General features: G+C 39.5%; 6 protein-coding genes and 1 long non-coding RNA gene across 15 annotated transcripts in view; 5 read left to right on the top strand and 2 right to left on the bottom strand.

Annotated features, from left to right (window-relative positions):
* The window catches only part of LOC110043879 (histone-lysine N-methyltransferase SETDB1-like), a 44441-nt gene extending 41563 nt beyond the window's left edge, over positions 1-2878 (top strand). For all 4 annotated transcript variants that reach the window (XM_020749379.2, XM_089289418.1, XM_089289419.1 and 1 more), the window contains 3 exons: positions 634-848; positions 1170-1258; positions 1809-2878. In XM_020749379.2, the coding sequence (XP_020605038.2) occupies positions 634-848; positions 1170-1258; positions 1809-1926 (422 nt within the window). In that variant the 3' untranslated portion in view covers positions 1927-2878. The remainder of the gene's footprint in view (positions 1-633; positions 849-1169; positions 1259-1808) is intronic.
* Positions 2879-6136: 3258 nt separating this feature from the next.
* Positions 6137-8741, top strand: LOC149111846 (uncharacterized). 4 transcript variants are annotated; one of them, XM_089290160.1, is made up of 4 exons: positions 6137-6272; positions 6809-6933; positions 7016-7110; positions 7337-8741. In XM_089290160.1, exon 4 carries the CDS (start codon positions 7337-7339, stop codon positions 7850-7852), a length of 516 nt encoding a protein of 171 aa, XP_089146286.1. In that variant the 5' UTR covers positions 6137-6272; positions 6809-6933; positions 7016-7110; the 3' UTR covers positions 7853-8741. The 4 variants fall into 4 exon arrangements, with proteins under 4 accessions (XP_089146286.1, XP_089146285.1, XP_089146283.1 ...); XM_089290159.1 differs by lacking the exon at positions 6809-6933; XM_089290157.1 differs by lacking the exon at positions 7016-7110.
* A 2385-nt stretch (positions 8742-11126) lies between these two features.
* LOC110043877 (uncharacterized) lies at positions 11127-29546 on the top strand. 2 transcript variants are annotated; one of them, XM_020749377.2, is made up of 13 exons: positions 11127-13270; positions 18578-18701; positions 19296-19421; positions 19803-19945; positions 20982-21110; positions 21792-22038; positions 22607-22735; positions 23065-23142; positions 24447-24503; positions 24786-24871; positions 25257-25350; positions 25550-25579; positions 25807-29546. In XM_020749377.2, exons 1-13 carry the CDS (start codon positions 12450-12452, stop codon positions 27385-27387), a joined length of 3645 nt encoding a protein of 1214 aa, XP_020605036.2. In that variant the 5' UTR covers positions 11127-12449; the 3' UTR covers positions 27388-29546. The 2 variants fall into 2 exon arrangements, with proteins under 2 accessions (XP_020605036.2, XP_020605035.2); XM_020749376.2 differs by having other exon boundaries at positions 11128-13270; positions 22604-22735.
* Positions 29547-30037: 491 nt separating this feature from the next.
* LOC110043878 (neural cell adhesion molecule 1-A-like) lies at positions 30038-37556 on the top strand. The gene is made up of 4 exons (XM_020749378.2): positions 30038-30421; positions 32193-32274; positions 34266-34568; positions 35084-37556. The coding sequence occupies exons 2-4, from the start codon at positions 32211-32213 to the stop codon at positions 35380-35382; spliced, it is 666 nt and encodes a 221-aa protein (XP_020605037.1). The 5' UTR covers positions 30038-30421; positions 32193-32210; the 3' UTR covers positions 35383-37556.
* On the bottom strand, positions 36279-40512 carry LOC110043889 (uncharacterized). Its single transcript, XM_020749398.2, has one exon. It carries the CDS (start codon positions 40211-40213, stop codon positions 36899-36901), a length of 3315 nt encoding a protein of 1104 aa, XP_020605057.1. The 5' UTR covers positions 40214-40512; the 3' UTR covers positions 36279-36898.
* A 32-nt stretch (positions 40513-40544) lies between these two features.
* LOC110043888 (uncharacterized) lies at positions 40545-59161 on the top strand. Its single transcript, XM_020749397.2, has 18 exons — positions 40545-41371; positions 44251-49880; positions 50353-50502; positions 50665-50856; positions 51032-51178; positions 51429-51635; positions 51861-52019; positions 52486-52710; positions 53144-53343; positions 53791-54049; positions 54261-54422; positions 54744-54979; positions 55326-55458; positions 55874-56127; positions 56430-56654; positions 56787-56886; positions 57617-57685; positions 58136-59161. The coding sequence occupies exons 1-18, from the start codon at positions 41131-41133 to the stop codon at positions 58367-58369; spliced, it is 8823 nt and encodes a 2940-aa protein (XP_020605056.2). The 5' UTR covers positions 40545-41130; the 3' UTR covers positions 58370-59161.
* Positions 59162-65349: 6188 nt separating this feature from the next.
* LOC110052431 (uncharacterized) overlaps positions 65350-70558 on the bottom strand; it is a 7625-nt gene continuing 2416 nt past the window's right edge. The window contains exons 3-5 of one of the 2 annotated variants that reach the window (XR_002297051.2): positions 69019-69124; positions 67841-67934; positions 65350-66210 (exon numbers count right to left, since the gene is read on the bottom strand). This is a non-coding gene — a long non-coding RNA (uncharacterized LOC110052431). The remainder of the gene's footprint in view (positions 66211-67840; positions 67935-69018; positions 69125-70558) is intronic. The other variant, XR_002297050.2, reaches the window with a different exon arrangement.

The raw sequence follows: 70558 nt of genomic DNA, 5'->3' as shown, positions 1-70558 counted from the left end.
CTCCTTGAATTATTAAACCGTGTGGAGACGCAACATGTAATACCACCATTTCGTCCTTTCAAAAGCGACTTTTCATCCCCTCTCAAGTCGTCCGCCATCTTTGGATCTGGGGGGATGCATTGTGGGAATGACATTGCGGGGATGACAACATTCTGTCTCGGAAAAGGCGCGTTGGAACGTTTCCAAGTGTGGGCCATCACCAAGAGTAGTCACTCTCACCTGCCAGAAAAATCTTCATCTTCTGATCGAAGAAATGCTGTGATTCATGCTTTTAAAGAGGGCGCGAGACGTCGTCAATGATTTTCCCAGCCGATTTGTGGAATCGCTGTTTATTATTTAGTGAACACGCCTTTTTTTTCCTGGACAGAACTCCAAGTTTTGTCGGACTTTTTGCTTTGCAACGCTATCAACCATTACAACGACCTGAGACACCTGAGACCGTTTAACTCTCAACCTGAATCCACTGTAAGATTAAGAAGATAAAGACAAACAAACTGAAGTTTTGTTTTCAAAAACCCTAACCCTAACCCTAAGTTACCTAAGTAAACATCCTTAGAATAGCTCTGCATTGTAGAAATTTCTTTAAGTTAGTAACTTTTGTGGTGCCGGATTTTCTCTTTTTTGTTTTTTCAGCTAACAAGCCCAAGATTCACTACTCTCGTTCTCAACCCACTAGCACCAGTCCTTCGATAAAAGCCTCACCCAACACTCCCTCGCCCTCACGCCCCTCTCTGTCACGCCAGTCCTCTGCTAGCAGCAAGAGACTGAGCACGAGATTGATGTTTGGAGAAGAGCATTGCTACGTCATCGACGCAAAGGCTTACGGGAACTGTGGGCGATATTTAAATGTGAGTTTGTTAACTTACTGTTTTTCATGAAATAATGTGTTGTTTACTGCTTTGTTTGGTTAACCGTAGTTCTTTCAATTTAATACTTTGTGGAGATACGTGTCGACTGTTTGTTTTCTAACACTTTCTAAATCCTATACTGTTATTTGCTGTCTACCCTCTAAAAGAGAATTCGATTGTTTTCCATTTTCCACGCGTTCGTCGTCGAAAAAATGTGTCATCTCTTTAATGTACGAAACTAAGCAAGTTTTCATTGCGACTGGACAGCACGACTGCCCGCCAAACCTGTTTGATAAACCAGTTTTGTGTTTGCTTCAACAGCATAGCTGCTCGCCAAACCTGTTTGTCCAGAATGTGTTTGTAGACACTCATGACCTCCGATTTCCTTGGGTGGCGTTCTTCACTCAACAGTAAGTGACTGTGGACATGGAGGTTATTTTAGTCCATGTTGTTTTGATTGTTATTATATGACTAAGAAAAATACCTCATTGTGATTGGCTGAGAGGCTGATTGGCCATTTATCGATGATTTTTACCTCGTACTGCAATGCAAGTTAATGGTGGTGTGTTCGAAATTTTCTCAGTCATATAATAAATGACAATCGTATGAAAGCTCGACCAGTAAAGGATATACACTACTCGTGATGTTTGAAGATCCTTCCAAATTGGACTCACCTGAAGGCTCGTGCAGTTTTGAGGGAATTCTCAAATATCACTCGAAGTGCAAATAATAAATTGCACTCGCACGGATACGATTACCTATACTTTTCATAGGGAAGTGGAAAGTACCTTGTTTTTGTCACCGTACAAACCAACTGGAACAACCATGTTGGTACACGTCCAGGGTCATTTGTAAAATCTCGCGTCTATATCTTCTCGCTCTTCGAGAAAAAAGTCTGCTAAAGTCTAATTTGATCGCGTCATCATGTAAATTAACTTCTTTCTTCCCGTTCCTCTCCAGAAACGTTGCAGCTGGAACCGAGCTAACCTGGGACTACGCGTACGAAGTGGACAGCGTCAAAGGCAAAGTTTTACACTGCTACTGTGGGTCGGCGGAGTGTCGTGGTAGATTGCTGTGAGCTCATCGTTGTCTTGAACAGCGGTAAACCGCTTTAGGAGCGTGAAGTTTCCACTTCTCGGCCCTTTGTGCACGAAATCGCTCATACCTCGCTACTGTGTGACGTGCCCTAGCCTTTGATTTTTGACTGACCATTGCGTTATCAACGATAAGAGTTACATTTTTATGTCAAGTTGCCCATTTTATTTAATTGGCAACTGGTTATTCTCCGAGCAAGGACTACTGCCCTTATTCGTACGTGATTTTCATGAAGACAACGCCATGCAGAAAAATGGAAAGGGAAGAGGGAGAGTGTCCTCCAATCTCCTCTCTTCTTTGAGTTTTTACGAAACTTTGTGCCGGACGCTTCAATTCAAATGTGATTTGTCAATTTTTCACTTTTAAACCTGTAGGGACGTTTTCATACTCGTACATCAGAAAGTTTGTTCGCGTTTAAATTATTATTATTATGGAATCACCCGATTGTTCGCGTTTATTTTCTCTCCTGCGCCAATATAGTATCTCCCCTCTGATTTTCTTCTTTCTTGTTATAACTCCTTCCTCTAGTCTTGCAAATTGTGCAAGCGGAAACATAAAACCGCGCGGCGATCTTTATCCGCGTCAAGTGAAGACTGGAGACTACTTTAAGTATGGCTAAGTAATTTCCAATCAAATTATCGAGGTATAACATTTTATAGAAAACATCGCTTTTGTGATACGCCAGTTTAGATTTGTATACTGATCGTTTTGTGAAAATATGGCAAGAGTACTTGTTTTTATCGTGATGGGCGCTTGTTTTATTGAACTCTGGAACACTTTTAAACTAATAAAGCGCCCCGGAGACTCTTCGAGGGTTTGTGTAGCGATTGTTTGTAAATCACAAGATATGAACTTGATTAGTGCTAGATTGAGATATTTTGAACGTTGTATTTTTTGGATTAAATTATTGACAAGACTGTGCTGAATTAACAAAACGAATAGAGGTCACTTTAAATTCATTCGAGGTTTGTCTAGTTCGCACGACTAATCAAGTGGTGACGAGTAATCAAAATTATAATTTCCCGAGCCTTAAGCCGAGGGAAATTATTTGAATTTTGACGAAACGCAAATGAAGTTATTTCTTAATAGATCAATTTCGATATATTGAAATTCAGCCTAAAACAATAGGTCTCAGCACGAGGCCCCGGGGAATAACTACAGAATAGCCTTTTTCACGGTTACCTTTGCTCATTTGCATTACAACAAAATCAAGCATGTATGTGAGGCAATTTCGGGCTATTTTGTAGTTTTAGCCCGAAATTGCCTCGCATCCACATTGGATTATATTGTAATGTAAATGAGAAAAAATAACCGTGAAAAGGGCTATTTGTGGAATTTATTCCCCGGAGCCTTGTGCTAAGGTCTAATGTTTTTGGCTGAATTTTAATGTAGAAATTGGGCTATTTCTCGTGTATGCTATTTGATTATCTTTTAATAACATGGGTGACAACTCATTCAAATCGTGGGCTCTTGACTTGTTTATTGTATCGGGAAATTTCGCGCCAAACGTTGCCATGGCAATTTTGTGCATTCACATGTGAAATTATATATTCACGCTGAAATTTCGCGCCAAAATTAATTTGTCACCCATGAGTTTAATTAAGTAACTCCTCGCACTACCTGGAGGGTCTGAATGAGGTTTAAGTTAGTAGCAGCTGAAAATTGGCCAAGATTGAAACTGTCCAATGAAAAATGACGCTTTTTCATTTATAGTCAGTTCTGAGGTCTGCAAAATATACTGATAGTTGAGAAATCGCCAAAGTTGACCTGATTACTTAGATTCCAGCAACCCAATCGAGACCATCTACCTCCGATTCCGGGGCTTTTCTGTACCACTAAACTGCTCCGCTAAACCGCGATCGGAAAAGCCAGGGAGCGAACAAAGCATCTGTGGAGTAGACATTTTGACCAATAGGCCATTTTACAGTTGTGTGCTTAGCTACCAGTATTTATCCCACTACAAAAATATTTATCGCAGTACAAAAATATCTATCCCAGTACAAAAATATTTATCTCGGTACAAAAATATTCTTCTCACTACACAAATATTTATCCTGCAATATTTTTCCAATGCTGCATTGCACCCCTAGTAACAAGATGGCCGTTTGAGGTTTTAGTATTTTCCTGTGAAAACGGGACAAGTCGTAATTTAATTTCCACTGTTATTATTGTTAGTTGAGCGTTTTTCTCGCAACGAACAATTCCAGGACTGACAATGGCTTCAACGATAATCACATGTTACCAAGACTGTGGAAAACAACTTCAACTATTGCCCTTCGTGTGGGAATGAGGTGTCGATCGATGAGGAACGATCTCTGATAGGGTATTAGTTTTATCCAGGATATACGTATCAAAGTATTGTCAAGCTGCTGGACAAACAGGACGATATTCAAATGAGTGAGCAACACTAAAATATCGTTTACAAAGCTACAGCTTGCGTAGAAAGTTACCTACTTGTGATTTAGCTCAAGTACGGTGGCGTGTTGCTGAAGAACTTGACTGCCCCGCTCTCGGAAAACCGTTCGCTTCTCGGAACATGTCCGCTGACAAATATGCGAGCATATTTTCAAAGTCAAATGGAGGCTATATGTGTTTATTATCCTTGAAATATTTTTCGCAACACGCGCAGCTTTGAAAATTGGGGAATATTTATCAATTAGACCGTTAGTCACGCTCGATTGCGCCAATTTCGCTACTCGAGGACTATTACTAATTGTCCTCTAGTAGCGTAGCCAATTAAAATGCAGGATTTGTATTAGTCCACTAGTTGGGTGATACTAATCTCGGATATTCCTCAGTTTTAGCTGGGAAATATTCCGTCACGTGACGCGTTTAGACCAATCGCGCGCGAGCGAAAATATTTAATGGATTATAAGAGCGGATATAGATCAATGTGGCATACTCTTCTCCTGGAAGGACTTCAAGTTCCTCGACGAGTAGCTGCAGGAGTGGTTAGAGAACTCGATCCCGAGGGCTCGGTGAAATGAGGAGAAGCAAACGACTCAGAAGGAGAAAGTACAGTGTACCAGGTCCAAATTATTGTTAGTACATTGACGGTTATGACAAACTAAAACCTTTCGGTTTTCCTATTCACGGTTGATTTGATGGATGGACCATGCAGAAAGATAATGTGGCTACAATTGGCACGCTCAAACAATAATCCTGAAGTTCCGGCCAAGTTTCTTCAATGTATAGCTGGAAGTGGAGGTTGTCCAGTCAAAGTAACAAGCGATTGTGGCACAGGAAATGGTGTTCTTGCTGCAATCCAATGCGAGTTGAGAGGTTCAGCTAATGCTCATACGTTTGGGTCTCCTCCTGCTAGTGAGAAGATCGATACGGAGGTATATCTATGCATGACAAAATTCAACACTTAGTAACAGATATCAAATCATCCAAATTGCACATGCATCAATCCAACGCTGAATGGCAAGAAGCCGATTCTACAAATAGTCATTACGCAAACAGGCATCACTGACGCTAAAAGGCATCACACTAAAAGGCATCATGCTAAAAGGCTAAAAGTGTTGCAAGAAAAGGCTAAGAGTTGCAAGATAGGCTTAAAGAAAGCAATTGGTGAGCAAGTACTCACCCCACCGGAGCTACAGACGTGTCTTATTGAAGTTGCAAATTTAGTTAATTAGCGACCAATTGGCCAAATCCCCAGTAACCCCGATGATGATTCATATCTTTGCCCTAATGATATGTTACTTGGAAGAGCATTATCTACAGGTTCATAAGGACCATTCAGGCGCACCCAGAACCCCCGGCACAGAGTTGAATTTGTCCAGAAAATAGTCGACTCGTTTTAGACCCACTGGACAAGAGATGTCTTCCCGTCATTGCTGTCAAGGAAACAGTGGCATGCGGAGAGACGCAATGTTCGAATTGATGACTTTGTGATCGTGCAAACGTTAAGTGCATTTCGTAGAGCCTGGAATGTTGGCGGTGTCTACCCCGGAGAGGATGGCACTCGGTCAGAAACGGACTGGAGAGTATGAGAGGCTTATCACTAAGATTGCTGTAATGTACCCAGCAGAGGGGTACGGGAGAGCATCATAAGTGAAGATGAGAGCTAACGCCCTCATCGGGGCGGAGAGTGTTTTGATGAAGAACTTTGATTTGCATGACATTTCGCGTGACGTTTTATTATTGATTTTAATGGTTGAATATTATACTTTCTGTAAACCATGATTACATTGATTGACATTGCAATCTGAGCAGCTCGAGGTAGGAATCCGTTTTCAGTTTAGTTTACACGTGTCGATATGGATAGCTTTCCCGTTTTTAGGGGTTTCACGGTTTAATTGAACTCTGGAATCCTGTCACGAAGTGAGTCAGTTTTAAAGTTTGTGTTCCGTTTTCTAAGGCTTTGTTACTTTAAGTTGTTTCCTTTGATTTGTGTTAGTATAATTTCGGTAATCGACCGCATGTGATTAACAATTGTGTAATTGACTACGTGGTTTACTCGGTGTTCGTGTTTCTTGATGGATATAATGTATTAAGTTTTCGGTTACTTGATATTGTTTAAGTATGTCATTTGCTGTGTTTATTTCAGATCCAATAAAAATCTTGTAATTTATACGATTCACGGGTATTCAGAGTTAGGGACATTTTGGCGGTTTTCGTCAGACGGCGGACCACTTTCGTCTCTTGTATAATACATTAACATTTGCGGTATAGAAACGTAAAAAGTATCTGTTGGCCGGGTCGAATACCGATTTATGGGGTGATCAGTTTTGATTTACTTTTCAGACAGGCGATCGAGACATCGGCCGACTGGTTTCAATGATCCAAACGCGCTATTTTTCATGTGAATTAAAATAAATAATCGGTCTGGCCAGTAATAAAACTGTTTATATTGATAGCTGATATGTAGAGCAAAGCAGCTTGCTTAATTGTTTTCCAAAGCTGACGATCGCCGAGAATTAAAGACCTATTGAAAGTTCCAAGTTAACCTTGTTGATTGAGAGAACTTACCCAGTCATAAAAGGTTGGTAAAAATAACTGTACAGTACGTGTTGAGATATTGCATGTAAATTAGAGTTTGAAACTGAATTTGTTGTTTACTCCAGAAATTTTTGTGTTGCGCACATTGCGGAGAACTAAGGGAGTCGATCGGGAAAAGCAGCTAACCTCAGCCTAACCTGTAAAAAAAACTACGAAACAGGTAGATCATAGTTTGACTCTAGTCTCTTTACCTGGGGTTGATGCGTTACTAGCGCGAGTCATTTCAATCCAAACTAGAGTGCAGTTGGATAATTATAACACGGATTATTTTGGGCGAAATTTTCGCTCACAGTGGAACAGTGCCTTGGAAGTTGATGAAGTCATTTCACTTTCACATTTCATATCTGTGATAATTTAGTAATGATGTACTTTATTGCAATCTACAGATGACAGTCAAGTGCGTTTTCTTTGTTCTATTTTGTGCCATGTTCGTAGTCTGCTGTTGTCGTGGCGGATGGGTGACCTGGGTCAAACTCAACACCAGTCCTGTTTGTTTTGGCGCCCACGGCAACACCTACGGCGCGTTTACTCCAGACAAGAATGCGTTTATCTGGGCTTTCATGCTCAAACACCGATCTGGCTACGTTAGTTGTAACGGAGTAAATAGGAGTCCTTGGGGCTGTAGACCAAATCACGCGAACGTGGTAACGTTTCTCACCGACGAGCGAAATCACGTTGTAGGGCCTCGTTTCTCGCAGCCCTTGGCTAGGCATTATTACGCTTTACCAGGCTACCACTCGTCCTCGCCATACTTGATCTTCTTCATGGGAAAGAGTGCCTATGGTGTGCATCACATGGCTGAGTTACGAGTGTGGTACGGCGAAGATTTGTTTGACTTCACTGAAGGGGACAATGCAGGAACATCGTGTACAGATGTCTACGGATTGATGTACAAGGACTAAAACATCAACTAAGAAATTTCACGACCGTCAGAAGTTTGTTACAAAACTTGAATAAATGAGCTTTTAGAAGAAACGGTTTTCACTCTATGTATTTTATCTCCTTGTGAATTATTGTACTTATCTTCTCTTGTTCAAACTAACTAATTACGCCCATCCCATCAATATAAACCACTCTTTTGGAAAGCAAAAAAAAGACAAAAAAACATACAATATACTCTACACAAATAAAAAATTATTCAAAATTGGTTACAGAACAGACGATGTTTGTACTTTTTGTGAGGCCGAACCAGAAACTTTGTATCATGTCCTTTACCTTTTGGAACGATTTTGAATCTTACTGGTGCCTTTAATTTTATCAAATCAACAGGTTCGTCTTTCTTTGCAGAATGTTATATTTGGTGTAATATCTAAGCAATGCCCTTCAACTAAATGACTAAATGACTTTATTATTGTTGGAAAGCTGTTTTTGTGGGACTGCAGAAGAAGCCAAATACATCCTAATATTAAAGGTTATCAAAACAAAATAGCTGAAAAATATGAAACTGAACGTAAAATAAATATGACGTATTATTTTGAAAAAAAAAATGGATATTTAGCCCTGGCCAGAAATCAAATCAATATGTAGATAGACTAAATACGTAAGTAACCAAAGAAATAATTTAGATTGTTTCGCTCTTTGTAATCACGAAGTTATTCATTCATTTATTTTTTGTGTGTGTGCCCTTTGTTCTTGTTGTCTTTTTTCTTGCGTATTTTTCTTTTTTAGCACTTGTAGTATAACGCAAGCTACTAATGTAAACTTGATAGCCAATTATTAATTTTAAGCCTATTTATTGTTTTTAAATTGATGTAAGCCGTTGAATGGAAATAAAATGTGAAAAAAATACAATTTTTCTCCCTGTTGACATTTAGTAGTAAATTGTTTGTTTTCACCAAAAATATGCTATTAATAGGCATATATATACTCCAAGCATCAATTTATCCAGCAAGACGAAGTCATGAAAATTATACGAGAGAAGTGCTGCATAATTGTTTCTGAATCAGAAGACTAAAATCGTCCAAAAAGTAGCAGACCTCTGGCCTCATTCGTTAATTTTCACTGTTAATTAGAAAAAGGACAGCATCTACCCAAGTAAACACTGATAGTTTGCGGTAAATTTCAAATTACTACACACGTATCCATATTTATATTGACATACTTACTTTTTACGTTAGCTTTGACAATTGGTTGTTCATCGAGACAATGCCCTCTTAATTGTCATCACCTGTTCGCTTGAAAATGCCTAAATATTGAGAGGAAAAATTATGTGTTCATCACTTAAAATTCAAGGGTTTAAAACAACAAACAACATCATTTAAAATTACTATTGTCTTTGATTAAAAGTTACAACACAAGATTTTCTCTGGAACTGCAACTTAAGCTTTATAGGAGCAGGTTTTTACCACCATGTTTCACAAGTCATAACGCTTAATACAGTGATAGCAGCTTTGTTCTTGAGTTGTAATTTCGCAGCAGCTCGCTGTCCCTATGGTTAAGTTGCCAACACAACTCCTTGAGTCAGCGGTTATTTTAAAGTAAATTCATTGATTCCGAGAGACCCTGACCAACAAGAAAGTTCTGTCTACTAAAACAGACTAAATGGTTTACTTTGAAACAGCTTATGTTAATGCCTCTAGATTAACTTTCGGCAAAATGACAAAAAATAGAAATATCCTCAATAATACTAAAAAGAAGCCTGTATGGTTGATCTGGCAATTAGCGCAGGGACCGTGTACGCATTGCGGTCCTACTTTTGTCTGAAAGTTGGTTTTGATATTTCCGGTCCTACCATGCCATGGCTCGACATGGCGACCAAAATTAGGAACATGTTTGTTTTTCTTTTCATTGAATCTATGTTGTTGCGTGTTCAGCTCATTTTAAGGATGTCGTGTAGTGAATACCATAGAGACAAATGTTTTGCTCGGCCACAAAAAACCATTGATTCTTTTGTTCAATTCAAATGGCTCGTTTGTTTTCTCTTTCTTTGAGAATTTTCTCTCACTTGTTAATTAGCATGAATCCAGAAAAATATGTTCTCCATAGAGAACAAAACTGGAACATAATTGATGATTTGCAGTAGAATTAAAACTAGATCTATGGCGGCCCTCCATAACCCAAACCTTATCAGCAACGTTATCCGACAGTGCCATTTGAAATGCAATTAAAAACCACAACCTTTTACTAATTATTTTGAAGGGTATTTTCATAACAATGAAATCTGCGTCCATTTTCAGTTCACTAGAACAAGTACGTTAGAAAATAAAAAACAATTTTCGGCGTCAGTTGTACAGGTTAATAACCAGGAGGTTTTCAATGACAATAAAAAATCACCGGATACTCTTCATGGATAGTAAAAGAAGTCGGCTCCTGCAAATTATCGATAAGCCTTGTAAAGACTACGTCAAGACAAGCGGACAGGAAACCATTCGGCTGGTGTACAAGGGCCACTGGACATCCGCCGCTCTGCTATTTTCGTCAGTGTGGCTGTCAGCTATCAGAATCGCGTCAAGACTTCGCGAACCGAAAATAATAATAATAATAATAATAATAATAATAATAATAATAATAATAATAATAAAAATAAAGTTCTTAAAGCCGTTTCAGTGTTTTTTTTTTTAGCTGTTTTAGTGCCCTGAATGGCTGACAGCTGCGAATGCATTCATTAGCAATCTACTGGAGAGGTAGCCTAGATCGTTCTTTTCTTTGCAATATTGTCAAAACTTGGTTTATTAAATTGTGAAAACGTCATGGTAGAGAAGGAAAATGTTGTTAATGGGGTTTAAAAATCACCCTGTGCATCAGCTTGCGTAGGCAACGGTCTCTGTCTTTATTTGTTTTCAGGCAGAGTTTACGTGGAGCTATTGGTATCGGCGGATAATATTGTTGCTAATTTAAATTTTCCAGTACATTGAATGGGTTCCTTATGCAAATAGAGGCGACAGTCGGCCCACAATAGTGGTATAGAAAATTCTGCATTAAAAAAAAATTGCTAAAATTTCAATAATTCATCATTTTCCCTAATTTAGTGGAAAGAGAAAAATGTTTCATCTTTGCCGGTTCTTCTTCTTAATCTTTGGTTCTAATATTAGCTGTTTCTTTCTGAAAATACGCTTTTTGTGAAATTTCTCGCCCCACAATTCCTGTCTTGGCAACTAATGACGTACTTTCTGACGTCATGAACCAAAAACTCGGTTATCGGTTTCTGATTGGTCAGAAACCCACACTAGCTACGTCACAGTAGCAAACATGGCGCGCGCTTTGCTGTGCTTACAAAATCAACACCATGCATTCAGTGCATTGAGGATGTAGTTTACATAGCTTGTAGCTGGCGATTTTCGTTTCCGATCGGGGTGAAAGTTAATGCCATTCGAACCATTGGTGAAAGGATGTGAGTGAAGATTGCACGGCTCAACATTTGGCGAGACTGTATAATTTTTCGTACAACATCAATTGGCCCATTCGCACTTTCCTGGCCTCGCTGAAGTCCTCGTTTGTGTGGAAATTCACGGAGTTTGTCGTGCCGATAGTGCAGCAGGAACTAAGAACATTTTTGTTAGCCTTGAACTGAACAAAGGACGCAACTGGTTTCATTTACTAGTAGATGTTGTTTCATAACTTGGTGCTCGAACAACAAGAATATTTTCGTGGAAAGCGATCGACATTCATTGATTACAATCTCTTTGGTTCTTAGAATCCTTGCGGATTAAAATCTTTTCGCCGATTTTCATCGCAGCAAGGATAAGCGCCTTAGACTCAGAGTGGAGTCTCGGAGAGTGTTTTTATCGGTATTGTAGTCTAGCAAGGAAACTGAACTGGCAATGGAAGCAAGCCATCAACTATTCATGAACTTATCTTAAATATTACATATGGTAAACTGGTAGACCATTTGTGAAGTCTTTACGATTGAAGGGAAGTGAACACTGGTGCTAAAAGTTTACAAAAACAAAGAATTGAAAGCTTCAGTAGCAGTGGTGAACATCTCCTCATCGAGAAAATATTTTTTCTTGAAGTTCGAAGGATCAGTGGAAAATATTGGAGAAGCGATTCGCTCGTACCATCTTTTGATCAAAGTTTATCCTCGACGGCGGAAGACCAATTAAAGCAATATTGTTGAAGAGTATTGGACTCACACGGTACTCTTTAAATCCTGGTACTCTTTTATTGCATTTCAACCAAAGCAAAGATGGAATCCATGGCTAGCTGCTCGCTTTGGTTGTCAAAAACAGCGAACGTTATGTCCTATTGGATGTGTACGCGACCCGAGGGAAATCACTGACGAAAACCAGCCGATTTTCATTAGGCAATACACAAACAACGCGAAAAAACTTCAACTTAGTGTTGTCTGGCTAGTTAGTATTCAAACGATTGTGTGTTAAGAAGGAAATCAAGAAGCTAATGGCGTATGGGAAACGGTGAAGGTCAGAGTGGTTTATTACGGGTGGAATCGTGGTGAAATCTACGTTCACTATTTACTTTCGAATGAACAAGGCACATTTCATATGTTTTAATGGCTTCGAGGACAAAGCCATCGCATAGAGCCGAACAAAATCTTTTTTAATGTATATTGAGTACAGAATGGCTCAAGCCGAATTGATAACCCATTCTTCGAGTGCATTTTCTTCTTTCAATAGGCCCAATGGAACAATCTACACGGGCCTTTGTGCGAACAAAATCCATGTTGATACAGCTACGAACGCTCTGCGAAGTCTAACACAAAACCTTGTGAACACGTATAAGCGATGTGGCTTGAAAGTCCCTGAGACTAATGGGAAAAAGTCGCGACAGAATTCCAAAACTACTGGCAATAGCAACAGCGAGGGAGACTACAAAGTAGTGCTTCATGAAGAGTTGTGTTCAGCAACATCGCGGTACGAAGTTCTCGAATTCCTGGGCCGCGGAACATTTGGACAAGTCGTCAAATGTTGGAAAAAAGGCACGAACGAGCTTTGCGCCATCAAAATATTAAAAGACCACCCCTCGTATGCTCGACAGGGACAAATAGAGATCGGTATTTTGGCCAAGTTGAGCGCCGAGAATTCAGAGGCTTTTAATTTTGTTCGCGCGATCGAATGCTTTCAGCACAAGAATCACACATGTCTGGTGTTCGAAATGTTACAACAAAATCTCTACGATTACCTAAAACAATCCAAGTTTAACCCATTGCCTTTGAGACACATTCGACCAATAGTTCAGCAAGTTCTGGTCGCATTGTCAAAGCTAAAATCCCTGGGACTTATCCACGCAGACTTGAAGCCCGAAAATATTATGCTTGTTGATCCAGAAAAGCAGCCGTTTCGTGTAAAAGTGATTGACTTTGGTTCTGCAACGCAAGTATCTAAAGCTGTTTGCTCTTCGTATCTTCAAAGTCGATATTACAGGTAAGCTCTTAACAGATTTGCCCTCCTCGTTGGTATTTTAAAACCCTACTGGGGGCAAGTTCTATCTTTTTTGTTAATATTATTTTAAGATTTTGAAATATTTTGACCGCAGAAAAATATTTAAAAAAATAATTATTCTTTACTGACAGTAGTTGCAGATTACTGCGATTGCTTTCATTATGTCTGCGGTTTCTTTGATTTATTATGTGTTTTTGTCGGATGAAAACAAAGTTCTGTACATCTACGTGATGTTTTGCTTGCTAATTCGTATTAGACCTGGTATATGTGTCTGCTCATATCTTTCTTTTGGCTTTACACTTGTTGAGAGCAAGAAAAAAATTCCCATTGTAAATAAAAGTGGAACCTATTAAATTTTTCTTCAGTTTTGTATACATGTGCCTTCTTGTCTATTCTTGGATCTGCTGCGAAATTCGCAAAGGCTCCCCAGAAACTTGAAATTTTTTTTAGGCTGTAAAGTACTGTATATATAGATACACTTGGAAATGTTAAGTAACCTTCAAAACAAAAGGGTCATCAATTACGGGGCAAGCAGCTGAAACTTCGACAGATTTTGTTCTCACAAAGCTGACAGATTATTTCATTACCACATTTTGCTCCAAAAATGATAACGAGAACTTGCAAACTAAAAATGGAATTTAGGTAATTCAGGAATTCAAATAACGCCTGCGCTGCAATTTGAATGAAAATGGGAACATTACCAATGTTGTCCTTTCACTTGCCAAAATATTGTTGGTCGCTCTTGAAGGACTCAAGAGAGGGCAGGAGTTATTGCAACACTGCCTTGAGGGTTTAAAACCTGGGGGACAATTTTAAAAATTTAAGAGAAAATATTGTGGCAAAGAAAAACCTATCTTCTCTTTTATTTTATCTAGCTTAGAATTTTGGCAATAATTTCAATCAGTGAGAATCTCCTAATAAGTGGTGATGATTTTCTTTTTTCTCAGTACCTTCCTGCTTAACAATAAAGAAATGTAGTAGGGAGAAATCTGATGTTGAACAACTATGTTGCATAGCAAAGCAAGGATATAGAAGATAGAAAAATAAAATACAGGTTTGAAATTCTGATCCACTTAGAAAACATGAAAAATGCATGTCTTTGTTTTGACATCTCATATTGTGTGAAGAAGGAAAACAAGTTTTACACTATGTGAAAAGAAGAATGTGGATTTAAAAAAAATATATTTATTTTCTTGGTTAGCATTGCCAATGCATAGCTGATAATGTTTTTTAATAAATCTTGTTGTTTGTTGAACCATCTCAAGGGTACATGTAAATCACCATGATTGTCAGGGAAGGAGAGCACCCTTAAATTTTTGTTTAAAACGAGAAACAATGTGACAATATGAAAATTTGATATTCCAGACCTGCAAAGGGCTTGGATGTAGTAATTTGCTAGTGACCAGTGCTATGACATGTTATCAGCAAGACATCGATCAGCTGCAGACATGTGTTTCAAAACTGGGTGTTAATTGCTACATCTCTAAAATTTATTGCTTTTAAAAGAAATTGACAAAACCATTTCTTTGACAAAGGCCTGTTTGACCATCCTTGCAATTTTTCTCTGTACACCTCTAATCATATTTTGTTTTCTATATGAAACAGCCATAGGCCAATAATAACTCATCAGCTGTCATGTCAAATGAGGTAGCTGAGAACCTGAGCAATTTGCTTATGAATGGGATCAGAGTTCTCATTAATGCACTTGTAAATCTTGCATATTTACACATAAAACTTTTGTAGGATGCACAAGCACAGGCCCTTCACTACCTTTGGATGCACAAAATTATGTTAAACTCAAATAAAATTAAATTAAATTAAATAACAGAAGAAAATACGAAAGAAAAAACCATAAAGCTACCAAATTGTACCAAAACAACAATCCTAAAGGCCTTAACTTTTATCCAAGAAAAGTAAAGTGAGTGATTGAAGATTCTCATTAATAAACTTGAATGAATTAACATATGAAGGATTCAAATTAGATTACATTGTATGATGCAAAAGCTTTCAGATGAAAACTGGCACCAAAAGGACTTTTCTCAGACTGTCAATTTATGCGGATTATGCTTAAAAATTGTGTAGGTCCCCTAAAATTTGGAAGCCGCAAGGCCCAGGAGGCTTTTTTTGCAAAACCTAGTGTGGACACTGAACGGAATAGGGTTAGCCAGTAAATCACGAAAATTCGGTAAGGCAGACAACACTATTGATTGAAGTAAATGGAACATTTGCTTTTTTCTTTTGACCGTTTGTTTCTTTCACTTTTGCTTTCTTATATCTTTTTTTATCATTTTCACTTTTCATTGTTTACATGTATATTTTGAGGGGCCTCCTGAAAGTCACCTTTGATGCATGGCTCCTTCCAAAAAAAAATGTCAATATTAATTTTATTATATTATATTAACACCAAGAACCATTGCCCCCCCCCCCCCCCCCCCCCCGAGAAAATATGCATTTTCATTTTGGGAAAATATGCAAACTTAAGTTTGTATTAGCCTTGAGCCTTGAGTGAACTTCTCATAATATTATTTATTGTTGTAAGTCAAACAGAATTATATAAATGTACACACTTATACACTTTAATTTTATTAATTTATTTGCGGTACAAAAGAATATTACAAAAATGTACAAAAGAAACTTTAACAACTAAAGTAGCCAAAAGACCCAAAAGAAACTAGAAAGCTTATAGATGTGTAGGCCTCTGTAAGATGTATACACTTATAGTATAGTTAACTACAAAGTGTTAAGGTTAAAGTTAAAAATAAGTTCAACTATATTAGGGGAGCAGGGTTGGCGCAGTTGTGAGAGTCCTCGCCTCCCAACAATGTGGCCCGGATTCGATTCCGGCCTGGTGTCATATGTGGGTTGAGTTTATTGTTGGTTCTCGCCTTGCTCCGAGGGTTTTTTTCCGGGTTGTCTGGTCTTCCTCCCCCCCCTTCCCCCCCCCCTGAAAAACCAACGTTTCGAAATTCCAATACGATCAGGATGGAGGACCTACGTGAAAACCAGCTAAGGGTTCCTCTCTTAACGTTATACTTTTTATTGCAGTGGGAAATTATTGAGTATCATTTGATTGATAGTACATTGACCTAATAAACAAATTGACCTACAACACATATGTACATACATCACAAGCCTGTATTTTGTACATACATCAGTCATCGTTTTTCATTGCTATAATTAATTATTTACTGTAGTTCACCAATATAATTTTTTAAAAAAAAAAATTGCTGTCCAAACAGATGCTCATGTGTATGAAATGTCTTACTGGTGCTGGGTAAATTTTGTTTTGTAAAGGGTAGAAAGGAACTTTATTGTAAAAATTGGCATACAAAGACTGTGTACATGTACATGTAAATTAAAGGTATTGAAAAATCATGTAAAGTAAATATGCACCATAGTGATTTGATGTAGCGTTCAGGTCATTGATTTCATGGGGCTAACCCTTACATACAATATTAAAGTTATGGACCTTCTGAAAAATGTTCATTTAATAATTACATGTTTGGCATTTTATTAGACAGTGCAATCCATTTTTTCTCCTTGAGCCCAATTGCAGCAATTTTGTAAATTTGAGACCACCTTAGTCTTACACTCTTGAGTTACTTGTGTCTTCTGGATTATAAAGTTGTTTCCAGCTAACTAAGACATCCTTAATTTGTTTGGAATTGGGAATCCTATTGCATAATCGTTGATTGAATCCCTTCTAATTGGTACAAGTATTGAAAGGATGTCAAACATGTTTGAAAAACCTCACTTGCCAAACAGCATGTTACAACAAATACTTTTTGAGCAATTCAGAATGCCTGTAGAGACATGTATTATTGCAAGAGTACTTGATCATAAAATATATAATAGCTTGGTGTCTAAAGTTGAAGTGTTTTTAATCTTTAGTTTGCATTGTTCAAATAATATATGTAACTAACATTTTGTTATAAATGTTGCATTTGCTGTTTTATCATACATTTACATGTAGTAATTAGTTGCCACACAAAAAATTTCCGAAAGCATGACTTTGTGATCTAGGGTTTTCAGGGAGTTTTTTTGCAAGCTTGATTATAAAGTTTTAGATTGTGCTTCCTTTGATAGAGACAACTATTTTATTTTCCATGATGTCAAAGTGCCATTTTACAGACATTAATTACTTCCAAAGAACTTCATTTATTTGTTGATTGATGTTTCTTTAAAAGTACATGTACTTTTGATTCTTTTAGTTTTGCTTATCCTTTTCAGTCAATATCAAAATATTATTTCTCAGCACTGATTGTTGTACACCTTTAGATTCATGATAGTCCTGGGAATATTGAACTGCATCTTGAATGTTTCAAATATGTTCCTCAAATGATTAACTTCCAATATGTGAATATGTAAATATGCACTATATAAATTGGTAAATTATTATTATTATTATTATTGTTATTATTATTATTATTATTATTATTATTATTATTATTATTATTAATGACTCTAGAGGAGGGGAAAAAGCTAGATCTGTCCTCAATAAGTGTTAGAAATTTTACAAATGTTGTAACTTTTCTTTTCCCCAGTTTATTATGATATACCACTCTGGAATATTAAATTGTGCAAGGCTTTGTTGCCATTTCTCTTGTTTAGGTATTGCACATTACAGAACACATAGCTTTTCATTTTTTACTGAAAAACATTGTAAAATGCAAGTTAATAACAGTCAATGTTTTAAACCTGAAGCATGCCCTAAGAAGCGGGTGGAATTCATATCTGTGAGTTTTCTCTCAGCTGCTCTTCCTCTTGTATCAACCCAAACGGGTTGCGGTTGAAACGGTTTATCCCAGTGGAACACAACGTTAGGTACATGTAGAAATATAACACTTTTGCATCTCCTGTAACTTATTTAAAATACTGTGAGGTCATAATATTTCCCTTAGCAGGCAGTCATATTCATCTGTTGTGTGGAAGATCATGGGTTCACATCCTAATGGCAGGACTCAACTTGGCTTCCGCAAACTGTTTAATTTCTTTTAGTCAATACAGCTAATGTTGTTTACAGATTCACTTTCAGGATACTCTTACTCATACCTACAAGTTAACAAGTTAGCTGGCTGCCTGGCTTTGCTAGTCCCTACTGTTGGCAGCTAGTACTCTAATTTTTACTTTTAATATTTTCATTGAACATTGTGATTTTTTTTTAGCAAGAGTGAGTACAAATAAAGAAGACTGATTGATACAAGTTCGCCACTAAGTGGGCTAAATTGTGTCTTAAAGATATAAATATTAGAGTCATACATGTACCAATGGTTTCTTTGATTTCAACAGAGCACCAGAGGTCATTCTTGGTCTGCCATTTTGTGAAGCAATTGATACATGGTCTCTGGGATGTGTAATTGCAGAATTATTTCTGGGGTGGCCACTGTACCCAGGCTCTTCAGAATATGACCAGGTAACTGAATGTACAATGTATAGTGTGTTGTACTGAAATATCTCCTAACTCTTGCTTTTGTGTACAGTCATGTGCATTCAAGGAATTTAAGATATGGAGAAATCAGTTTTCTTGATCTTCAAGTTTTTCATGTTGATACATTATGTGCTTCCTGACAGGATTTTTCATCGTCACGGTCTGTAATTGACAACTTTTGAACTAGAAAATTTTCTCAAAAATGTCTCTAACTTCAAGTTGATATTTACATTCATCTGCTATCTGAAATTAGCTTAATTCCCAGGGAGGATGACACTCTTGCAGTACATGTAGATTTGTAAATCTGCACACTGTTTTAGCATGTTTAAGAGTTCTCTGAGGTCTCCCAAGTTCGCATGAGCACTTGATCAACCACTGTCCACTTAATGTATTTGTGTCTTTTAGTCTACAGTTATAAGGATTATTTATAACCATATCTGCATAATATTTGTACTACTGAGTACAATGTTAAACACAGGTTTAAAGTCTTCTAATTAGTAATAATTACTAAAGAAAAATGTGGCAAATGTTGAATACAAACTGGCAATGCATAGCTAGATGTATTATTTTGTTTTGCAGATTCGCTACATTTCACAGACCCAGGGTTTGCCTGATGATCATCTATTGACAAATGGCTCCAAAAGTTCAAAATTTTTCAAAAAAGCTTTAAGTGCAACTTCAGGATTGTTGGAATGGAAGCTGAAGGTGAAGTCTTGTTGGTGATACTACTTGAGCAATAGAGCACTTTTTCTGAGGTTACATAGCCTCATCGCATCAAATTTCGTCACGTTTTGCCAATCAATAGCAATCAATGAACAGCTTTTGTGTGACTATCAATTAGTCATTGATTGACTGATTCCAAGTGATACCAATTAACTAATTTTAGCAATTGATATCAATTAATCAATTGCTTTTCCAATCACTGATTTTCATCGATTGGACACCCCAGGTAAATAATTACTCTTTTGTCTACTGCAACTATGGTAAAAAGTCTATTCATTTGCAAAAGATATTTCCTGGAACACACATACAATTGTAGTTCAGCACGTGCATGCAATGAAGAATATATTTCCTACTTTCTGACAGACTGGCAGTGAACATGAAAGAGAAACCAAAATCAAGTCACAAGAAGCAAGAAAGTACATTTTCAACTCTTTGGATGAGATGGCTCAGGTCAACTTGTCGAGCAGCTTGGTTGGAAATGAACGTGTAGCAGAAAAGATTGACAGGTAAAAGTCTCTATTTGACCTTGAAAAAAAGCAATTTTTTTTTTCTCTCTCTTAAAGGTGCAGAATATGTCATTAAGTGAGGTTACTGAAAGCAGAAAAAAAAGGCAATTTCTGTTGAAACTCTAAAACTTGTTGATTACAGTGTACTGTACATGTACTGTAATTATCCAAATGACATCTTTGTCTTCTTAGTTTGTCCTTCAAAATAGTTACTCTCACAAATTTCATGCTTCTCCTCATCTTCAATTTTTTTTGGCAACATCTTAAAGTTTCAGTTCCTTTTGCAAGGCTTAGAGAAACAAATCACACAAAGTTTTATTTCAGAACTAATGATTACATTTAAATATTTAATGAAGATTTCTAGCCTGCATAGCTGGCAGGATTCAGGACAACAGCACTCATGCTGGAAATCCTGCCAGCTGCACAGGTTAGCTTAACCCTGTCTTTGCTCTTTGTTAGGTAGGTAGGTAGGTAGGTAGGTAAAACTTTATTTATGCAGGGTGGCCCATTCAGCACAGTGGCTGGTATCCAGAGGGGCCCTGCTAAATACAATTTCTAAAAATATAAAATGTCTAATAGTTTAAAATAGTTATAAAAATAGAGTTAAAAAAAAACTAATGTCTAGTAGTTGAAATAGTTATATAAAAAGAGTTTAAAAAATTGAAACGAGTTACAAGCATGAACTGTTAGGGAAAAAAATTGATATCATAAATTAGATGCTATAAATAAAATGGGCTTTAACAAGATTTTTAAAAGAGGAGAGTGATAGAGCTTGTTGGATTTTACAAGGTAGTGAATTAAAAAGGGCTGTGCCAGAAAATCTAAAAGTACGTTTGCCAAGGCTAAGTTTGGGTTTGGGTAGATGGAGGTCAGCCTTCCTTCGAGTGTTGTAACCATGTACATTTTAGTTCCTAATGAAATAGTTACTTAAATACTGAGGAACTAAGTTATGCAAACATTGTTGATTTGTGGTGTCATTTTACCAGTCTAATTTAACAAATGACTTAAAGGTAGTTGCATGTTTCTTCTTCTGAAGGTATGAGTTTACAGACTTGTTGAAGAAGACTCTTATTGTTGATCCAGACAAGAGGATCACTCCAGATGAAGCCCTCAGACATCCGTTTATCACTCTGGCTCGTTTGGTTGACTTTGCTCACTGTAATACGTAAGTGGACTTGGTTCATTAAACAATGATAGCAAGAACATTAAGTCAAAGGTTTGCTTACAAGTACAGGAAAATGAATTGCCTGATTAGGAAAACTTCAAACAGCACTCAGCAACAATGGCTGATCAAAAATTTGGCCCAGTCCGATAAAATTCCACCAGTACAGTGGTCAAACACAATGTAAACAAAGTTTTTTGTTTTTCATCATTAGGATGCATATATAATCAAAGTGGGAGATTTTAAACAAGAATTCTTAGCCTGTCAGAGATTAAATTAGTACATGTTAAGGAATATAACATTTGCATTATTATTAGGGACCTTTAAATTGGACTACAATTACAAGATTGATTATGAGTACTATTTTTGAATTTCAAACCAGCGATGTTTCCAGAGCCCTCGCTGTTCATGTTGTTTGTAGGTAGAGAGGGTAGTTCATGCGATGAGATGGGTATTTGTGATAATGTTGAACCTGCAAACTGGAATTGAAAAGTTGTTCTTGTACTCAAATCTTAAGTCCCCTGATGTTTTGCCAAGCCAAAATGGAAGTGTATAGTCAAGTGTGTGTCCTTGAGAAAAATTCATTTTTCTAGCCAAAGATGGGAGAATTCTTTGCTAAATTTTACGTGAAAAAAAGCCCTGATTGAATAGTTAAACCTAATGCATTAATGTGTTCTTTGGCAGGTTTAATTTAGCAGTAAAGAGCATGCAAGTTTGCCGATACAACAGAGGAGTAGCTGACCAATCATCAGCCCTTCCTTCTAGTTCTCTGTTTGGTCTTCCACGAGCATCAACAAGCTCGTACGTTCATCTTCCAATGGTGCGAAGCGAAGCCATGGTCAGCCAAGATCACATGAGTGGCTTGCCACAACCCTCAGCAGAACAGTTCACAGCCCATGCTGGTCTACCTGTGGCTCCCCTTCAAGCTGTGGTATGTTGAAAGTCTGTAATAATATTGTTTTTGTAATTATTATCTTGTTTTGCTGATTGGAAATGGTTATGGCATGTGCTGTGTTTTGTTACCAGACTTCAAACTGCAATATTTATTTTAACTGATTGTCGTTCTTTTCTGCAATGAATATATTTGACCAACATAATGTTACAGTGCAGATTATTTTATAGCGCTGAGTATTTTATATTTATATCATTTGTAGTTTTTAACATAGTCCTATTGTCTTATCTAGCCTTTTGCATTTTAGAGTTCAGTTTTATCACCTACGTTTTGTAATGCTTAGTGCATATGTACATCGTTGTATCACTTTCAAATTCTCATGTCTTAAGTTTACTCATATACATGTATGCAAAAGTTTCACTTTTTTAAACTTGAAAATGATCTCAGAGTGATCAAGACATCGTTTTTTATCTCAAGTTTTTGTCCTACAATAATTTCACAGTACTGCTTTATTGCATGTTACTTTTATGTCTCCCAAACCTTTGCCTGAGTCTGTACACTTCATGCTTGTAATCAAACCTGATGTTGTACTTTGTATTTTCAGCAGCCCAGTCTTCAACCATCTACTTCAGATTTCCTTGGCGCTCATTTCATCCCCCAGCATGCAGTTCTTTGTCAGCCAGACAACTCCTCACCTCAAAAACATCTGTTTGCTCCGCAAGCAGCACCTCAGCAGGTATCAGATCTTCTGTTGGCTTATTGATCATTTGAGAAGTTTTCAAGGAAAATATTTTGTGGGGTTTGAAGCATGGCAAAATATCTCTATTACGTCTGCTCTTTTCCTCTGGGCTCCTAAGTGAACTCTGTTTCCATTATTTAAACATTTACGCGTCACTATTGAGGAAGGTCTCAAAGGCTTCACAATCATTTTCTAAAAACCAAGATGTTAATATTATTAATTGTGCTTGGAACACTTGGACATCTTTTGAGCCAATTCTATCTCAGTGTTTTATTTTTGTGTTGATTTTAAGTTTGTTTGTTTGTTTTTTACTACTATTATTTTAGCCTAGGCCAGTTGTGGTATCGATGGCCATCCCTCAAGCATCGCTCACACTACCAGCCTCTTCTGGTCTTTATGCTAAAGTGAGTTCTGCTAAGTGCAATGAACCAAACTGTTTGCAATCGTTTAGTTTAATGTCCTTCGATTTTTTGACACCTTTCACCAACAACAGTTCTTTTCAGAACTACCCTCACCCGTACGATCACACTATACGAACTACCTTTCAGTTTGTTTTCCAATCGATTTAGTTGACTAAAAAATTAAGAAATAACCTTGTTTTCGATTGCGTAACTATAATAATAATAATAATAATAATAATAATTTTTAATAATAACAATAATGTTTATTAGTGGCTAATAAAAAATTAAAACTGTAAAATAATATTAATAATAATAATAATAATAATAATAATAATTTATTAATTTATATTGGGAGACCAGGTTTTGTTCAGGTGTCCATCATTTTCCGTCTTTATCCATTTGAGAGCGGTTTTCTTCTGAGTATCCAAAACAGTATCAGTATGCTTTGTCTTTGTATTACACGTTATTCGATTGGCTTAAAAAAACTCGCGCCACATTTTTATCCAATCAGAAGTAACACCAAAACCAATCGTGACTCGCTCGCACACATTTTCCCGCGCTTTGTGGCGTCAGGCACAGGTATTTACTTCTACTTTTGATTGGTTGACTGGATGTTCTCTGTCCCTTGTGATTGGCCAAAGTGATTACTTTGGTTTTGGTTTAACGATACTCAGTTGAAAACCACTCTATAGTGTTTCGCAATTAATTAACCAGAAACGGGTAGTGACAATATGGAATTTTCAGTTACATCTTGCAACGAAGAAAATATCCGTTCTCTTATGACAAAAGGGAGGAAAATGTGGCTTGGGTCTTCAAAGATATTGGGCGCTTTCTATTCAACCAAAAATTCCGAAAATTTCGAAACAGGGACACATGGTACGGAAATCTCCTGAGAAAGTCTCTAGAAAATCTGGAAATTGTCGAATTTCTGAAAAACAGACCACTCAACCGAAAATTCCGGAAATTCCAGGAGGAAAATCAAATGGGACGGGATTCCCAGTAAGAGATTTTCGAAAATTTGGGTATACCAAGAGAGGTTGTCCTGTTTTACCGGAAATTTCCGAAAATGCTGTTCCAAATTCGCCTCTGGAAATTTCCAGAAAAGCAAATCGGAAACTTTGGTCGAATCGAAAGCGCCCATTGAAGCTCATTGATTCGTGCTTTAGAATTATTGATTTGTGTTTATTGGGGAATTATATTATGCCCAATTTTCGCTGAAATCTTTAAACTCTTTGCAGTTGAGTTTCACATTGGGTAAAGGTCTAATCCATTCAAAAGCTCATTCAGTTTTTGTGTATCCCTCTTAGAGTGTTCCACTTCAAACATGGACCCCAAAGCGGTTTGGCTCAGATCCTGCTTTACAGGTAGCTGTTTATCAAAAACGTTCCTTATAATAAACAATTAATGGAGTTTCTAGTGATGTTGCTTTGCTATTGAAATGATGCTAAGGCTCAATATCATTTTGGATTCATTTTGTATTTTTTTGAGAGGTGATTCGCATTGTAGTATTTTCAGAGAAAGAGAAAATGCATTGTATGGTTGAATTTTGTTGCATTTCCGGTAACAGAAAGATTTACGAACTTGATTGTATTTTTCTCGGAAATTAATTTTTATCAAATATTTGTTTTTGTTTCATCTTTTTTTAGCTTTTACCTCACTGGACAGGAGCTGTTGGTTTATCAACCGTTCAACCAATAATTCCTGAGAACTTGCAAGGAATGGATAACCCAAGGTATAAACATTCATCGACTCCTGTTTATTCCTCCTTTCTACCTGTCCTATCCCCTTCCTTCCTTCCTTCCTTCCGCCCCTCCCTCCTTGCTCTCTCTCAGCCCTCTTCCCCTCCCTCCCTCCTCTGTTCTTTGTCCTCTCCTGTCCCCCTCTCTTTTTTCTCTTCCCATCTCCAGCCTCCCACCTCCTTCCTACCTGCTCTCTCCTTTCCTTCTCCCTCTGTCCCCTTCTTCGATCCTCGATTCCCCCCTCCTACCCTTTGGCTCATTCGTTCGGAGTGGTGCCATATCCCAGCACATAACACTCGTTAGATTCCGTTCTTGAGGGTAGCAACTAAACATTGAGTCCAAGAGAGTTCAAATGAGTGAAAACGATTTTTTTTTCAGCCGACCAATGAACCCGCCGCCAGTTGGCGCATGGCGAGGGTCAGATGACAATGGCTATATTTCAGCAGAACCCAGCCCTGGCGTGTATCACATGGTAAGTCCATAACAGAAGTTATTTCATGGTCTTTTGTATTTTAGGTGCACAGTTTTGGCAGGCTGAGTTGACATGCCAAATAAATTTGTTTATTTATAAATCACATGATAAAAGCTGCTGTTTAAAATTTGTTGCGAAATTATTTAACATCGTATCCTTAGATCCTTGATAAAGGTGTCCTATTTTTTTATTTCAACAGGAAAGTGATGGATTTGAACGCCCCCGTGAGGTATGTATGGTCTTTTCAAAATGATTTTCGGTAAAACAAAGTTAACTCAAACGGATCTTTCTAGGCGAACCTCGTTTATTCACTTGGTTAGAAGTTAGAACGGTACTCGACGGCGACAGTGCAAAATTCGTTCTTCGATTATTGATTTTTGCCTTCGCTTGAGGTAATTAGTGACATTTATTTTGCATTCGTCGTTAACTGCTTTGCTGTTGTGTTTTGTTTCACAGCCTCGTCATCTCATCAGCCACGAGTGGTCCCGTCCCGCGGGCTCCGTGCTGTTTTCTGTCATGCCCGTGATGCAGCAGCCGGTCGCCCCGCCACCGGTCTGGAGTGGGCCTCACATACCTACCGGTTTGTTGCCTTGGCAGCTGTCAGCCAATACTTTTCAAAACGGCCCCAGCGCCCACGTACCAATGGGATTGTCCAGCGGGCATGCTCCTCTGAGGCGTACGGTATCCTCTCCGGGGAGGAGAAGGTATGGTGAAAGGACATATTTATTCGGGGAGGTGAACCAAGTGTCGAGTCCCCTGGGGTTTGTGCGCCAGGAGAGCGAGTCTTCAAATGCACCAGCGAAACAAACTTCGTCTCCGATTGAAATTCCAGATTCGCCCTCCTCTCCAAGTGTCATTACGGTTTCAAGTTCCAGCGATGAAATGGAACCTAACTCGCTTGACACAAACAAAACTGGTCGCAATTCGCACGACATCGCAGAGGATGACGTCGACGATGATGACGTCGACGATGACGAACCCGAGCAATGTGACGTCACGGAACACGACGATCATTGTGATGGATTCGGTGATGACGAGGACGAAGATGACGAGGATTGTATAGTGACGTCATCGTTTTCTCTTGGAAGCGCGAGTCCCGGATTAAACGAGTCCATAGAGCACGCCCATGGTAATGCTGGATTTGCCAGCGGTGTCTCCACCGACGAGATGGTGTCTTCTACTACAACATATGGAAACTCTCAAGACTTTCGACACCCCAGTAGACTTGCGGGTAATTTTAATGATCATCGAAACGCTAAAGACAGTGCAATGATTTATTGTTCTGACACCGAAAGCGCTGACGAGAAAGGAGAAGTAACGGAAGTGACGAACAATTATGGCCAGCTTCCCGGTCAACAGAATCAAATCTCTGTGGCTGCCAGTTCGCAGCAGGTTGGCCTTGCTAACCACTTCACCAGCGATCAAATGCAACCTGCTCGGTTCTCAACGCATCCCTTTGAGCCCGCAGCACCTCACCGCAGTCCAACCAAAGTATCTCGCCCCAGTTCCTTGGGTATCATTCCGCATTACAATCAACACCTTGGGCCGACGTACATTTCGCCGACACTACCCTATCCCCCTTCGCAAACTCTACTCGTGTCTGGAAATGAACCGCGTTGTTGTGGTAACGATTCGTTTCACGAGGGGAACTCCTTGGTGATCTTGCCTCCCGCGCATACGCAGTATGTTTCACAACCGCTGTACACAGGAGTTGCGAGAATATCTACGGCAGGCCCAGTGTCAGGTCACGTGCCGTACTCTTACGTGACGTCAACAGGCGGCGCTGGACCATCGCTTGTAAATCCAGGCCTCCCGCAAAGGCAGGTTCTTTCTCACGGAAATTGTCCGGCCCCAGTCCAACCTGGCCTCTCGTTAGCAGGCGTAGGTTACCAAGCACCTCCGTCGTTTGTAAATCAGCGATATCAGGCTCCAGTGGTTGGTGCCGTAAAAACGTTTAATGTTTTACCAAGCAGTTCATATAACCCGTATGGCAGGTATATTCTAAGTCCGACAAAGCAGCGACTATTTTATCCATGATTTCACAAGTAGTGTCTTCGGTGGGGAAGTGAAATGAGTCGTGTGTCGAAGTGAAAAATAGTGAAAAAAATCACACAAAAAAAATGCGTGAATGAGATAGACAAACAAAAAAAGGTTTAAATAAGAGTGACAATGAAGTGATTGGAAGCAAGTAATGCGCTTTGTGATTCAGATTACAGTGAGGTAATTGACCAGTTTTAAGATTTTCGAACGTAGGAACTGTGAATTCGTAAGTGTAGGAATGCAGAGAACTCATTATTTGCAGATAATCAATTTTAATTTATCAAGGTATACTCGATTTGTTGTGTTCATTAATTTATAATTATAACAAAGAGGTGAGGTATTGTCTATCGAACCCGGGTCCGTGCTTGTAGCTGTGAGATTGCGAGGTTTTAATTGTATATTAGTATTTTAAATGACGTGATATTTAGCAGCTAAGATATTTATATTATGCGCAAGGGCCTAGGCATGTCTAAATCAGGTTTTATTCCCGGTAGTGAATAGCGTACTGAAATTATACAGCACTTCAAAAGTGTAAATGGCAAATGTTTGGCGTGCGTTCTTAAGTAGTTGTTAGATACAGGATCAGATTTGAAGAGAACCCATTCTGCAGATAACAACTATTGAATATTAAATTATACCGAAGTTGATAAGACATTCTGCAGGTAATAACTATTAAATATTAAATTATACTGAATTCTCAAATAGCTTACAATTACCCGCTGTTTGTTACGTTGGGAAGGTATGTGGTCATTTAAATGCGTGACCTTTAGCCGTTATCTCCGTTTTGAATAGAATTACAGTTTTTCTTCTTGCACATAAGTAATAGATAAAGAGTTGTAGAGACTAGATTACCCAGACGGCCGTATCATGTGTCGTGTAGGTAGTGGTTGCTTTATAACCTTGCAGCCAAGCTTAGAATATTTATTCTTTACTGATTTTGCTTGTAATTCTTTCTAAGAGGCTTATAGTACTCGAAGACCATTCTCGTTACCTGCTGGTTTTCAGTATTCTCATTACGTTTGTGCTGGTGACGATATTGTTACAGTGAAGTGAGTATAGCTTTTAATCATTGACTTGATGTCTGGGATATGAGCACATTTCAGACCTATAATCGATGAGTGACGATGTAGCATTTTTTTTTATTAAGAATCTCTTGGAAGATAAGAAAAGATATCGTTTTTGAGGTGAAAGGCTTAATTTCTGTGTTGTATAATTCGATTCATTATTTTTTCACTGTTCATTGGATCAGATTAGGAGTGGTGAAATAATGTAAACAGTTACATAGTTATGGTATTATTAGGCGTGAATATTACTACAGAATTTTTGAGAGTAATTTTAACTGGGAAAATCGACATTGAAGCGAATATTTTGTTCTTTATAAGAATTGAACGTAAATCGAACACAATAAGCGTCATATCTTTGTTAGTAATGGGTGTTGCTGCAACCACCTTCAAAAATTTGTATTGTGCAATAGTTAAGCCTTACAACTACTCCAGAATAAAAAAGTCGTTGAATGGAAGATAATAGAATTATGATTAACACGATGACTCTTCTAAAGTGGCTTAATAGCTTCCCTTCACTATAAACCAGGTAATTGTTGGCAGTTATATTTTTCAAGGAAATAACCAGATATTTTAAAGACTATTGTTTGTTTGATCCTTATCCGGGCCTGGTGTTTTCAAGAAATTTGAACCTAATGGTACACACGACCTTGTATATCCTCGTGAATTTCTAACTGAGTGACACCATTTGTAACATTTGGGAGTGTGAATTATTGTTGTGGGTCTTGATATCGAAAGTCTCCTTTGAAATATGTTATCAGTTTATAGGCGATAACTTAATTATTCCATACACAAATGCAAATTAGAAAGACTCTCTCCCGAAGGGCTATTGCTTCATTGCCTTCACTGTTCGGATGTCTTCGTCCTCCGTCGGGAAAATTCGTTTTTCTTCGGCCCTGTGGAAGAGTCTTGGGGTTGTGATTTGTGTATGGCAAGTGTAAAAAGTCTATTTTATTCTATGATGGCAATGAATCACAAGGAGTTTTAGAACAACCGTTTTATGAATGGTGCTCGCTGTTTATAACGAACATTGATTGATTTTGGAGCCTGATAAAGGCTCGGAATATTCAATAAACTTATTTTTTATTGGTGGGAGTCATGTTGATGTCTATGTGGTTTTTGTCTGGAGAAATAAGAAATACCTGTTTTAAAAAGCTATTGAGCTATTTCAGAGTCAGACTAATTGTTGAACTTAGCGCCTTCGCGCGTTTGGGAAGCGTTTTGACCATTAGCATTTCATTATTTGCTCCAAGAAGGGCTTCTCCCTGGCGATTAGCTCCGGCTTAAATTTTCGGATTACGGGCAGTTTTAACTCCCCGCCCACACTACGCCAGAAAAATTTCAAAACGGCGTTTTCACCCTGAAACCGCATCAAATGTTTTCCGTCCACACTACGCCAGAGAAATTTGACAACGCAGCAACCGGTCATTTTGGATTTGTGCTTGAGGAAAACTCGGGTAGGGAAATCACTTTATTATTATCGCGATTTCATTGTTTTCGAAAAGCTCCGTTTTCATAATGTTTTCCGTCCACACTAAAACGCAAAGCCGGCGTTTTCAAATTCCTCCGGTTTGAAGAACGTTTTCGAGAAGCTCCGTTTTCGTGACGGAGTGTGGACGGTGGGGCTAGCCGTAGAAATAAAACTACGTTTTCAAATTCCTTCGGTGTAGTGTGGACCGGGCCTAAGTTGAAACACTTTCTCGCACGCTATTGGTTAAAATAACGTACCCACTTTTCACCTTAACTGAACGGGAGGGAAGCCACGAGAAGCTCATGAGACTCATAACGATTTGCATTTTTTTCATCAGCCAAGGGCTTTCTGTTAGAAAAACTTGAACCTTCCTGTTCACATATTTGTTTAAACGTCCACATTAGCATACTTTGCAGAGTGACAAGTGACCTGAACATGATCAAACAACGGGGTTATTTCCAAGTCTGGCAGCAGTGAGGACTTTTTCAGGACGCTTTTTGTAAGTATTTATAAATGAAAAGTGATCAAATTTTCTAGCAAACTGGATGAACACATGCTCATTTGAAATCTTAAGCGTGACCTTTTCGAACCTTCATCTATGTACATCGGCGTCTAGCGAGGCGACGTATTTTAATATATTTGGCGCCTAGATGACGATCTGAGACAATTAATATTCAGAACGCGAAATGAATGATCAAACTTAGCGAGGCAGTGCAAAATTAAACCGAGCGATGCCTCTGTCCATTTTAAATAGCCTACATTGTATCAAGGCAACTTCCCAACGAAAGTTCGAAACGAAGTCGTACATCGTATATTCATGCAGGTGCTTTGTGTAAAAAAACTCTAACCCAATTCAGATTGCGATTGTCCACGTTTTATAGCTCAGTGATGGAAATTTTCAAGTAAATCCTTTGTTTCCATAGATAAGACTATTAAAATTTCAAACTATATCTCAGGAATTTTAACTGCTAGCGAGAATACTCTTTCTTGCCTAAATAAATAGATCGACTTTCAGCCGCAAGAACAGCCACAAAGCAATATGCAGATTCGAGACAAAACAAGGCTGCATTTTGTTAGTCTTCTATTTTTGAAATTTGACTTATTCGTATCAGCTAACCAAGTAAATTTGACATTTCATTAAAATGCGGATCTATACTTAACTTGAACTACGAATGTTTAGTTTTGCCATCAGTTGCTATTTTTCCGGTAAGCAGACTGTGAAAGAAACGTTTGAACTAAAAAGCGGCCGGGCAATTTTCTTTTATTTCTGAAATCAGGCTACTATAGCTAGTGTAGTAAATCTCATTATGACTGGCTTTAAATTATCAGTTGGAAATGAATGTGGTTCTAGTTTGAAATTTAAGACTTGACGATTTTGGTATTACACGGCTTGAGTGCAGCTGAAAAATTCAACAAATGGTGACTTTACAGTTGAATCGTTTAAGCGGTTCCTTTGGCATAACAGCGTTGTGTCGAGTGAACTAATGGTACGCAAAAGTGACAGCTATTGTAGCTTATCGTAGGTTTCCTAAATTAAAAATGCTAATTTCTTAACTTTCCCTTCATCAGATCAACTCATTGCATTTTTCATTTCACAGAATCAATTGAGCCCGCGGTCCCGTACGTTGTTGCTATGCAACGTGCCATACGTAGCTGATGAGGGCTCGTTCTAGGTCGTTTTAATGCTATATTTCCTTCATTTTCTTTTTGAAATAAAAGCATTCTGGATTTATTTTCTGGAAAAAAAATATAATTTCCTGTAATCTTCCCTTTTTGTAACCTTATTACTTCACAGGCTCGGCTTGGCTTGCACGTAGCCTGCGAGCAGGCTCACCTTTGAGTCACACGTGCGAGCGGCGAAGAGCAAAGTGATCCGGCGGGAAGGAGTCTGTGCACACGGAAATAAAACGCAAATAATTATGATCTAACTTGTAAAATCAAAACAAAGCTCTAACACCCTTGTACTGGCAAGGTTTCGTGGCCACCTCAACTTGAGTTTGTACGGTTGTCTTTTGCGTCAGGAAATAGAACCAGAAGAACTCGCGCTCCAGACTTTCATGCACTCCTCACCCTCTCGAACCGGGAACGACTTCTAATGCTAGCTCAAGGGAGACTAAATTCGAGACAAAAGTGGGGAGGAACTTTAACAACCTCGCACCAACAAGCAATGTTTAATTTAGTTAACTCTCATTCTTTGAGCACATCTGTCACTCAAGCATTTCTCTATATATTTTCGCACTAAATTCATGTTTGGTTGGAACATTGTCTAGGTCTGCGATTGCCTCAATATGTTTACAGCAGCAAAAGTTTCCATCACCGTGATGCTATTGGTAATAACCACTTGTAACACTAGTAAGTAGCTGTAAATGTACTCTTTAATTTCAATTCCTTTGTCTTTGAATAAACAGCAGCTCCAATTAGCTCTAGTTACTGCACACGAATTTAACTTCGCACATCATTATATTTCTTAGTTGCACTCGAACCTCTATTAAGCGGCTGCTCTCGGGGACGAGACAACTGGCCGCTTAATATAGAGGTGGCCGTTGAATAGAAGTTTTCAGTATTACAGTGTATAGCTGACAATTTTTCCGGGACTTTGGCCGCTGACCGCCATATAAAGGTTGGCCGCTTAATAGGGGCCGCTTAATAGAGGTTCGACTGTATGTGACTAACATTTCTTTTCTATTGTTTTCTGTATTTTCTTTGTCTCTGTTACCAAAATTGTGCGAAAAACGGTTTGATTTGATTTGATTTGTATATATAAACAATAGCCTCCATTTGGCGCGAAAATATGCTCGGACATTTGAGCGCGAACATTCTTATCTGTTCCGAGAATTGAACAGTTTCCCGAGAGTGAAGCTCGAGGTAAACTGTGAGCTTCGACGAACAGATAATGTCCAAGGACAAATATCCGAGCATATTTTCACGCTAAATGGAGGCTATTCAAGCCTTTTTCACAAAGTGCGCAGTTTTGTAAATTGAGGAATATCACTCGGATATTCCCCAGTTTTAGCTGAGGAATATTCAGTCACTTGACGCGTTAAGGGACTGTGCAATAATTACCTGGAGGGGAGGGGGTTGTAAAACTAGGGGGGGCATAGGAGAAAATGACAACAAGAGAGAAGGGGGGCTGGATGTAAAATTTAATACATACAGGGGGGGCATTACTTTTTCATCCCTTTTTGCAACCTGGAAAAGTAGTGGAAGAGTTATTAGAGTTCAAACATAAATACTAACATTGGAATAAAAGTGGCAAATTTATCAACTCTAAGGTGATGACTCTTCAACTGACTCTTCGACATACGTCGAAGAGTCATTTGAAGTGATGTTTGTACCGGAGGAAGAACTCCAACAAGTAAACTAGGTATGACGGAATCAATGGGAGGGGACTTTTTTCAAGGGGGGGGGGGGATAGTCTTAATATTATCATTATGTGAGGGAGGGTTGAAGTTAATTTTTACTTAATGAGATGGGGTATGACTTAGTTTTGGGGCATATTTCAACCATTTCCCAGCCCCCCCCCCCCCCCCCACCCAGGTAATTATTGCACAGTCCCTAAAACCAATAGCTCGCGAGCAAGAACATTCGATGGATTATCATTAACAATTATTTACCGAAGTGGAGGTGAATAGTAATCACCTCGGAGTTAGCCAATCAGAGTGGGCGAAAAGCACTATTCACTTGTGTGGTATATACTAAAGTAGGATATTTTTGCATATAGCTGAGGTGGCTATGGGAAGAAAACTGAACGTTCACCGTAAACCAGGGGTTAGAGTTATCGATTGCAGATTCGTCTCAACATTATTTAAAAAGTTATGGAGTTTCAAGTTCATATATTTAATATGGCAATGTACGGAGTTGTAAAGGGGTTTATCAGCACAAAGTATCTTAGTTCTGTTTAATGCTCATTGCCTTGCCGCATATCGTTTGCACAAAGAAATTTGACATTAATATCAAAGGTGGTAATAACAAAATGGCTATAGTACATTGGCCACAACTAAGTCACTTTTATCGTTTTGTAATTTTAAACAGTCCAGCACAATTACCACTTTTGATAGCATCATGACGTCACAACATGGTGCCTGTACAGAACTCGGCGAATTTTTGGAGAGGGTTCGCTTTGTTCGTGAATTATGTTTTTTTTCGCGAAATATACCCAAAATTCCTGGTGACGAAGGAGAGTGAACAAGGCATGAACTTCATATGAGCTTAAGATGGCGACCGTTTGCGGACGATCGACGTATGTGCTAAAGAACTGATAAATGACCTACGCGTCCATTCTGTATCTCTGTGCTAGTCGTATTTTAGATAAATTCCAAACAGCAGACTGCTTCACCTTTTAGGTGCTGAGGTCAGCCTCCCGTTCAGAAGAATCACCGCACAGCAGTTTCGAACCAGAAGGATCAAATGCAATGTCACAAGAGAGACCTTTCTTGCCTGGGAAACGCCCTCTAGGGAAGCCAGTCTTGGACAACCAGCTATTGAGAGCAGAAATATTACACTGGAACAGAGCTCTGGACGACTAAGCGTCGAAAGGACTGGAAACGACTACATTTTGATAATTCGAGACGTGATAGTCAGAGATGGTGGAAAATACTACTGCAAAGGATCTAGGCAATCAGAGAGCTTCACTCTTGACGTCGACTGTAAGTGGAAGATATTAAGCCATCGCAGCGATAGCGAAAGATGGACGGCCTGCTAAACAGTTAGATTATGAGCTCGATATTTCTAACGCAGGCGAATGATGAAGCTCAAGGCCAAATCAACCATCACCTCATAGAAACTGAGAGCGAATAATCTGATACTTATAGTAGAATTCTGACTAAATTTCCTTCAAAAAGTGACTTTTAATTATTTATTCCTCATGTCAAGGGACTGGCTCTTCTAAATTATATATTTTTTACCTACACGAAGGGAAAGCAATCAAAGTGATTCCTGGTACATTGGATCCAATTACAGTGGAAACTCCATTTAACGAACCTCTACATTACGAAATCCTCGGTATAAAAAACGATATTCTTCGCCCCAGGAATAGTAAATATATGGTAAAGAACAGCGATATAACAAAACCTCGTTATAGCGAACGTCAGTTGCCATGCCGTCTTTTGGCTAGTCGTTATATCGAGGTTGCACTTTAAAGTATTTGTCATCTTTTTTTCAGTTGTAAGTCATGGTGTGAAGACACCACAACAGCTGAAACTCGGCGAGATTGGAGTGATTGAACTGGGGGTATCCGCTTACCCCCCGCTGAAATACGAATGGCGGAAAGGTGGTCAGCCCATGACTCTCCCCATGGAAGGAAAGTCTGTTGATCTCTACAGTGGCTCTGTAACAATCGCTAGGGTGGAGAGAGGCGACCAAGGAAGCTACTCGTGCACAGTGGTCTGGAAAGCGGGCAGACCCAGAGAAACAGAGGACACTGTCGAAATTCAAGTTCTTGTTGTTGGTAAGTTAAGCTAGACCTTCTCAACATAGCTGTAAGTGAGATTGTACCGGAAGGCGACCTTCAGCCGCGGCCTCCGATTCTTCAGTTTTCTCACTAAAACAGAGGACCCCTAAAGGCTGTTTACAAGGAGGGAGGGTTACCCTAGCAAGCGGGTTAACCTTAGCTGGAGGGCAAAATATAACCCGGGTTTACAAGGAAATTTCACAGGTAGGGTAACCCTACATCCCGCGGGACAACTTAGTGCGCAGTTACACTCAAAGGATCTAGAAACAATTATAAAGTTAACCCGGAGAGGCGGGTTAACCTTACCTGGAGTGTTTACAATGGTAAAAGCTATCCCGCCTGCCAGGGTAACCCTAGGCACGCAGATAGAGTAACCCGCCTACCCGGGTAACCCTAGCTGCCTTGTAAACACGACGAAATAAAAAGAGGAAATGTCTGAGTGCTAGGGTAACCCGCTTGCTAGGGTAACCCTCTCTCCTTGTAAACAGGCCCTAAATCCTTCCGTCAGGCAAGATAACAGAGGGCATTCCTTTCGGGTAATTTCAACGGCCAATCAATGTTACTAACAATCAATGCAGCGTTTCTCCCCAAAGATATCCGAACTTCATTTCAAGATGGCGGATGGACACTAGCCTGAAGGGGGTGTTGCTTCCGAATTCATGGATCGCAACGAAGTTCCTCGGAACGTCTCACAGGATTGGCTGAGAAAATGCTATATGAGCAATAGTAACAATGGACCCTAGGCTTAAAACAATAGAGCTTCGTGCTAACAAGATCCAATGAAATCAGAGGCTCTAAAGAGCTTCATGACAACAAAAATTAATCTGTACCTAACTTAATTTCCAGGAGCAAATGATGCTCAAGGCGACGGTTTCGTTTATTACTTCTGAACGAATGCCACACAACGTCCGTGAAACGTGTTAACTTATTTTATTTTATTTATTTAGCAGTAGGACGGGGGAACGGAAGCTTCACCTGCAGCAAAAAATAATTTATTGAATACTCTAGAGTCATGACATTGGTTTTAATCTAGTGCTTTTTAAATTCCAGTGACTGAATTAAGCGATACTTCAGGATAAGATATAACAATGCGTATCTTAAAGGTATTTGCTAAAGATTCATTTAAACCCTCAGCTATAAAAGAAATTCTGTTTTTTTGAAAGAATTCGTTGTATCGCTAATATGACCTGTAATTACTGAATCGAGGGCTTTACTAATCAAAATAAATTCGAAACGCTAAGCGTCAGTGATCCAAAATGACATCTATGCCGGGCTACAAATAGTACAAAATAACGTATTGTCAAACGCGTAGCAACAATGGTAAAAAGGGTCACCAAATTCGTTTGGCTGGGGCAATTTGGTGGGGCATGCAAACCTTGGTGACCAATAAAAACGAAAGGTCTGATGGCAAAAATGGTTCTTATCCGGAAAGACACTGCTTACTGGGAAAACGTTTGACGTAGTGTCTACAAACAGGAAGTTTCAAGATTGAGCCGTTTTCCTGTTGGTTCTACGAGAACCCTTCGTTTAGAAGGCATTAACGTATCGTACTTGGAGCTTCGAAGCCTTGGTGGCAGCCACTTGTGGCCTTCCTAGACTTATGCAAAGACGATGTAGATTGCAGCTTGAGTTTCTCAAGGCATGGGCCAGCATTTTCACACCAACATCCGTTATTGGGTTGTTGGCCAGGGACAAAACCTTCAGGTTGATTTGCTGAGTAGGCAATGCTTGCAGCAAACTCTTAACACCCTTGTCAGTTACTAGATTGTAGCCAAGGTAGAGTTCTTGTAGGTTGCAAGACTTGTGTGCCAGAGCCTTTTCCACAAACATGATTCCGTCGTCAGTGATCTCGTTGGAACTTGCGAACAAGACCCTTAGATTGCAATCTGCCGTGCAAAGTGATTCGCAGAGATCTTGCATGCCGAAGTCTAGAATTTTGTTCTTCTGAAGGTACAGTCGTTTGACATTACAAACTGGACTTCTGAGAGCCCTGCTCAGGTGGAAAACACCGTTGTGGGTTATTCCATTGGAACTCAAGTCTAAAGTGTGAATTCTGCTGCTTCCGCTGCAAAGGGCTTCACTGAAATATTCCACACCCAGATCGCCGATTCTGTTGTTGCCAAGATGGAGTTCTTCCAAATGGCACCAGTCGTTGAAGAGCAAACACGCAAGGTATCTCGCCCCCTCGCTTGAGATGTCGTTGCCTCTCAGCCCGAGAATCTTTATTCCAAGAAAAGAGTGGCTTGCGCTTATTTCCAGGAACGACAGCATAGCGTCCTCTGTGATACCTGAGCTTGTCAGATTAACTTGGTCCAACTTGCAGGACTCCTCGCAGATGGAGGTGGCCACCTGACGGAACCCGTCGTCTTCCATAGCATTGCTCTCGAAGATGACCCTCTTTACATTGCTCCCAATGGCCTCTTTCAAGCAGTAAAGAATCGCTTGTGTTTCCAGTGGGTCCGTGCCAATTTCTGTGAAGACGATAGGCTTTGACGATATGGAAGAGGTTGCTTCTCTTGCGAAAGGATGGCCCAGTTTAGTCCCGTTTTCGAAGAGGCATTTGCAGAGAAAAATGATTGCTTGGTTATCGATCACTGGTTCGTGGACAAAGCTGTTCACTTTGATAGCTTCAGTTAAGTGCTGCATCAAGCACACAAAAAGGCCCCTGCCTTCCTTTCCATCTTTACATAACCCAGCCACGAATTGCAAAGTAGCGCAGTGATTCTCGTTGGCTTTTTCCAGAAAATCCCGCAAATCGCCTATAGAGGAAGACTGAACAATTCTTCTGGCGGCAAGATACTCTTGGACTGAAAGGCAACTGAAGCAATATACGTCCGCTTGTCTGAGTAGATTGCCTCGTGAGCGACATAAAAGGCCAGCTTCCTCAAGAAAGTCAGCCTCGAATGCACTAAGTTCAACATGGGAGAGATCCTCTTTTCTAAAGACATACCTTTCGTTCATTATTCCTTCAAAAGCGAGACACGAGAGCTTTTCGAAGACTTCTAGAGAGTTCTTTGAGAAAATAACGTGATCCGATGGGAATGTCTTGTGTTCACTTTGGTCGGATTCTGCGTTTGTTGCTGTGTCAATTGATCTCCCGAAGATTTCTGTTGTCGAGGAGGGTAACTCGAGAGATTGGACTTCTTGTGACGTTCTCGTTGAGGCCACGAAGTCTAAGTACAAACAAAGTAGATGGCAGTTTTCAGGTAAACGGCAAAGAACTTGAAGATTCGGTTCGCTGGAAATGCGATTTCTCACTGTGGCGATAAGCTCTTTATTGTGCTGGAAAAACTCTTGGATGTAGATCTTGAGCTCCTCTGGCTTAAAGCAACCAAGCTCTACATACCGGTCAAATGCCACCATTTCTACTATCTCCGATAGCAAGGGTGTTGGTCGCGAGGTGACAATGATAGTTGATTCCGGTAAAAGTTCTCCGGAAAGAAGCTTTAAGACGATAGAAGACACGGTCATTTTCTCTTCATTTCCTCCCGTGCAGGTGTGCTGTACGAACGACTTTACAGTCCACTCGTTGAGGCCATCAAAAACAAGGAGGACCTCTTCTGGATTTGACGCAATCTTCCGGTACACAATGTCCCCCAGTCTCGAACAAAAAGCCGAGTGATTAAGAAAGTCTTGTAAAGTAATGAGATTATCGATAAAAGCGAGTTCTTTGAAATTGAAAATGAAAACAAAATTAAGATTGCAAAATCCGCTTTCTGCAGTATTGAATTGCTCCACAAGCTGCAATGTGAGCTCCGTTTTTCCAATTCCCGCTGCCCCGGTTACAAGGATTCTCTTCGGTGTCGCCGAGTCTCTATTCGGTTTTAACAAGTCCTCAAGCGAACGAACTGGGATTTTTTTAGTTCTGCTGTAAGTTCTGAATAATTCTTGCTTGTGTTTCTGTTTCTTAACTCCTCTATATTTCAGTTTCTGCTGAGAGATGAATAAATTACAAGGGATACTGTGTACTGTTGCATTACTAGACTTCATCAGTGGTAGTTGGACTGTTGGCCTCTTTTTATCGCGTATCTTTTCCCTTTGTTTTTCCAAGAACAATTCCTTCTCTATCAGCATATTAGTGGACTCTGTCACGCTATTGTGCCGTAACAAAAGCGTGCAGAAATAATAGTCTGAGATTCGCTCGAAGGCGCTCGTTTCTTGCCAAGTATAGACGAGTTCAGTCAAATTCAGAGTGCCAGAAAATGTCGCAAAGGTCAACAAAGCTATATTAAAGATTGATGATTCGAAAGCTTGATCAGCGTAGCATATAACTGCAGTAGCGAACGAGATTGCGTCGAAAGGTAGATATTCCCTCTCCGTGGGTAAGACAATTGAGTGCGCGAGGCAGTTGTAAACAATAAAGATCACGGCACACATCAACCTCAGGCCGAGTTGAATAGAGTGAGCTTTAAACACAGCAGTCGAACCCTTCAACTCGGCTAGAATTTTGCCACGCTGTTTTGTCGTCCTAAGCTTGAGCCACGAATTAAATCGATCGGAGACAAAGGACATGTAGAAATGGACGATTATTAGATTCAGTAAAACGAAAATTACAAACATTCCCTGCGAAACGCCGCTGTATTTGTTCGTGTAGTCTTGGAAGAACTGAAATGTAAGGTCCTCTCGTTCGCTCACAGCGCTATCGACATCTCCATCCTTTACTCCACAACGAAATTCAGAACTAAAATGATCTTGCTCCCGCTGCCACAAGATCGCCTGCAACGTGGGTATCACAAGAAGCGCGGCTGTCAAAATTCCGCGTTGAAATTTTCCTAAGCGAGTTAGGCTTGGCGACTCGAAGGTTTTTGGCAGAGGAATCCTTAGATCCTTGAAAATCTCCATTTTGTCGACCAAAACCACTAGCTTGGCTGTCCATAGCTGCTCAAACGCTTTCGAACTGAGGACATTTCGTTATCGATGGTCGAATCGAATGGATGAACAATCTGCCTGTGCCGATCCCCATGATTACGGTAGTGGCGCTGTATTGAAGACACCCGCGTAAATATTTATGCCCGATGAGAGCAGGTGAAAACAGATCTAAAATGAAGTTTGTCACACCACCTGTTAAATGCTAGTTTGATGTCGGCGAACAATGGCAATGTAATATCTTGATGCTCCGCAAAAAATATTCACAAGTAATCGATCACTTTGTCCTTGCGTGACTGATGACACGTCACTGCTCTGGTATGCAACTTATAGACAATTTGGCATCAGTCACGTGAAGTGCGAGCACAAAATACAAAAGCTGTGCTTTCAAAATGGTTCCCTGCGCGTTTGTCCCTCAAGAACGGCTGGAAAAAGAGAGAAATCAATTCATTCATTTCAATCTGAAGCCTAGGAGAGAAAAGCTGGGAATTAGGTTTACAATTATTCGTCATGCAAGAATTGTTGCGTGACTGTTTCTGTCGAAATTATTATTTTTTTCTTTTTTTGATAAAGTGCTTTGAAATAACTACAAAAAGTGAATCCTTGCAGTTATAAAACTCGATATACCGAAATATAGTAATATGGGACTGATACGGCACAAAGGAACATATACGATAAATCACTTTTGAACTAGATATCGGAAAAGATCACATGACCTCGTCGGGCTATTTTCGGCATCGCGTCGTTCAAGACGACAAAACAGAGCATGGTTGTCATGGAATTATGGAAATGGCGGTCGCAAAACAGCCTGAAAGCAACGATCATATTTAATTTCCAAGTGAACGAATAGCTGTACTACCAATCCAGATGAACCGGATAAAAAGTCAAACGTAATGTGGCAGTTTACGAGCGAAATAAGGATTCGTATGGACCTGTTATGGAGAGGTTTTGCCGTGTTAGTTGTTTTGTTTGCGGCGAAATTGGACGCAACCAGTTCAAGCTCTGTTCTTAGTTCAGGCTTCGCTTCAAGTGTGTTGCCAAGTATATCGTCGAGTACGCTGTTCACAAGAATCCAAAGTATATCATCTAGGACAAATGGTGGTGTTTCGACAGCAGAATTATCATCAACATATGGTAAGATTCGTTATCCATTTTACGCTTTTATTGCAAATTAGCCAATATAAGCTTAGATGCTTTATTATTTTACGAGTACACGAATACTATAAACGTTCCTGAACCACATTTGCCTGTTCATATTTGTAGTTACTGTTTTAATATTTTATATCTAAGTTAGGTCAGTGCTTCATTCGTGAAATATAGGCCTATGTCATTCCTGTTTGGTTGTCATCGCTTTCTCGGACGTGACATCGCGAACGGAAAGAACCACGTTGATTTGCAAATGTTATTTGCCAGAAAGCTATGACCTCCCATGCGTATATTTTTAATTGCAACGCGTGGAGCACCTTGGCAGAATAGATCGCTATCTAATGGTTTCAAGCTTTCTACTTATAAAAGCTCAATACGAGACAGTCCAGCCAGACGGATCACGCATAACTTGATTCTGTGAGCTATATAAGCTCGTTAGAGTTCGGTACTACCAATTGAAATTTTATTTGCTTTAGATTTTTTAGCCGCTTTATAATTAACCCTAAAATCATGGAATTTCAAAAATCTGTGTAGCTAAGAGCTACAAAAGATAAATTAAAACAACCTGAAAATCTGAAGATCAAGTTTGCACTTTATAGCTTCTAAAGATATTTGTTAGTATCTTAAGCTGTACGGAAATTCAAATTCAAATTTCTTTGTTTTCGTAAGTCATTCAACAGCACAAGGTTTCAATTCTAGATGATTCTTCAGTTGCGTAATGATCCTGATATACATAAGTATTTAAGGTCAAATAGACAGATTCTAGAGTTTGCCAACTTTTTAATGAACTTCTGGAATACTGTTATATTAAAGTTGCTATGCCAAAAATTTGAAATCTTCACATTGTCCTCATATTGTTTTGAAGTGTTGGGAAACAATTGAGAACTAATTGCTGCAGTAGTCCCGAAGGATTTTCAATAAATGAAGTGATAATTGCGTTTAAAAATTTCCATTTCATGTTTTCTTTCTGAAATATGTGTCAGTTGTTTGAGCGAAGCTACTAATAACATATGTTCAATGTTAACTAATTCACCATGCAGAATACACGTAACTTCAACTTTGAGACTGAAATGGAAAATTTATAAAGAGTTGGGTTTTTTTAAATTATGCAGAGCAGAAAAAATAAACCCAGGTCTGATTGCCTAGGGCAAGTAAATTGTGTTCTTGAGCAAGTGAAAAGAGAAGTTCTGTGGCCTGATGGGCAAGTGAAATTAACATCAGTAGTCTTGTGAATCTGTCTGAATGAAAATGTTAGCTTGATAAATGATAATTTCCAGTCAGAAGCTATTTCGGAACTTAAGACTGGAGGATTAGTAACCATTGAGTTGAAAGCATGGATTAGTTGGCATTCATCCAGGCATACTTTGTTCACTTTTGTCCTCTGATTGCCATACTCGCTGCCACGTTGGCTAGTAATATTTAAGTGGGGGCAAGTGAAAACTGAAAATTACTGGCCCACTGGGCAAGTGGATTTCAAAGTTTTTTTCGCCGCCCAGTTGTGATGACAGTCTTTAAGTTTGTATGATCCTGATGCAGGTCTAGCTGCTGTTAAGTTTTGAACACAAGAAAGTGAAACGTAATACACAGTTTTAAGAGCATTTCAGATAACTGACATGTTTCATCAGAAGCTTTATGAAAGTTCCTTATGTAAATCGGACATTTGCTTGAAGTACAGCTCCAGTGCTGAGCATTTAATGTGTTGCAATTTGCAGTTGATGTGGCAAATTATGATGCAGTTTACATTTTCCACACATTTGCCTGATGAGTTAAAAAGCAATCAATGTTTTGTAAGATATGTTCAGAACCCATGGTTAATTTTATATTGCTTCTTGCATGTTAAATCTAAGTCATGCATGTAAGGTGTAAAAAAAAAAAAACCAAGGCCATGTAGACAAATTATAGCTATCACCCCACCACCCCCCCTCTCCCCCACCTCTTTCCCTGGTTATTTGCAGGACAGTTGAGCAATGTGGGAAATGATTTCTAAACTCCTGTCAATGTTCTCAATTCTGCTCCATTGGTGTTAAATAACACTGCAATTTACGCTGTGCATGACTTTGGGTTCCTGACTTGTTAATTATGATGACACATTGTCCAGTAAACTGCACAAGTAATACTCCAACTTCCGCTCTGTAATTCTTTTCGATCTTGATCATGTAGTTGCTAGTTACGTTGTACATTTTGTACTTGCAATGAACAAAAGAAAGTAGAAGTTTCCCATTTGACATGTTATTGAATTTTGATTATTAATAAGAGACTTTATAGATTTGCATGTTATATGTCATTTCGGTCCAGCTTAATGAATGCTTGCCTTATTGATAATCACACCTGAATTTCTTGTCCATGCATGTACAAAACCTGTGTATACAAGAACACATACATGTATGCACACTGATCTTGTTGTGCACACTGTTCATATACATACATGTACATTATACATGCAAGATTCAATCAGATGTTTGTCACGGGAGACCATTGTGGGGACCACATTGACATATATGAGAGCTGCCATTAAGGGCCGTAACCCATAACACCTGTCATGGCTGAGTATGCTTCATTTTCCCTTGATTGTATGGGTGAAATTGCCTGTTGTTGATAGAATTTACTCACAAAGTAACAAATTTACTATGGGTGTGGAGAACAAGGCTACAGGTCACTCAAATGTTAATGACAGTGCTGTATATGGCTGTAGTGACTGATTCTCCTACGTGTACATGTATGGATTTATGACGTCTGATATACCACCATTTGTAATGATAAGGCAGCCCATATTAAGTGGGTGTCCATAAAGCAGGATTTTTCAGTAACAGTAAACACCGTCAACAGTGTCTTAAACTGACATTTTTTTAAAATTTTTAATTTCACAGCAAATAATGCCACTTCACCTGTGGAACTGGCTAGTAATGCCACTTCAAGTTTGCTGTCCAGCAACAGCATTACAAAAACAGAGACTTCAGCTTTGTCCATTTCAGGAACAAGGACGTTCAATAGTCAAGGAACAACAGTTTCTTTAATAAGTTCCCAAAATGTTGGTGTTAGTCAAACTAGCACTGATGTTGTCTTGAGTACTGTTAGTTCAAATCATTCTATAAATACTTCATCAGTATCTTCCTCATTTCTTAATCTAAAAAGTTCAAGCGCTTTTATATTAAGTAACACGAGGACATCAGCTTCCTCATCTCAACAACTGCAAACATCTGACATGTCTCCTTCATTGCAGCAGGGTAGTACATCAACATCCATGTCATATCTGACCTCTGTTGTTTCTTCAGCAGCGAACCTATCAAATGTTGTTAGCGCTACAAGAACGTTGTTGTCGACACACTCATCATCTGCAATAGGAAAATCAATTTCTAGTCAAAGCCAGCCGTCTCACACATTGACTGTTAATGGTTCTTCAACAGAATTGCCCAGTCCATCAATAGCAGGATCATCGTCTCCTCAACTGGTGAACTCTCTTATGGTTTCATCAAGTTCAATTGCCATAGCAACAAACAGAACATTGGCAACAAGTCCCTTAACTAGTAACATGTTAACTAATGCTTCAAAAACTGCCACTGAAAGCTTTTCAACTCGTACAATCTTAGCAAGTACAACTGCAAAATCTGTCACAGAAAGTGAAATGTTTAGTGCAGGTGATTCTGTTGCATTGACTTTGAATTCCAGTGCTCAGACAGTCAATGCTACTGTAATGCCAACAACTGTCTTACCTATAAAGACGACAATATCTGCCACACATACTGGTGATTCTACACTTCTATCAGCGTTGCAAAGCAGTAGCTCTACTGTGAATTTTGCCGGCCAATCTTCGTCATTTTCAAGCTCAATGGGACTCGTCAGCCAAACAAGATCTGTTACCAACTCATCAGCTGTCTCACCTTCAAGTGTTCCAAGTCTTAATGAAACTGCAGTGAAAACATCTGGCTTGTTGCCATCTGCTACTGTTCCTTCACAAACTTCATCAGCACCTAATTTAAGTTCAGTTGGTGTAGGACTTGAATCCTCCGTAACTACAGCTGTAGGTGAAGGATCAAGTGTCATGGTCTCCCAAAATACCACAATTCAATCAACATCAGCCACAGTGTCAAGTATTGGAGTTTTGTCTCCCATAGCAACAACCTCAGGGAAAGAATCAACCCTAGTGTCAAGTGCGTTAGCAGTATCATCAAGTCAGCTGGTATTACCAGTGGCTTCTTCAAGCTCAGTAACAGAAGGAATCATATCACCCACGCCAACAGCTATGGGCGAAAGTCCAAGCTCAGCACCATCTGTGGCATCATCAAGATTGTTGTTCTCAAGATCTAGTCGATCAAGCTTGACTGGTGGATTCACTCTCACATTGGAAACAGTAATGCCCTCCAGGTCATCTGTAGAAACAGTGACATCTGCAGCGGCATCTGTCACTCCAAGCAAGACATCTACAGATGAAGGGTTTATAGTTACTTCTTATTCTACTCCTTGTTACATCTATTATGTGGTGGAAAAGACTGTTTTTCCTGTGGCAACTGCTAATCACAGTGCAGCTTTATCAACATCAACCACCCCTAAGATAACGTTAGACATTGCAAGTGCTTCCAGAATGCAGTCAGGATTGCCTTCAGTGACATTAACACATACCATTTCCATGCCAACCCAAGCTAGTGAAACACAGAGCCAGGTGGTTGGTTCAGCTGTTGCACTAACATCCTCAACCGGCGTGGTGGGAGTCTCGGCAGACAGTAGCTTGATCACACCCCCATCAACATTGAAACGCGAGTCAAGTAAAGTATCTCTTTTGTCATCTGAAGCAGTCACAAAGGCGATGGTTACAGCCACGAGTACAGTTGTACAGACAGGCAGTCTGAGTGTAGCATCTGTGATGTCGTCTATGTCCAGTAGTATCGTAGGCAACAGAAGGAATACCAGTGATGTCAGTACATTTCAAACAGGCATACTTTCAACTAAAGTGCAATCTACACCATCACTGTCTGGTACATTAGCCATTCCTCGTGTCACCTCCTCAGTGTTGGAATTGCAGAGTACATCCCTGACAAGCAAGGCTTCGGTCTCTAGTACAATGACTTTGTCTGATAGCTTCACCCCAATAGTTGGCAGTGCTAGTATTTCAAAGATGCAGAATGTGACCACACCTTCTATCACTGCTACTTCGTCATCAATTATTACACAAGCCACCACTAAACATGAGAGTCTTCAATCCACTCCTAGAAGTTCTTCTGTTATGTCTAGAAGCTCAGCTGAGTCGACGGCATTTGTCTCCACTCTTGCCGAATCGCTTCCTTCTCAAAGTGTCAGTTCTACTGAGGCTGTTAGCTCAGTCTCGCTAGTCATCTCCAGTGATAGCAAACCAGTAACCACACAATCCCCTAGTGGATCTATTTTGCCAACAAAGAGTGCAAGTATCGTCCAAACCAGCGCTTCATCTGAGACACTAACAATAATCCTTTCTGGAACTTCAAGTGAAAGTCATGTTGTGACAAGTTCATCACAATTTACAAATGCTTTGGAATCTTCCGATGTGTCAATGATGAATAGCACAAGAATCTCTTTGATGTCATCTGCGACCACGAGTAGAAATCTTTCTTTTGCTGCTGACAAAACTGTGACAAGTAGTATTTCCTCTCCTTCTGTATTACTGAGCTCAATGACAACAGTAAGTCAAGACAGAACTTTTACAGCGGTGTCTTCACAAGTGAGTTTGGGTGGTACTGAAACAACCAAAGCTAGCGCCTCAGTTGAAAGTGTTATTCATTCACAGAACTCTTCTGTTGTCCAGTCCAATACGATGGCACTAGTGGATTCGTCCGCTTCTAGTGCGGAGAAAGTCTCATCCACAAACATTCAGGCATCACCGAGTGCTAGTCTAGCAATGTTGACACCATCAACAGTAGTATCCAAAGGGAGTGTTGTGAGTTCTCAGAATGGAAGCCCAACTAGCACCAGAACCCAAGTTGCTGAGTTAAGTTCATTTTCACAAGCAGAGAACAAAACGTCTGCTTCCAGCGCACAGTCGTTCTCATCTTCCAGTATCCATATGCCGTCTAGTGTGAGTACTAGCGTTGGAGAACCTCACTCATCAATGGTACTGTCTTTGTCTGTAACACCATCTCAAACAGGTGTGGGTAGTGCTCAAGCTAGCAGCAGTATTCACGTTGCTCTGTCAAGTTCATTTTCACAGGCAGACAGTAGATCGTCTGCTGTGGGAAACCTATCATCATCTCCGTCTTCAATGGTGGCCTCGTCATCCGGATCATTACCTAGTAAAAGGCGCCGAAAGAAACGAGCAGTTGGTGATACAAACAGCACAACTTCAGTTGTTCATTCTTCAACACTTGCCTTGCTAACAAGTTTATCTTTTTCAATGCCGCAGGGAAACTCCACTTCAATTGTTGTGCGTCCTTCAGGTTTACTGAGCACCAGCTCTGCTTCAGAACCAATGCTCACTGTTGATACCACGGGTGTTTCATCGGCAGTTGTTATGGCAACAGGGAGCGCAACAAGCAGTTTTCATTTATTACCGTCGCAACAAGCTAACGTCACAAGGAGTCATACTGGTTCTGTTGCACAAAGCCCATCATCAGCTACCTTACATGTGGACCTAACGCCTGGTGGAACTCGTACGCAGTCTCATAGTGTGCTTATGTCATCTTCAGGCAAGGAAAGCTCCGTATTACAAGCGTCAGAAGCTGTTAAAAGCACGACTGCCCATGTTAATTTGTCTGAAACAAATGTTGTGGGTACAATGACGCCATCACCAACTAGTGTTGTGCTCAGCACCAAGGTTACATCACCTTCTTCATTATCACGTGGCATAGTGACGTCCTCTGTGGCGTTGGGTAACAGTACTTCAACTTTACCTCAGTCAGTTGTAAGTGAGTCATCAAGGGTACAAAGCTCTTCAGTGGCTGTTGTAATCTCGTCTTCGTTTGTGGATAATGGGACTTTACCTTCAACATCCTCCTCGGACCTGGAACCATCCGCATCGGCAGTGCTTGGAAATAGCACTTCAACTTTACCTCATGCAGTTTCAAGTGTGCCGTCAAGTGTAAAGAGCCCCTCTTCAGATGTGGTCGTGTCATTCACATTTGTTGATAATAGAAAGTCACCTTCAACATCTTCCCAAGATTTGATGTCATCGTCTGCTATTTTGAGTGACAGTGCTTCAAGTTTGGCTCAATCCACCACAAGCATGAACCAGGCATCTACATTGATAAGAAGTGCAAGTGTAACAGCATCCACCTCACGTCGTTTACCAGATATGAGTTCCTCTTTTGTGGTTGTCGTTCCTTCTCCATCTTCAGTCTCGTCAAGTGTCAATCAGCCACCTGGTGAATCAAGCATATCTGTTCTTTCTTCATCTCCACAACAAACTAACATTAGAAGTGTTACTTCTTCATCAACCGTTAGTAGCTCTCCTTTAGCAAGTATTTCTGTGGTGTCAACTACTCTGCATGGCTCCAGTGAGATCACAAGTTCACCAAGTCCTTCATCGTCGGCCCCATTGTCAAGCCCAACCACCGATCAATCGAGTCAGGCAGTTTCAAGTTCTGTACTAACTCGACCATCACCCTCAGCCGTACAAACCAGCGAGGTACAACAGACTGCAGTCAGTTCATCTGTGGAAGTGTCTTCAAGCTCTCGTGTTTATCGACCTCCTCTAGTGACCATCTCAAGTCTCGGAATCTGCTATGTTGTGTACACCACCAGGATTGTGCAGCCCAGTTTGGTATCCACACCTCCGGTCAACATGTCTTCTACAGCTTCCATTATCGTGTCATCCACAGTTTCAGTTAACGCATCATCGACGACTTTAGTTAACGCGAGCTCCACACGTGTATTGTCAATTGTAACGCAGTCATTGAATACCACTGTCATTCAAGTGTCACCATCGGCAGCACTGAATACCAGCTCAGTAGTTGTACAGCCTACCCTTGACGTTAATACCACACGGTCACAGTTTTCCCAAGTTTTGTCTACTGCATTGCAGGTAAATGTCACGGTAAAGCCAAGTGCGAGCTCTTCCATTGTCATAATCAGCTCAACTATACCTGTGGTTAACTCGACCACTTCGCGTCCAGTTATGGTATCATCGACACTTATAGTCAGGTCAACTGAAATGACTGAAAGTCAAAGCCTAAGTGTTTCCTCATCAAGGATTCAAAAGTCATTTAGCAGCATTGCGGTCACTGCAGTGCCTAGTGTGAAAGACACATCTTTATCTACGTCCGCTCGTGTGCCGTCTACGCAAATACCCACTAGTCAAGTGATTTCGCCAACAGCAACAGTTTCCAAAGAGGTATCAAGTTCTGTGACTGTCCCTCCAACCCAACCTCCAGATCCTTCTCTATTAATAGAAGCAATCTTTAAAGTGCCTACAGATACAGATATCCAGTCGGAGAAATTTAAAGCAGACCTGGAAGAAAGGCTCGCAAATGCTTATCGCTTTGCCCAGTTGTCTCGTAGAAGGAGGAAGAGAGCGACACCAAAAATCAATGCAACTGTGAGTACTACAGTGTTTTTATTTGGGGTTGTTCCTTTTCGCAGGTTACAGATTCCTTCGTGTGAAGCTGCTACTTAGCTATCACTATTAACAGCAGTAATATTTTGATTCCAAAAAACACCAGTGGTGTTTATGGTAAATTACCCTGTCAAAGCTCCTCAAGAATTTGTTTTCTGTGCTAATTGTATCAATGATTAATTCCATTGCTCCCACAATTAGTTCCATTGCGGCCCTTCTTAAAGGTCAAAGTCATACAATTTGAGACGATTCTGTTTTGAGCTAACTGCTTTCAAATTAAGTGAAACTTCGCAAGAAGCAGAAATACTTGCAGCTCCTGGTAACAAATCTGCGAATGATATTGACTCCTCAAGCACGAGCCTTGATATAAAGTGTTGAAATCGAATGTAAGCTGTTGTTCACGAACAACACGAGCTTGTTTGGTCGTTCATAACGTTTTACCTTCTCCCAACAGATTGACAACATAAAGCTTTTAAACAATGAAGGAGACGTAAATGTGACATTTTTTATCACGCAAGATGGTCAACGCGTGCCAGCCCCCGAAGCTGCTCAAAACTACCAGAAGTTATCCAAAGCCCAGCTGGGATCGCTCATAAATTTAGAAGTAAGTGTGTCAATTTTGGAAATACCTCCTGTAATTTGTCGGAAATATTGTCTTCTTTTGGACAGACTGCAAAAATGGGAAATGGTTTTAATGTGCTGTTGTTAAAACTAGTCGCTTGAAACACATGAAACATGAAACCAATTTTTTGATGTATTTTGTTAGGTTGTCAGCTTACCAGAAGCACTGGTTGTGCCAACAACCCCACCGCTTCCAGCAAATGTACTGGTGTCCTTGCTAATCCGGGACTCGGCCAGTAACAACGTCTCCATTGCAGAAAATAAGAAGAGACTGGAAGACAATCTGGCTGCGTATTACAAGGACCAGAAGCAGCTTACAGCCACAGTAACAGCCAGTGTAAGTCTTGTATGATCTTAGACCACACCCGAGTTCGCAATTAGCCAGACAGAAGCCTTTTCTTCTATCCTAATTTCCTTCGATATCAAGACACTGACCTGATCTTATCATTCTTTAGAAACGTAGTCCTGTTTTGTTTGTTTTAATACTGATCAGAGTGCATTGCCAATTTTAGATCAATACCATCCTTCATGAACCGAACGAAATTGTGTACCTGGAGTTTTATATCTCCGTTGGCGACCAGGCAGTAAACGCGAGCGATGTCGTGGAAACGTTCAAAGTTCCCAACCTCAACCTGCTCACTGCAGAGCTTAAAGTTCAGGTAGAATTCACATTGGATAGTGCAGTGATTATATGTAGTATGGTACTTTCTTTGCCCCCAAGCACGTTGAGAGAGAATGTGATGTTTTACTTAGCGTTTTGAGTGCTCGTTTTTAAGTGTTAACGGAAACTACAAAAACGAATAGAGTGGTGGAACTCGAGACCTTCCGAGTTATCCTTCGGTTGTGACAAAAGAAGCAAACCTTGCGTGACTGGATTTCAGCTTGATTCTCGTCTCGTTCTTTCGACAGGTTTTAGTCCAGGTTTATATCCCAGACTCCCTAACGGCCTCGGAAGCTGATAACGTCATCATAGGGATCAGTGTACCAGAAAATCAGGATCTAACTAACGCCACGTTCAGAAGCGACTTAGCGGACAAACTTGTCGAGTTGTACCAGAAAGCCAAAGACCAGAGAAACTCACGTAGGAAGAAGCGAAGTGGAAGTACTAGGGTGACTGTAAGTTTACATACATACATACATACATACATACATACATACATACATTTTATTTGTTATCAAATTAAAATTACAATTATAACATGCCCGCGGATAGCTGAGCTAATCTAGGCGGGTCATGTTAAGTTTAACGGTATTTTGTCATCAGTAAAGGCATAATGACTTGACCTCTTGCCAAAGAGTTCAAAGTACAGTCGCCTGATATCAATTCTTTTTTCTCGCCAGATTGAGGACATTGTCAGAAAAACAGACTCTAGCGTGTCGGAGGCTGACGTTACCTTCTTCGTGTATGATGCAGGAAAAGTGGCGAATGCCAGTTATGTGGTATCGATTATGAATCGACTCAGCACCAGTGAAATGACCACAGTTACCAGTCCTTACGCGGTAAGATTTACTCTATAGTCAGCTACAGTCAAATCTCTACTATGGGCCAATAGGTTATGTTCCCGACCATGCACATCAACGGCTAAAGAACTACATGTTTTCAAAGAATTAAGGTTCTCTTAAGGCCAAGAAGTTAGAAAACGTTTTCAAACAATAAAGAGAAAGAAGTAACGCGACGAATGGCGTATCCTGAAAAAATTAGAAGTTCTTTTGTAATCCTTTTCAATCCTCTTAACCATCGTTATTCCGATTTTTTACTTTGTTACCTCTTTGGTGTTTTGCTATCTTTGTAAAAAACTATTTTTCTATTTCGCTGGAATTCGATGTAATTTTGCATATCAAATGACATTTTGTATACGAAAGTTGACTCGCTCTAGTCAACCTTGCAGTTTCGATGCAGAAATGTAATTACGACTTTATATTTTTGTCCGAACTGTAAATCTAATCTAAGGCACCTATTTTGCAGGTTCTTTCCGCGCCAAGACAAGCATTCGTGCCAACAGTTCCGACAGAATTGACGCCAACTGTTGCTGCAACGCCGATCAAGTGGTGGATTATTCCAGCGGTTATCGGCCCGATCATACTCATCATCGTTATCATATTGCTGATTTGGTGGCGATGGAAGAAAGGTGCTCCGAAATCTAAGGTCGAGCCAGACACGATTAGAATGTTGGAAACTAACAAGAGAAAGGTAAGTGCACAAACCTTCAACACACGCCTCGCAACAGATTTATTTACAACGAATATGACTACGAAGATGACGTTTCATCATTACAGAGATGCTATATTGACAATCAATTTACGTCACCATGTTAATTGAACTTGCAGTCATTTTGCAGAGACTTGCCACCCCCCACCCCCCAGCACCAAAAAGAACATTCGTTTCAAGAATACACGTTGAATAGGTCATTTCCGAATTACCTTTAGCCTCTTTCTTAAAGCGAGTCTTGGTGCCCATCCTTTCATATGAAAATGAGATTTCATTCAGTTGCAAATGAAACTCATTTTTATATGAATGGTTGTGCACCAGGCCTCGGTTTGATAGAGAGGCCTAAGGCAACTCGGAAGTGGGCTAATGTAATACGTTGGTAAGCAGTTTTTGAGGTTTTTTTCTTGCTTTTCAGCCGGTTCAAGGGTTTGACGTAGCTCGCTACACCGAGCCAGGAGTGTCAGGTACGAAGACAACAGCTTTCATGTCCAGATCCCCTCCCTCCGTTAATGATGATGAAGAAGCAGCTCCTTTACCAGTGAAGCGCGAGACATCACTGCGAAGGAAGGTTCAAAAGAGACCAATACAGAAACCTCCCGTCAGAGAACAGAGACAGTAAGTAGAACAGTTGGAATTACATGTAGTATCTGGGTCAAAAATATCCAAAAATAACACTGCAGTGGCTATTTACCATTGGCGGGTGCGAGTCGTGTTATTTGATAAGTTATTCTGTTATCCGTTATTGGCCTCAGAAGCGCTGTTTATCGACCAATCGTTTGCCAGAAGTTTTAAGGAAGTACGCGCACAGGCAAATATCACCCGTGAGAGAGCTTAGGTATTTTCAATGTAGTTTCACAGATTTTTTTGGTGATATCAAGAGATAGACTGTGCGCTCTTAGTTGAGAATTCATAGCTACCTAAAGGCTATATCTCGCGGTTCTTAATTCGGATATTGCTTCAAACAAACCATATATTACTGCAGGGCCATATAGGTTGTGTGACTGTGTGATATTCTGGAAAATATTTCCTTTAGTGGCGTCGATTTCTTATTTTTCGTGCCAGGGAAAATCCCGCATACGATGAAGAAGAAGAAGAGGAAGAAGGAGACGAGGACGAAAGCGTGGTATCTGTCACTCCTTCGAGAAGTACAGAGGCGTTAACAAGGGAGAGAATCACTGCAAAACCACCAGCAGCCTCTAGGAAGACTCCTGCCAAGCCACAAAGACCTGTGGAGCCGTCCGAACTTGACAGCGAAGAAGACAGTGAGCTCTCCGAGGGCGAATCCGAGTCTGAACCCGAAAGTATACCACGACCTGAACAGGTATTGATTAGAAACGAAGTATCTCGGAGAAAAAAAATCAAAGGCACAACACAAAACAGCGTTTTGTAGGCCAAGTGGCTTAGCATACCGTCAAGAAAACTGAAGTTATCAAAATTGCAGCCTCGAAACCATGGTGACCAATCAATGCGAAAGTGACCGTCGTCTCACCTAATCTTAAGATATTAACCTCCTTCTTGTCTGTCTCTTTCAGACTAGACATTCAGCAGCTCAAGTGCCCACTGTTGCTGTTATGAGCGAGGCTAGTGGTCCCCCACGGTACCCCCCTGTGCGGTTCCGCTCATCGGTGCATCCAGCGCCAAGCCTACCCCCCTTAAATGCGAAGCAGACATCTCTCGTTGGAGTGAAAGTAGAGGTAAAGTATTATTATGTTGATACCCCTTTATTGTAACGTGAAGTAATACTTTTAGTTTTTCTACTTCATTGTCGTCTTGAGAAATTGTTGAATATATCTTACTAGTTGACGATTTTCCTTTTTCTCATTGCCTTTATGCTTGGTAATGTCTTGATGCTTTAAAGAAGATTTAAATATTGCTCTAACTACTAGTACTACGAACTTCACAGAAGTTGCTACCAAGGGCGTGGCCCTATAATATTAAGGCGAAATTCATTGCGAGAAACACTGCAATCTCCTGCTTAGTTTTTTCTTGTGTTAATTTGCTATTTCCATGCGTAGCCACCTTCTGAAGATGACTCAACACGAGGCCGGAGAAAAGGAAAAGCTACAAAGAGAGAGTTGGAGCAGAGAGCGGACCTTGAACGACAGAAGAATAAACAGCGACTGCGTGACAGAAAGCGCAATGCTTCTCACCGCCTAGGTTATCCTGTTCCAGCCGAAAGGAGAGCCTGGCGCAGAGCTCAGCACGATTTTGACGATGTTCTCGAAGAGGAAGATGCTGAGCGAGTGATTACGTGAGTAGATTTATTTGATTCCTTTCTGCCCCCGAGCAATTTTCTTTTGAGTGTCTTACCTGAGTAAGCTCGCTGTGTTTTTGCACTCTGTTGAGGTGCATAGTTATTTTAAAAAGGAAAAAAGCCAGCGCATCGTGCTTAACTAGAAACAAAACTTTTTTCTCTGTTAATCATTTGCAGATCCAAAACCGTGGCCAAAATGAGCTCCCTTCCACTTGCCACCTTTCAGGGAGGGGATGGGGTGGGGGGTCTACAGGTTCTGTTCTCTCTCATTGTGTCTTAACATTACTTTATGGCCCAGTTTAAAGAATGTTATTCTATATAAAGAAACTATTTTCTTTTGTAGAGGGAAGAAGCGAAAGCCCCGAAGAAGGCGTCCTCCAAGCAGCTCCGTGGCTACAGACGAAGAAGGAGTGCCACACCTCAAGAGCTATCGTAAACTCAAGAGTCCAAAAACCGCGTCTTCAACTAGCACACGGGTAGGAACTACGATCATTTCGATAAAAGTAAACTAACCAATAAAAGCCAGGAGTTGTCCCATTCCAGAGTAACCCCTGTTTCCCTGTTTCCCAGTTTTTTTCTTTGTTTGCATCAAACTAAGATAGAAGTCGTCGCGATATAGTTTGAAAACTGTCGACTTTTTGGGCGTGTAATGTGTGGTGTTACAGTTTTCATTTTTCACGTCCTATCATAATCGAAGTTGAGCCGCAGAGCGGAGAAAGTGAATTTTTTGCTCAGTTTCAATCTTGATTTAGCGTCAAGATCGTAGATATTTCAATAATGCGTAAATAGATTTGATCGGTTCGCACAGCTTTCGTAACCAGAGGATGGAAAATAATCACGAAGCAGCTTTTTGAGTCTATTTTAGCTGAAAGATGTTGTGTTACATTTCAGGACCGTGACAAGAAACGCGATAAATCTGATACGGTTTCCAACGCTTCCAGCGACGAATCCGAAATTGACATGGATGAAACACGTCGACGAATGCATGCAATGCTAGATGACGCGTTCTCCTTGTTTGGACCACAATTCTCAAAGAAATTTGACAAAGAACCCGAGGGACAACCCGCACCGTATCCCGAGGGGCATCCCGAGGCGCATCCCGAGGGATACCCTACGACTCCTGTTCGGCAGGCCGTTATTCCAAGGTGAGGCCTTTGGTCATGGAACGATTTTGTCGATGCCAAATGTGTTCGCAGGCAACCTCCTATGCGAGTGTCAAAAAAGCTTCAGAAACGTTTTCCACACTCCACACTCCACACTCCAGGTGTTATTTTGTGTACAAATCGTTCACAAGGCAACCGAGCATTGGTATACATGAACAATACCTGACAATTGAAAAGAACTTCCTCAACCTTGAAAGCTCGTACTAAGCCAATCGCCTTTGATTGCTAGAGACACTTGGCTTGATAATGAGTGATATTTAATCCAATCAAACGCTTTCCATTAGGTACATTGGAGGTCAGCCTGCCTTGCCAGAACCACCCCCGGCGCATGGCCGAGCTACTGAACCAACACCACGACAACGCAGGCGCGTTCAGCCGACAATGCCTGGCTACCCAGTAGGAATGCCTCAAACTCCTTTAGGCATGCCAGGTTACCCAGGCCGTCCCCCTGCGAGACCGATTGTCACACGTGATCCGATTGTGGTTTGGGATCCAGCAGACAGACAACGGTGAGACTGCATTGTTATCGAATCTTAGCGTGCTTAACTGATTCCTATGTGTAGAGGGTAAATAAACATTTGGTTACAGCGAGGTCAAGTTCAATTCCATGCTGATCGTCATCTGTTTTCTTGTATCTACAGGATTTTAAACCAGCGGGCGCCACCTCCAACGTATTCGTACAAAGATCCCAGTGGTCAGAATGTATATATAACACCGGTACAACAGCAAAGAGATGATATGGTAAGGAACGGCCCAGTAGCTTAACAAACACACCTGCAAAATTCCAAAGGCAACGATTCTTGAAAGTGACGTTAATTTTAAGTCTTTTCCCCTTTCGAAGTAATATAATTTTGCTATTTATCAATTTGAAGCTCGTTAATGTAAAGAACTCCGCGGCGAAGGTCACAAAGCTGACGGTTAGAGCTTTACCATTTTGCCCTCCGCTCCCCGCCCTCTGCCCCCCGCCTCCCGCCCCCCTAGACATCAACTCCGCCAAACCGCCAGCATTTACGAGACTAAAATAATGATTGCTGATAGAAATAAAATCAATCAAAGTGGAGGTGAAACTAATTGGCTTCTTTTAAACTAAGTCAGAAAATAGAAGAGAGACGATTTAATACATGTGATAACCGTAGTATTTTGTGTTCAGAATGGTACTCTTGGTGTAGCTATACCATGTTTATATAAAAGCCTGTCAATCTAAAGTAGTTGATGGACAGTTCTATAAACTTTCACCCAGTAACAGAGAGCAGTTTGATGAAAACAATGATGAAAGTGACGTGTACCTCGAAAATCTGCGAACTTGAGTTAAATAAGTGTTTTATAATCAGTGGGAAAAATTAGAAGTTGAAGTTTGGTAAGCTTTAATGTGTTATACCACTCCTTGCAGAATCTGTGGTGTTGTCGAAGGTCCTGTTTTGTTGCAATCTCCGCGAGTTTTAATTTTAATGTTGGTGTTGCGTTATTTCAGGGTGGCCTGGTCTGGAGCCCGTATGCTGCTGAAGACTCCATGGAAACTCTTTATCCTGATTTGGCTCAAGTAAGTTCAAGCGCACCTCTTGACTTTCACGATCCACTCTGCAACTCGCCGCTCTAACACCAGCGAAATGTCGTTCTATAAATAACCTGCTAACGAATTTGTTGAGCCAGAACCCAGATGAAGGTGGACTCTTCTTGTTATGAACTCCTATGAATTGCCAACTTTCACAGGAAAAGGAAAATTCGGGAATGTTGTGACTATACACCAATGATTTTGTTCACGCACCTTGTAAGATAGGCAAGCATGTCGTCGTTGCAATTCTTGGGCAAGACACTTTACTCTCACAGTGGCTCTAACCACAGTGGCTCTCACAGTGGCTCTAAGGGAGGGAGGGGTGGTGGGGTAACCCTGTGATGGGCTAGCATCCCATCCAGGGAGGAGTAGCACACTCCAAGTCGCTTCTTTACCTTGCAATTTGCATAATGTTTCTTTTCTTCTGTTCTTTTTTAGGCAAGTTATCCAGGAGCTCTAAGCACCAGTCCTCCGAAGGACACCAGTTTTCTGTCTCATCTTCAAGCCGCGCCACCTCACGACACAGTGTTAAACATGTCAGCCAGCGGTACTCTTGACCAGCGGGGAGCATCGTTAGGACAATCGCCACAACCTCTCATCAAATCTATAAAAGACGAACTTTTCAGATTGTCCCAAGGATCCTCCAGAAAAACACCCATCACTGAGCTATAGCAGTCGTTTTAGAATTTATAATTGTATATTTAAATGAAAAATATTTTTAAAATTCGGAAAAGGAATTTGTACGAAAAAAAAAAAAATGGTGTTTTCTTGTATTTATAAATTCTGAGTTGAAAATTGGGCCCAGTTTTTGTCACCTGGGTTAGATTTGTCACAATTCTAATGAAGTCGTGACTCACATGATTAGCTTAAACACAGATGTAGGCGTACCAACGCAAGCATGAGTATAAGACATATAGGAATAAATAGTTGCAAGTTCACGTACAAACATAAACTCTACCACAAGAAAAGAACGTCTTTCGTCTTTCTTGTATTTATAGAACGGCGTATCTCGAGTAAAAATTAACGTCGTTGCTCAACACGTTTATTATACGATAACATGCTAATAGAGATATAAATGATAAATATGTCTTAGCCAAAAATTATTAAATTGAAGTGGTGTAAATAGTCCTTTAAGAATACAACTCACGTCTTTGCATTTGTCTTAAAAAACAGCCATTCCTAGAGTTGAAGAAAAATATCTTTAAGAAGAGCAGAATTTTTTCGCCCTACGATTGTAAAATGAACCTTTGACGGTCTTCGGTCTTTGTCGGTTGTGTGTAAGTTTCTATAATTAATTTACCAACTGATTCAAATGAAATCGTTTTGAAGTAAAATAAGTTGCGAAATGACTATTTTACTAGTTTAACAAAGATGACTATTTTACACTATTTATGTTTATGTAAAGGAAAAGAAGACTTTCAAGCTGTGTGCGATAGGAAACATTAAAAGCAATTACAAAAGAAAGTTTGCCGTTGTTTTGGCTAAACCAAAAAGTCCATTGAAATGTCAACCTCGATCCCAGGCTCTTTCTCCTTTGGCTCCCATGTGGTTGAGTTGTTGAGGACAAGAGAGGCAAAGGAGAGAGAGCCTGGTAACGAGGTAGTTTAAGTGTTTAATTTGTTGAGATTATTGTAAAAGTGACGTCAATGCCTTATCGATGCTGCGAGAAATTTCCTTGTGTTTACGAACACTCTTCAATTTAGCCAAGCAGTAACACTCTTCTCTTTTGTCTTCGAAAGAGGCCGAACCTAAAAGTCGTAGCCTTTTAACAGAATAGAAACAATGCCAAACTACGTGTTGGGACAGAACGAAAGAGGTCACTGATCTCGTGAAGGGATGATCGCTTTATTAAGTTCTTATTAACAAGGCGGAGTGGGGTGGAATTCGAGTTCGTGAGCACAGAGCGAAAGTGGTGAGAACATCGAGCTATGTAATCACGACCGAGGTCAAGATTCTTCCATATAGACCTCTCACCCGGTTGCTAATATCAAACGGCTACCTCTCGGGTAGTATTTCCGGCTGTCACAAGCGACAGCCGGAAATACGTCTGTGTTCACATGCGCAGACTACCTCTCAACCCCTTCATCTCTGTTAAGCGGACCAAGTTCGGTTTCCCACACCTGATGATGAGATCGATTGCAAAAAGTAAATGAAAATGACATAAAGCGTGTGCGTGGCTTTGATATGATCGGGATCAGGATGAGGGATCCAACATGGTGTATCAAAGCAGCCGATGATTCCGTGACCAGAGTGGATTCATCGATGCCTTTGATGTACCATGATCTGAGTTATCTTGGATCACTGATCCTACTCCTGATCCAAGGCTCCCCAAAGGAACACACCCAAAATATGTTGTTTTAGAAACACCTTACAAGATAGCGCACACTTAACGCCCCACTTCCAAAGCTCGATACAAACAGAACCAGCACGAGCTTTCGACGTGGCTATAGTAATGGCGCGAGCAAAGACAATTACAAAATTTTCGATAGTTCCGTGCTGGTTTCCTTCTAGAAGACAACACTGTGTAAATCTTACGAAAACTGTTCGGTTACAGTGCCAAAACATATTAAGGAAGTTTCAAACTCCTATGGAGAGAAATTCATTGAGTCTTCCGAACATTTGTTGCCACTTCCTGGTCAGAATTCTACACTTAATTCTCTGTAGCTGCTGTAATCGACGGGCATCAGTTAGAGATCAACCAAAGGGTTCTTTCTGGAAGGAAATTGGCGTTGAATTAGTAATTATCTTAGTCAAAAAAACTAGCCAGTTATATCAATTTTACCAGAGCCACCCAGCCAGCTAAGAGGAACAGGCCTCTCTCCTCTGGGGAGAATCCGCTGAGATATATGAATGCTGGCGCAAGGATTTCTATGAGGAACGTGTCGAACTTCTGCGGAGGAAAGAGGGAACAGACGGCTCAAGGGAGGGGAATGGTTAGACTTTTAACAGCGACAGAACAAAAGGGGGGAAGTCATTGTTTTTAGTAACAGTTTTACAAGCGGCTACGATATAAGACTCTCCCTAGATTTCTTCTTTGCGTGTGACGGAAAGCGCGGGGATTAGAAGGAGAAACGGAAAGAGAAAGGCAAGAGGAAATACGCAAGATAGTGCACGGTGAAAGAATGATTAAAAGCCCGTGAGTTTGTGAATGTAAGGGGTACATAGGTGGGAACCCACCAGGGAACCCATGATTTTTAACGGAAATACCTCGATTTTGTTTTAATGCCCTTCATTAAATGACTTCAATTAAAAGTGATAAAGTCAAACATTTAGCAAACGTCAAAGAACGGTTTGATTAAAGTAGTGCCTTCTTTTTCTAATTATTTCTAGCTTGTACCTAATTGTAAGCTTTAATTCGTAGGCCACCAGGTCTTAATTTACACAGGATATTTAAAAACCTGCAAAAGTCGACCAATACGATTATCAGAAAAGGTTTATTTAACGAAATATAACGGCCGTGTCTTTACAAATGTATTTAACTTCAAGTGTTATTGTCTTAGTAAAGCCTAAAAATGCAAAGACCTGGAGGGAAATCAATTTTTTTGAAGTGATACAAAAGTTTTGTATAAGAATTAAAATCCAAGTCGTGAAAATATGCGGCGATGTTTTGTTCTTTTGGTTCTAGTTTGTAATCAATATTCATGACTACTTGTGGAATTTGCGTCAAACCAAACACGGTCATAGTGTGAAGACGTGGATTTATGTGTTCTTGGTGATTTCGGATCTGGCCACGTTTTTCCTTCGAAGAAGATAAAGCAGGACGAGATACAAGTATACAAATATTAATCGTGAGTGTACGTTTTAATTTTTTTGCTCTTCACCTAACGGAACAATTTCTACCTTCCTAAAGCTTCGCTCGCAATTGCTACACAACGCTTCGCTCATAAACCAGATAAGCATAGTTCCGCAGTCACTGAGATGAATTGCTTCAGTCAGTGAAGGGTTAATTAAGAAATAATTTTTGCGCAAGATACTTGAGCTGAACGTGTTTGATATTTACGGTTCTTCTCGTTGCGTGTTACTCGGCCCGGAAAGTTGAAAACCGTTACCACGTGCAGCCGGCTCGTACGAACTTTGGTCGCTGCTTGCCCTTGTAGTAACAGTGTATCTTGGAAATACATTTTTCACGAGAAAAATCTTAGTTTCATTTTGTTGTCTTCTTTTAAGGAGAACAAATGGCCTAACGGTGAAGGTGAAATTCACTGGTATAACCCGGCGATTACGAAAGAAGAGGTTGAAGTTCACGAGGAGTTCAAATGGTTATTCAACATGTACATTGGAGATGAAAAGAGCTAAGAATTGTAATTTCATAACTTTCGATCAAAATGGTGGCAATGTAAAAATATTTGAAGCTTACGTTACGTAAGGATTAGTTGTCGGGTTTTTTTTCCTCTAGTAGAAAAACGTCGTGGTATTTACTTGTTTCGAACGACTGATATATGTTTTACAATAGCTAATTAACCTCCGGTCGTAATTAATACGATCTCGATTTTGGTAGCCACCATTTTGGTCGACATTATTTCAGGAAATATTTAAAGTGGACAAGCAACGTTGAGTTTTTACGGTGGCACTGTCATTTTTTGACAACACCTTTTTTTTTTTTTTTTTTGGTGATTAAAACGCGTACGTTCTATCTCAGAATCGACGAAGTAATGTAACATTGGGTAGGATTTTGTAGGCAAAGGAGATTTAAATGGCCTGTACGACAACAAAAAAGTATATATTAGGCAACAACGAAATTCACTGTACAACGAATAAATTGTCTTGCTAGATTCATAGTTATCGCACAACATTTTACTCTCTTCAGATCGAAAATGACCTCCAAGTTAAATTCAATGTTTTTTTCATGTAAAAGGAGATTACATTCCCAAAAATTTCGGACGTTTTAATTCAAACACTTTTTATCGCATTTCGGACACTTCGCTGAAACATAACTTAAATAAATTTACGCCTACAAAACGCAAATTATTCTGAAATCAGCTTCTGTGGAGGTTTTAGACGAGCAAATAACACAAATTCTTACGTACCTCAACCAGTGTCTCAACAAGAGTTCGATCGTTCTTTAAACGAAACTTAAAGCTTTGGAGCTACTGTAAAGTCTTTTACTGTACTGTAAATGTTTCGGACACTTCAAATTTCGGACTGTTTTATTTTCGGACAGTTTTCGTCCGAAATTACTTGTAAAGTCTTCCTAATTTTTTTTGCTAGAAATATAATAGGACTGCATGCCTGTAGCGTGAAACAGAAAAAAAAAAAAAATTTGGAACAAAATTAAGAAATTATTCTGTAGCAAATTTAAATTGTCTTGCTGCTATCAAATTTATCTTCAAACATTAAATTCTCAAGGAGTAAAGCCTTAAACTTCTTGTAATAAAGCAGAAAAATGCCAGGACAATGAAAATTATTCTTGAACGAGTACGGATGGTCATCTGAATTAATCACATGAACACACAACTGCATTATGCAATTATTTGCAAACATGTTCAACATTCTGAAACACTCTCAAAAACAAATATCGACTCTGGCCAAAAAGTCTATTGTAAATCACAGCGAAAATTTCTAACGGCTGCCGACAGCCATCCGAGGTATTCCGAAGATCGCCGACGATAGAATTCCGGAGATCACTTGAAGATATCCGAGGACTTCCGAAGATTTCTCAACGGTAATAAAAATGTTTTGGATACTTTATGAATTTGGAAGGGTAAAGGGAAATTTCTTAGAGATTACAAACTGCATTCAAAATCTTAATTGTAATTACCGAGATTGTTATCTTTTGCTGCAAATCGAAGCTTCTCTTGCATATCATTGTACCACAGCTACTGAAAATAAATTGAAAATATCTTCAGGTTATTGGACATACTACACAATTCTCAATTTTTGAAAGTGCCACCTTAAAGATTGAGATCAACGTTAGTTTAACCTCTTGATATTACAAGTTTAGGCTTTAAAGATCAATATCTGGTTTATAAAAGGTGTTGTAAAAAGGTATAGCGAGAGTGATAAACAAAATTATCAACAAGGACGTATTGTCTCGACGTGCTACCAAATTCTCAGAACTACAGTTAAGACCAAGTAAGACACTCGTTAAGGAGAGTTGATATTTTCAGCTTTTAAGTAGGAAAGAGATACGTAAGGATCGCGGAAATAAAACCTAATTTTGCAAATGCCTTAACATTTGCGAATCAACTTCGATTCTGCCATCTTTTGTCTTTCAACAATTGTCTTCAAAATGAACCTTTCGCGAGCACTGAGTACTACACAATGAACACATTTAAAATTAGCTATTGCACTAATTGGTTTCAAGATTTAAAAGGCTGCCAACAATTTTGTAACAATCATAACCAAAACTAGCTAGAAAGACCATCAACAAATCAAATGTTACCAACGACGATAATATTTGCATACGAATTGATATTAAAAATATGCCTTGACATACAAACTTTTCGTGGCGCCTTTGCAAAACATGTTTGTTCTTCTTTACTGATTTGTCATTTCTAACGTTTAAATTAAATTTCTGGACGTCCAACAGAAGTATGTAAGCATTTTAGTTTCGTAAGCTTTGTTCAAAACAGAGTAAAAAAAAAAAAAAGCAAAGAAAGAGTAAAAATAAAGCTTTTGAACAAGAGATTTAAATTTTCACGGTGGATTATTCCGACATTGTTTTCACTTGACGAGTTCATAAAATTCACTGAATCGGCCGAAGATATTTTTCGTTATTTAGGAATAAACATCTTTGTGCTACCAGATATTGATTATTTTGTGGTGTTTACGTTTTAGCTGTTGCACGGGAAAAGAGAACGGAGCGAGCGGTCGCATCGGAAGAGAAAATATAACTTATTTCGAATTAACTTAAATGGGTTATAAACCATCGAAATTGGGCAATTTTGCGGGGGGGGGGGGGGGGGGGACAATGTTGGATTTTAATTGGCAAGAGAGTTCTTACCCCTGTGCAACTGATCCGAAGGGTACCATTTATATTATCGTCTGACAGAGAAAGATATGAAATGACAAGCTACAAACAGTTGAGGATCAAACTCGATTGGATAGAAAATTTCACTCGGATAGTTAAAACGGTATTTAACGGTCACTTTGCTAGACTTCAAAATCCATTTCGGAATGAAACATCATTTTGTCGCTTATTTGATCCATTTGTCATTTCGTCTTTCTCATGTCTCGAGAAACTCTTGAATCACCTCGCCCAAAAATCATTGTGAAGTTCGTTGAAAAATGACATTTGAAGACTGTTTAGCAAAGATTTATTTCCAGACGGACAAAAAACTACCTAGATATCAAATTGCTTTTTCAAAGGTGGTGCAGTAGTTTTTGACGGGATTTTCTGTTAACTGTTGCCTTTAAAAATTTTTTGCGATGAAAAACTTCTGAAGGGTAACCTCTTTAAATTTTTCTCAGAAAGGTTGTAAGGGGAAACGCTGTGCAAATTTTTTGCAATTTTCCCGCCAAAAGTCTTAGTTTTTAAACGCGAACTTTTTCTTTCCCACGTTTTAATTTAATTTCACTTGATCAATTACTTTATTGCAAAACAAAATGAAATGAAAACAGCAAGTGGTGGTTCTTATTGTGTACATTAATCTAGCTTTGTTAAAGATATTAAAGACAATAAAAATACTTCAGCAAATACAAGTCTATTATACACGAGTCTTTAATATAACTTTTATTGGCTTTTTATCATACAGGAAAAATTCACTACAAACAATTTGAATAAGTAAACAAAATAAAAAAATTGCGCTTTTAAAAGGCCCTGGAAACTAGTCGGAATGTAGGCTATCTCTTTTACTATTTTTTGGCTATGTAGGGTTGTCAAAAAGAAAAAAAATTCTGCGCTTTTGAACAGAGTCTAGCCAGAAATCAAACATATACTGTGAGTTTTGTCGGGAATAATCTCGCAAAGTGCAAGATTTTTTCCGCCAAAAGGTATATGATTGACCCAAACCAGACACCATTTAAAATCGCAGACCTTTTTTCCTAAGGACAATTTTTCCACTTCTCGAGTTTGTTTCTTGGCCCTTTTAAAAGCGCAACCTTTACATCAATGCAATGCGTCCTTCGAAACTGGAAAGCTTACACTAAGTTTTTGAAATAGATACTAAACAATTAGACAGTTATTTCAACGAGTTTAATAACGAGACTTCCAAGCTGACAATTCAGGTTGCAAAAACAACTCCAGGTAGTGCTAATATTCTGCCTTAATTTTAAAGCTACAAACTGGAAGTACAATTCACGGCTCCCTCGAAAACAAGCAAGATGCTAACCAATTTGGCAGATACTAGACAATTTGACAGTAATTCTAGTGACATCTTTTGACTCTCAAGTTTTGAGAATTCACTAATACGAGCTCGGCCCTGACAATCTTTCGCGACACTGAAACTTTGCCTTGTAGATCTACCTTACTTTCAAAAAAGGTGATCCACTAAAGAAACATCTAAACGAAAGTCTGCTTTCCTTTGCTTCTTTCTCCATGTTAATGTCGCTGCATGTACACGTGAGATGGCAGCCTGAAAGAAAGATAAATAAAACGTTCAATAACAATGGGTACACTGAAAGTCAAAGAACAAAATATACATACAGTGTATACTGGACTAAAGCTTACAACTTAATTCTCTCATCAGGAATGTGCTTGTTGTTTGGTTATATCATCAACACAGTCGTACACGGAGTTTACATAATGATATTAAAACTTACAACTTAAAACGCGGACAAGCAGCAAAACGAAATAAATAGCACCGGCTAAAATATAACACTCTAAAACTAAACCTCATTTGCAACGTTTGCAGGCGAAAAGCTCACTGGCACAATAACACACTACAAATTTTACAGGGAGGATGTTCGCGACAATACGGGCATTATTTGCATTTTCTTCCTGAGGATAAATTTATGCGTGATGAATTGAACTTTCTGAAAATAAAAAGCTCTCGGATAGCTTCACATTTTTTTAGTACTAAAATAAAGGCAATGTAATTTGTCAGACGCTTATGACCATGCAAGTTCAAACAAAAATTGAAATAACTTACTCGAGCGAGTAAAAAGACAAAGTTGCTTTAAAATTCAACTGTTTTTAAAATCATTTTCTAAATAGAAGATGTACGTGTAAGACAATTAGTGAATTATAATAGATTTAACAGCACTTTACATGTAATTATGAATTTCTCTTGTTCATCCTTGATCTGACAACCCGACAGCTTGAGCTTGTTTTGACAAGACGGCTTTGAAAAAACTACAACTGAAAACGACTTTCATTTTGACAGCTATTTCAAGAACATTTGCCTCTGGAAATCCCAGAGAAAACAATTCAAACAATGGTGAAAATCCGAAAAATCTCATGGCAAAAAATAAATAAATTAATTAATAACTAGATATAGAAATAAATAACTCGGTGATTTGAACGAAGTTATGTAGCATTTCTCTCGCACTATTAAACTTTTAGCAGAATTTTTATGACGAGACTGACGTTTGTACTTCATGTCTCAATTTCCGGCCTCTCTGGTGTTCTTTGCTGTAAATTTCTTTCAGGGATTGTTCTGAGAATTTGGCTCTATATTAAGACAATATACTGCAGTTCATAAACTATCTTCTCATTGTTTATTCCTCATTCAGAGTCCTTAGTCAAAAAGCAAATTCTCCTTACTGGTTATGAGTTACCTAGACAATTACTCTCTATCGTAGGCCTGCAATGCGTGCAGAGAGCTAGACAATAAATTCGCTATCATCATAGGCCTGCAAAGTGTGCAGAGAGCTAGATAAGATTATTCCCTTTTTGCGATTACTCTCTAAATCCTCTTTAGTGTTTCCTCATGAGTATGTTTGAGACTGTCAGGAGAAATATTAAGCTGATCACTCATGAGGCTTAAAGGTTAAGGAATCATTGATATATGAACCAGAAAGCAATTGGTCATTGAACTAATTAGGCCCCTTGTCTCACAATTTGAATAATCATCAACAACAGTACCTTGGGCACTGTATTCTTCATTTAAGGAATGTCTGTATAAAATAACCTATCCGGTTAGCGATATAACAAGAGTTTCTTGAAATATCTGAACAGTGTAACAACAGCATCTCAATTATTCCTAGTACACGCACCATCAAATGATTAAAATCACTTCCTTTTAAAAGAAAATTGTGACTCACCTAATAAGGGATCCAATGTCTCACTTTGATTCTTTTTCCTCTTAAGACAGCACAGCTTTTATTGTTTCTTCTCTGTTTTGTATCTAGTGAGAAACTGGAAATGTTTTAACCTTAATGACATCCATCTTCTCTAAATTTAAAAACTACACAACTAAAAATAAACCATCAGATTTTTTTCCATTTCAATCCTATGGGGGAAAGTTTCAACAATGAAGTTAAGGTGGATCATGTGTACTAAAGGCATCCGTGGTCAAGTGTCGATCGATACCCTCAATCGATACCCTCGATCAACATCTTGATCAATACTCGATCGACATCCTTATAGATACTCAGTCAACACTCTATCGACACTTAATCAACAGTCAGTCGATAGTAGGCCGAGTGTCAATGAACTCATATGAATCAATCAAAAATTATTAGTCGACTCTCCACCGACTGTTGACAGAGGTGTCGATGGAGTGTTGATTGAAAGTCAACCAAGGTGTCAATGGAGTGTCGCTCAAGTATTGATCGAGGGTCAATTGAGGGTCTCGATTGACACTTGAATGCAGATGCCTTTAGTACACACGATCTGTTAAGGTTAAGTGGGCATCAGGCCAAGTGATCCAAACCACCACAGCTTATCCAGGTCTCCATTGCATTAAGTGGCAAGGCAAATTTATATTCCACCTGGATGGGATGCTATTCTGTCAGAGGGTTGGAACCCAGCATTAAATTCAACCAGTACCCATTTCTACACAAAGGTGGAGAGAGGTACAGTAGTGTGAGAGTTATGTGTCTTGCCCAAGAACACAATGCAGAGACCCAAAGCATTGGCTCAAACCCAGACTGCTTGATGTGCAGTCCAGTACACTTAACAATTAGATTCTGAACTTGAGATTTGGCCCTTGGCCTCATCAACTATCACCTCATAGAAATCAAGAGCGAATAATCTACTTGGTTTAGTAGAGTTCTAACTGAAATTAACGTAAATTACAGTTTCCAATTATTTCTCTACACATTAAACTTCACGTTTTAACAAAGTCGCACCGACTGAATTGTCATTGGTATCTATGGGCTAACGTATACAACCACACAACAATGGTTTGTTGACATAGCTCTCTATTTGTTTATTTATCTGCCTGTGGTGTGCACAATTATTCCTAGTACATGATAACATAAATAAAATTATGACTGACCTATGATCCAATGTCGCAATTTGATTCCTTCTCTCTTGAATCTCAGCACATAGCTCTTTTCCTTGCTTGCTGCCACTTTTTTAACCTTTGCAGAATTCCTTGATCTCTTATTATTACAATTAAAAATAAGTCATCAGATTCTTTTAAAAAGTGTAACCCTACTTGGGGGAGTTTTGACGTAAGTCCAGTACACTTAATCATAACATTTGCAATTTCCTCAAATGTGATTGGTGCACAAACTGCTGTATTTTGCTCTAATTAGTCTGAAAAGTTGTAATCGGAGAGTGTAATCAGACAGTTGGCTGTAATTGGACACCTGTAATCGGACAGTTACATGAGCCAATCATTTTAAATCCTCCCCACTAAATCCACCAATCAAAACATTGATTATAATCACCATAGTAACCAATTCAAGAGACTGACTTTGTAAAATTGTGGAGGTGACTGCTCCAGCGACTGTTTTGAAAGAAACTTAACAGTCATTTTGCAAGCTACTAGTCTCCATATTTTTAATCATGACATTTAAGAATGACAATTAAAAGCTCTTTTTCAAATGAAACTTTTACTTTTGAGGGAAATTGTAATGGTTATGATTAATTGGTAACAGGACATTGTGTTGTCCAATTCAGGCTGTAATCATACTCGTGATTAACAAATTGGACTCCCGCTTTGCGGTTGTCCGATTTTGTTAATCTTGTGTATGATTACAGACCGAATTGGACTCCACTCAGTCCTATTACCATTATTAATTACATACATGTAGATTATGAGCTCGAAATGTCTATGAGGTGATAGTTGATGAGGCCGAAGGAACATAACACAGAGCCTTAACCATTGGCTCAAACCCAGACCTCTTGATCTGCAGTACAGAGAGTTCTGAACATTACATTACTGTGTCCCTCCTCCCACAAAAGAAAACTTGTCAACAACAGTACCACAGGTATGGCAGTTTTAAGGACTTTTTGTACACCCTTCTCCTGAAGGGCTACAAATTAAGGTTTATTATGGCCACACAACAACAGTTTTTCTGGAAATGTTCAGTTCCAGAAAATATCCATTCTCCCTCAACAGAAGGGTCTGGAATTTCCCTGGGGGTGGGGGTTCTGTAAGACCAAAAATTTTAAAGAAATGTATGAATTTCCAGAGGGGTGGGGGGGGGGGGACTTAGAAAAATTCCCTTCCGTGGGGGAGGTATGGATATCTTCTGGAACTACACAATAGCTAAATAGTTAGCCTGCGAACCCAGACGTATTTCTGGCTGTTGCTTGTCTCCGCCGAAAATAATGTCTGCAAACGCGAGCCAGGAAACAATTTCTGTGATGTAGGAATTTTAAGCCAATCACAGTTTAGCTCAAGTAGCCTCAGAACTACTGCGCGAGGTATTCGCTGCAAGGAGCACTTGAGTTTCATTCTATCATGGAATCTGATTGGCCAAAGAGAAACAAAAGTCATTACGTCACAGAAATTGTTTCCTGGCTCAGGTTCTCAGACGTTATCTTCCGCGGAGACAAGCGACAGCCGGAAATACATCTGCGTTTGC

Source organism: Orbicella faveolata, unplaced genomic scaffold (genome assembly GCF_042242905.1).
Source record: "Orbicella faveolata isolate gen_17 unplaced genomic scaffold, um_ofav_v1 contig_2, whole genome shotgun sequence".
NCBI lineage: Eukaryota > Metazoa > Cnidaria > Anthozoa > Scleractinia > Merulinidae > Orbicella > Orbicella faveolata.
Note: the sequence above shows the minus strand (reverse complement) of the source record. Positions and strands in the feature narration are given on the sequence as shown.

Coding starts and splice junctions, on each gene's coding strand:
- LOC149111846 (XM_089290158.1), top strand. CDS start 7,337: ATGACAGTCAAGTGCGTTTTCTTTGTTCTATTTTGTGCCATGTTCGTA.
- LOC110043889 (XM_020749398.2), bottom strand. CDS start 40,213: ATGGAGATTTTCAAGGATCTAAGGATTCCTCTGCCAAAAACCTTCGAG.
- LOC110043878 (XM_020749378.2), top strand. CDS start 32,211: ATGTTTACAGCAGCAAAAGTTTCCATCACCGTGATGCTATTGGTAATA. Junction 32,275..34,265: donor AATAACCACTTGTAACACTA/GTAAGTAGCTGT, acceptor TTCACCTTTTAG/GTGCTGAGGTCAGCCTCCCG. Junction 34,569..35,083: donor CTTCACTCTTGACGTCGACT/GTAAGTGGAAGA, acceptor TCTTTTTTTCAG/TTGTAAGTCATGGTGTGAAG.
- LOC110043877 (XM_020749376.2), top strand. CDS start 12,450: ATGTATATTGAGTACAGAATGGCTCAAGCCGAATTGATAACCCATTCT. Junction 19,422..19,802: donor TGTTGGAATGGAAGCTGAAG/GTGAAGTCTTGT, acceptor ACTTTCTGACAG/ACTGGCAGTGAACATGAAAG. Junction 21,111..21,791: donor GACTTTGCTCACTGTAATAC/GTAAGTGGACTT, acceptor GTTCTTTGGCAG/GTTTAATTTAGCAGTAAAGA.
- LOC110043888 (XM_020749397.2), top strand. CDS start 41,131: ATGTGGCAGTTTACGAGCGAAATAAGGATTCGTATGGACCTGTTATGG. Junction 53,344..53,790: donor CCCGTCAGAGAACAGAGACA/GTAAGTAGAACA, acceptor TTTTCGTGCCAG/GGAAAATCCCGCATACGATG. Junction 54,050..54,260: donor GTATACCACGACCTGAACAG/GTATTGATTAGA, acceptor TGTCTCTTTCAG/ACTAGACATTCAGCAGCTCA.